At 45.0% G+C, this 71,601-nt stretch overlaps 4 protein-coding genes across 4 annotated transcripts in view; all 4 read right to left on the reverse strand.

Annotated features, from left to right (window-relative positions):
• Window positions 1-896: 896 nt before the first annotated feature.
• LOC120025609 (tetratricopeptide repeat protein 28-like) lies at window positions 897-4,546 on the reverse strand. Its single transcript, XM_038970158.1, has 4 exons — window positions 4,232-4,546; window positions 2,548-2,916; window positions 1,955-2,006; window positions 897-919 (listed from the first exon to the last, which is right to left on the reverse strand). Exons 1-4 carry the CDS (start codon window positions 4,259-4,261, stop codon window positions 897-899), a joined length of 474 nt encoding a protein of 157 aa, XP_038826086.1. The 5' UTR covers window positions 4,262-4,546.
• A 20,704-nt stretch (window positions 4,547-25,250) lies between these two features.
• On the reverse strand, window positions 25,251-48,467 carry LOC120025610 (rabphilin-3A-like). Its single transcript, XM_038970159.1, has 17 exons — window positions 48,293-48,467; window positions 47,134-47,203; window positions 35,453-35,599; window positions 35,066-35,195; window positions 34,421-34,507; window positions 33,519-33,774; window positions 33,209-33,400; window positions 32,862-33,026; window positions 32,333-32,412; window positions 32,050-32,124; window positions 31,097-31,206; window positions 30,732-30,858; window positions 29,648-29,704; window positions 26,251-26,399; window positions 25,806-25,887; window positions 25,574-25,670; window positions 25,251-25,387 (listed from the first exon to the last, which is right to left on the reverse strand). Exons 1-17 carry the CDS (start codon window positions 48,465-48,467, stop codon window positions 25,251-25,253), a joined length of 2,136 nt encoding a protein of 711 aa, XP_038826087.1.
• Window positions 48,468-57,959: 9,492 nt separating this feature from the next.
• On the reverse strand, window positions 57,960-62,414 carry LOC120025953 (cytochrome P450 2D15-like). The gene is made up of 9 exons (XM_038970709.1): window positions 61,552-62,414; window positions 61,246-61,408; window positions 60,897-61,049; window positions 60,567-60,727; window positions 60,197-60,370; window positions 59,961-60,099; window positions 59,511-59,698; window positions 58,875-59,016; window positions 57,960-58,427 (listed from the first exon to the last, which is right to left on the reverse strand). Exons 1-9 carry the CDS (start codon window positions 61,714-61,716, stop codon window positions 58,234-58,236), a joined length of 1,479 nt encoding a protein of 492 aa, XP_038826637.1. The 5' UTR covers window positions 61,717-62,414; the 3' UTR covers window positions 57,960-58,233.
• A 101-nt stretch (window positions 62,415-62,515) lies between these two features.
• Window positions 62,516-71,601, reverse strand: part of LOC120025952 (tyrosine-protein phosphatase non-receptor type 11-like) — an 11,894-nt gene continuing 2,808 nt past the window's right edge. The window contains exons 5-16 of the mRNA XM_038970708.1: window positions 70,344-70,463; window positions 70,071-70,184; window positions 69,836-69,932; window positions 69,601-69,698; window positions 67,889-68,047; window positions 67,578-67,709; window positions 67,332-67,486; window positions 67,134-67,201; window positions 66,860-67,011; window positions 66,632-66,756; window positions 65,812-65,911; window positions 62,516-65,717 (exon numbers count right to left, since the gene is read on the reverse strand). Of these exons, the coding sequence (XP_038826636.1) occupies window positions 65,842-65,911; window positions 66,632-66,756; window positions 66,860-67,011; window positions 67,134-67,201; window positions 67,332-67,486; window positions 67,578-67,709; window positions 67,889-68,047; window positions 69,601-69,698; window positions 69,836-69,932; window positions 70,071-70,184; window positions 70,344-70,463 (1,290 nt within the window). The 3' untranslated portion in view covers window positions 62,516-65,717; window positions 65,812-65,841. The remainder of the gene's footprint in view (window positions 65,718-65,811; window positions 65,912-66,631; window positions 66,757-66,859; window positions 67,012-67,133; window positions 67,202-67,331; window positions 67,487-67,577; window positions 67,710-67,888; window positions 68,048-69,600; window positions 69,699-69,835; window positions 69,933-70,070; window positions 70,185-70,343; window positions 70,464-71,601) is intronic.

Below are 71,601 nucleotides of genomic sequence, written 5' to 3' on the forward strand. Positions count from 1 at the left end.
TTAACCCCAGCACGCACACAACTAACAACCAATCATATGCATTTAGGCCTACACCAATTCAATGCCCATAACTGTTTTATTTAAAGCCTGTATTGTGTACCCTTGACCTGAAACAGTGGATTGGGCTTTAGATGGTGTATTTTGTGGGTTTTATATACAGGATTATATTTGATGTGTGATTGTGTGTCATGCGAGAAAGGGATTTCTGTTCGCGACGTAATACTGCCCTCTGGTGTTTATGATGCAACATCACTGCCCAACCTAAATAGTTGTGGTGTTCTGATGTTTGTGGGTCTGAAAGCTGCTTCAAAAAGGTGAAAGCTACACGGGAACATGTCCAACCAAACACACTCCCAGAGTTTTTCGTCTCACGAGGCAGACCTTTCAGGGTACATATGGGCCTTCATATGTAAATCTGTAGTGACAGACTGACCACTTCAAAGCCTTTCATAGGGACCATGACTGACTTAAAGAGCTGAACATGGTATAGTTTGGAGAGCTTAACAACTCAGAGAGAGAGAGAGAGAGAGATTTCCAGAACAACAGAGCCAGGGTCTAAGAGAAAGGACCAGTATAGACAGAAAAGTCAGTCAACAATCCATCAGAAAGAGCTTTTTTTTCAAACTGCATGGTCTTTCTAAGCTTCATCCATCTGTCCATTGAAATTAAGAGCCATATAAGGTTTGAGTTGGGCTACTTAGTTTCTCACCACTGTGAACCCTGGGTGCTCAATGCACCTGTACGTGAAAAAGCCTCTTTCAATATGCCAATCTGCCTAGCAACAACTATACAGAAACCCAGTGAAGGCTGAAAGAGGAGAGGGCAACTCCCAAACAGCAAAGAGCTCCAGACAGAAAACAGGAAGGTTGTATGGGAGAAAAACACTCCAAGGCTTTTCACTCCTGCGACACGGCTCCATCTAAATAACAAAGACACAAAGACCAGTTAAAGCGGAGCACGAAACACACCGACAAAAGGAGAGAAAGAAGAGAAAAAACAAGAAAAACAACGTCTGTGCGCCTTACACACACAAACACACACACACACACACACACACACACACACACACACACACACACACACGACACACACACACACACACACACACACACACACACACACACACACACGACAAACACACACACGACACACACACACACACGACAAACACACATGACAAACACACACGACACACACACACACACACACACACACACACGACAAACACACACACGACACACACACACACACACGACACACACACACACACACGACACACGACACACACACACACCACACACACACACACACACACACACACACACACGACACACACACACACACACACACGACACACGACACACACACACACACACACACACACACACACACACACACACACACACGACACACACACACACACACACACGACACACACACACACACACACACACACACACACGACACACACACACACGACACACACACACACGACACACGACACACACACACACAAACACACACACGACACACACACACACACACACAAACACACACACACACACACACACAAACACACACACGACACACACACACACACACACACACACACACACACACACACACACACACACACACACACGACACACACACACACACACACACACACACACACACACACACACGACACACACACACACACGACACACACAAACACACACACGACACACACAAACACACACAAACACACACACATCTCTATTCACTGTGCTTTTGTGCCCCTGCTTCTGTTTTCCCTGTTGCCTCTCAGCTCCCATGCCCAACTCTGCCGTGTGTGTGTGTGTGTGTGTGTGTGTGTGTGTGTGTGTGTGTGTGTGTGTGTGTGTGTGTGTGTGTGTGTGTGTGTGTGTGTGTGTGTGTGTGTGTGTGTGTGTGTGTGTGTAGCCTGCTGTGCCAACACAGAAGTCGACAGGGGTGCAGCGGATTGGCGACCGGAGGAAGGGAGGCTGACAGAAAGAGGGAAGAAAATAAAAGAGAGCAGAAGGAAAGGAAAAGAGAGGGAGGCCAGGCTGAGGTAAGCAACGTTCTCAGAGTGGTAGTTCATTACACCTGACCTTCACACTGACCCACAGAGAATACAGCAGCAGGACTACTGCTACGACACACACACCCAGAAGCAGCTTCCGTCTATTCTCTTCAGTATAGAGAGGGGAAGTGGAGTGGAGCTGGCCCAGACCCAGAGAGAGAGAGAAATAACAGAGCCAGCCTGGAAAAGCCTTTTTAGGTTCTGACTCCTTACAGAGACCTCTCTCTCTCTCTCTCTCTCTCTCTCTCTCTCTCTCTCTCTCTCTCTCTCTCTCTCTCTCTCTCTCTCTCTCTCTCTCTCTCTCTCTCTCTCTCTCTCTCTCTCTCTCTCTCTCTCTCTCTCTCTCTCTCTCTCTCTCTCTCTCTCTCTCTCTCTCTCTCTCTCTCTCTCTCTCTCTCTCTCTCTCTCATTTGTTTAGCGGCTGTATGTTCTAGTATAGACTTGAATAAAGCCAGTCCTACCTTGGGCCATTTGGGGTTAAGCAGGCGGGCTTTGAGGGCGTCGTCCAGGGCGGTCTGGTACTGTCCCAGGTGGAGAAGGGCCGCAGAACGGTTACTGTACAGGATGCAGTTCTGAGGGTCAGCAGACAGGGCCTCCCCATATAGCTGCACTGCCAGGCTGTACTGCCCCCGTTGGCATGCCTGGTTACTGCGACGTACTGCCTCCAGAAACTCTGCCTTAGAAAGGATAGGAGGCCCGGGAGGGATGCAAGGATGAGGGTCTGTCTGGCAGAGAGGGGGAGGGATGGGGTGAGCAGAGGTAGAGGATGAAGAGGAGGAAGAGGGAGGGTTGGTGGCTCGGGTAGAAGAGCGAGGGCCGAAGAGAGAGAACTGAGATGGAGAGGAGAGAGGGAGGAGGAAGAGGAGAAACGTGGGGAAGAGGGGTCAGTTATCTTTTCATTCAATCAGATACACTTTTCTCAACGTTAAAGTCATTTTACAGAGAACCACGTTGATAAACATCTGAGATTCTAATCTGTTCCACCAAAACATTAAAGCAATGTTTATATCAGCATTTGATATTGTGTGTGTGTGTGTGTGTGTGTGTGTGTGTGTGTGTGTGTGCGTGTGCGCGTGTGCGTGTGCATGTGTGTGTGTGTGTGTGTGTGTGTGTTTAACTATTCTTGTGGGTTAGGTTTAGGTTTTAAGGTTAAGGTTAGGGTAAGGATTTTGAATGGTACTGAATTGTGTGTCCCCACAAGGTTAGCTGTACAAGACTGTGTGCGTGTACGTTGAGGTTAGCCCTCTGTCGCCCCAACTTAGAAAAGCTGCTTCCCTCCCTGATCTGCTGTTGCCAGATTTGTCCTTTCAGAATGACTTACACCAAGGCTGTCATTATCGCTCTCTCTCTCTCACACACACACACACACACACACACACACACACACACACACACACACACACACACACACACACACACACACAGTCCCAGTGGCTTTCTCTGTCCAAACAGCTGATTGGAGCACTAACTCACACAGTAGGAAGTTTCCACTGAGAATACACAGAGAGAGAGAGAGAAAGAGACAGAGAGAGAGTGAGCGAGTGAGAGAGTGAGCGAGAGAGAGAAGCTTTTCAACCTGTGTATACAGCCAATAGGCTTGTATGCATTAGTCAAAACGGTTTTGTTGGAACAGTAGTACAAGAACACCCTCTTCACAAGCACACACACTCACATGCATACACACATACGCACACACACACACCACTTCCCTGTCCCTTCCTCCCCCTCCCAGCTCAGCCCAGGTCAGCAGGGAGAAACACATTCCTGAGAGAATGAAACCAGGGACCTCCTCTGACAAAGAGAGCGAGAGAGAGACACACTAAAGATTCAACCACCACGTGCTCTTTGTCACCCAAGTAACATACCACCTGTAAGAAAGAGTGTTACATTTGTATCTTGTCTTATTATTAAAGTAATACTGTAACATGGCCTCTGTTATCTTCCACTAAATTGCTACTGAAATGCAATGTGCTGCGGTATGGGCTGAATAGCTGCGCCACTTGGACACAACATCAAACGCATCATCAAAGCGCTTTGGCTGATGTTGATAGGTTAGCCAGCCTATAGTGCAGCTAGATATATAGCCCATAGGCTCTGCTTTGTAAAATAAACGGTATTTTTTTTGTGTCATTGGGTTATATTTACCCTTTCTTTCTTCGGTCGATGTTTCTCCATCCTGTCCTAGTTTTATACCCAGCGGCAGCAACTTAAAACTTTCATCCCATGCAGTCCGCTTCCCAAACAGGACAGAGAAACAGTGCGATCTCACACAACAATGTAGTAGGAAGGAACTCCAACCATTCTGTTTTCATGGACCTCAAAAAAGTGAACAATCATGCGATATTCCCACTCTACCGGCCGCGAACTAACTAAAGTTATTTCCCAGAAAGTGCGCCATGTTGTCAAATCCGTTTTTCCCCGAGTAACGGAATTTGTGGCCGGTGGAGGCGTGTCTCGGTAGGCTCGAGCTCCACGGATGCAGCTCCAGTCGGTCTCCAGGTCTCAGTTACCCGTGGTGACATCAGAGAGGGGTTGAGTTACCTAGCAGCTATTCATTCCACTGTGGAGCTGTAGCTATTGTTTCTACAGCATTTTGGTAATAGATGATTACTTTCTGCAACCCTCTTAGTAAATGAACATGCATAAGGTGCGGTTTACTTAAAAGTAGATTGCACAATGGCCTTGAATCAAAGGGTGATAAACAAATGAAGAAGAAATCTAGAAAAAGACAATACAGCCAACATCCCTCTGCATTTCAGTAACTTATTCTGGTTATGGCTTATTTTGTAGTACATTTAGAAATTGTTTGGTAAAATGTCAATGACATAATGAATAAAAACATGACATCCAAACACTGTTTGTCTTTGACATCGATGTGTTTTCTTATACAAGTAACTTCAATGTACAACTTACAGTGGTTAAGTTACAGGCATGAATGCTGAGCACAGAGAGTGGTTAAAAAGAAACCGTTTTGTACACTAAAGCCTTGATATTTACGCACCGGACTTGAAACATGGTCTTCCCTTCACAACAGCCCCTGATACTACTGTCACTATGTCCTGTACAACTACTATGTTAGTATTCATATCCCTGGGTGAGGAAATATATGTATTTTTACATCTCTTTTTGACCTGCACTGTTGGAGCTCGGGGGCTTAAGAATTTCACTGTACCCTGCGCATATGACTAATATAATCGAATAAAATAAAATAAATGGTGTGACTAAATAGATCAGGCAACACTACATCACATTGGCGCATCGCATCGCCTACTAAAGCACATTGTTTGTGCTTCCTTGTCTAGTGCACGTTGGGTTTTGTCATCCTGAAGCAGAGCTTGTGTAGTCCTTTGCGTCGAGCCCGTCAGTTGGGCCTCCTGACATTTTGTCCAGGGTCCTAAAGATTGGCGCCACTCCTCAATGTCTCCACCAGTCTTCTTCTGCTGCTCAAGCAGAGTGAGAGAGGGTTTTACCAGAGCAGCTGAGCAGCTGTAGGCAAGGAGACAGACTGTTACAAACTCACGTGTGTGCGTGCGTGTGTGTGTGAGAGAGAGAGACAGCATCTGTGCAGTGTGTGTGTGTGTGTCTGTGAGTGTGTAGTGTACTGACCTTGTCCCCTGTGTGCAGTCCTGTGGCTGTACTGTGAAACACGACAGAGAGACGTACATAAGGCAAGACAGAGTGAACCCCAGACAACTCCTTCTGTTGAACCAGACCCTCAGATAGTCTAGAGAGGACAGGAGAACATATTGTTCCATAGACCCTCAGACAGTCTAGAGAGGACAGGAGAACATATTGTTCCATAGACCCTCAGACAGTCTAGAGAGGACAGGAGAGGAGAACATATTGTTCCATAGACCCTCAGACAGTCTAGAGAGGACAGGAGAACATATTGTTCCATAGACCCTCAGACAGTCTAGAGAGGACAGGAGAACATATTGTTCCATAGACCCTCAGACAGTCTAGAGAGGACAGGAGAACATATTGTTCCATAGACCCTCAGACAGTCTAGAGAGGACAGGAGAACATATTGTTCCATAGACCCTCAGACAGTCTAGAGAGGACAGGAGAGGAGAACATATTGTTCCATAGACCCTCAGATAGTCTAGAGAGGACAGGAGAGGAGAACATATTGTTCCATAGACCCTCAGACAGTCTAGAGAGGACAGGAGAGGAGAACATATTGTTCCATAGACCCTCAGACAGTCTAGAGAGGACAGGAGAACATATTGTTCCATAGACCCTCAGATAGTCTAGAGAGGACAGGAGAACATATTGTTCCATAGACCCTCAGACAGTCTAGAGAGGACAGGAGAACATATTGTTCCATAGACCCTCAGACAGTCTAGAGAGGACAGGAGAGGAGAACATATTGTTCCATAGACCCTCAGACAGTCTAGAGAGGACAGGAGAGGAGAACATATTGTTCCATAGACTCTCAGACAGTCTAGAGAGGACAGGAGAACATATTGTTCCATAGACCCTCAGACAGTCTAGAGAGGACAGGAGAACATATTGTTCCATAGACTCTCAGACAGTCTAGAGAGGACAGGAGAACATATTGTTCCATAGACCCTCAGACAGTCTAGAGAGGACAGGAGAGGAGAACATATTGTTCCATAGACCCTCAGACAGTCTAGAGAGGACAGGAGAACATATTGTTCCATAGACCCTCAGACAGTCTAGAGAGGACAGGAGAACATATTGTTCCATAGACCCTCAGACAGTCTAGAGAGGACAGGAGAACATATTGTTCCATAGACCCTCAGACAGTCTAGAGAGGACAGGAGAACATATTGTTCCATAGACTCTCAGACAGTCTAGAGAGGACAGGAGAGGAGAACATATTGTTCCATAGACCCTCAGACAGTCTAGAGAGGACAGGAGAGGAGAACATATTGTTCCATAGACCCTCAGACAGTCTAGAGAGGACAGGAGAGGAGAACATATTGTTCCATAGACCCTCAGACAGTCTAGAGAGGACAGGAGAACATATTGTTCCATAGACCCTCAGACAGTCTAGAGAGGACAGGAGAACATATTGTTCCATAGACCCTCAGACAGTCTAGAGAGGACAGGAGAACATATTGTTCCATAGACCCTCAGACAGTCTAGAGAGGACAGGAGAAGTTATTGTTCCATAGACTCTCAGACAGTCTAGAGAGGACAGGAGAGAACATATTGTTCCATAGACCCTCAGATAGTCTAGAGAGGACAGGAGAACATATTGTTCCATAGACTCTCAGACAGTCTAGAAAGGACAGGAGAACATATTGTTCCATAGACTCTCAGACCGTCTAGAGAGGACAGGAGAACATATTGTTCCCTAGACTCTCAGACAGTCTAGAGAGGACAGGAGAACATATTGTTCCATAGACTCTCAGACAGTCTAGAGAGGACAGGAGAGGAGAACATATTGTTCCATAGACTATCAGACAGTCTAGAGAGGACAGGAGAACATATTGTTCCATAGACCCTCAGACAGTCTAGAGAGGACAGGAGAACATATTGTTCCATAGACCCTCAGACAGTCTGGAGAGGACAGGAGAACATATTGTTCCATAGACCCTCAGACAGCCTAGAGAGGACAGGAGAACATATTGTTCCATAGACCCTCAGACAGTCTAGAGAGGACAGGAGAGGAGAACATATTGTTCCATAGACTCTCAGACAGTCTAGAGAGGACAGGAGAGGAGAACATATTGTTCCATAGACCCTCAGACAGTCTAGAGAGGACAGGAGAGGAGAACATATTGTTCCATAGACCCTCAGACAGTCTAGAGAGGACAGGATAACATATTGTTCCATAGACCCTCAGACAGTCTAGAGAGGACAGGAGAACATATTGTTCCATAGACCCTCAGACAGTCTAGAGAGGACAGGAGAACATATTGTTCCATAGACTCTCAGACAGTCTAGAGAGGACAGGAGAGGAGAACATATTGTTCCATAGACCCTCAGACAGTCTAGAGAGGACAGGAGAACATATTGTTCCATAGACCCTCAGACAGTCTAGAGAGGACAGGAGAGGAGAACATATTGTTCCATAGACCCTCAGACAGTCTAGAGAGGACAGGAGAGGATAACATATTGTTCCATAGACCCTCAGACAGTCTAGAGAGGACAGGAGAACATATTGTTCCATAGACCCTCAGACAGTCTAGAGAGGACAGGAGAACATATTGTTCCATAGACTCTCAGACAGTCTAGAGAGGACAGGAGAACATATTGTTCCATAGACCCTCAGACAGTCTAGAGAGGACAGGAGAACATATTGTTCCATAGACCCTCAGATAGTCTAGAGAGGACAGGAGAACATATTGTTCCATAGACCCTCAGACAGTCTAGAGAGGACAGGAGAACATATTGTTCCATAGACCCTCAGACAGCCTAGAGAGGACAGGAGAACATATTGTTCCATAGACCCTCAGACAGTCTAGAGAGGACAGGAGAACATATTGTTCCATAGACCCTCAGACAGTCTAGAGAGGACAGGAGAACATATTGTTCCATAGACCCTCAGACAGCCTAGAGAGGACAGGAGAACATATTGTTCCATAGACCCTCAGATAGTCTAGAGACGACAGGAGAACATATTGTTCCATAGACCCTCAGACAGTCTAGAGAGGACAGGAGAGGATAACATATTGTTCCATAGACCCTCAGACAGTCTAGAGAGGACAGGAGAACATATTGTTCCATAGACCCTCAGACAGTCTAGAGAGGACAGGAGAACATATTGTTCCATAGACTCTCAGACAGTCTAGAGAGGACAGGAGAACATATTGTTCCATAGACCCTCAGACAGCCTAGAGAGGACAGGAGAACATATTGTTCCATAGACCCTCAGACAGTCTAGAGAGGACAGGAGAACATATTGTTCCATAGACCCTCAGACAGTCTAGAGAGGACAGGAGAACATATTGTTCCATAGACCCTCAGATAGTCTAGAGAGGACAGGAGAACATATTGTTCCATAGACCCTCAGACAGTCTAGAGAGGACAGGAGAACATATTGTTCCATAGACCCTCAGACAGTCTAGAGAGGACAGGAGAACATATTGTTCCATAGACTCTCAGACAGTCTAGAGAGGACAGGAGAACATATTGTTCCATAGACCCTCAGACAGCCTAGAGAGGACAGGAGAACATATTGTTCCATAGACCCTCAGACAGTCTAGAGAGGACAGGAGAACATATTGTTCCATAGACCCTCAGACAGTCTAGAGAGGACAGGAGAACATATTGTTCCATAGACCCTCAGACAGCCTAGAGAGGACAGGAGAACATATTGTTCCATAGACCCTCAGACAGCCTAGAGAGGACAGGAGAACATATTGTTCCATAGACCCTCAGATAGTCTAGAGAGGACAGGAGAACATCTTGTTCCATAGACCCTCAGACAGTCTAGAGAGGACAGGAGAACATATTGTTCCATAGACCCTCAGACAGTCTAGAGAGGACAGGAGAACATATTGTTCCATAGACCCTCAGACAGTCTAGAGAGGACAGGAGAACATATTGTTCCATAGACCCTCAGACAGTCTAGAGAGGACAGGAGAGGAGAACATATTGTTCCATAGACCCTCAGACAGTCTAGAGAGGACAGGAGAGGAGAACATATTGTTCCATAGACCCTCAGACAGTCTAGAGAGGACAGGAGAACATATTGTTCCATAGACCCTCAGATAGTCTAGAGAGGACAGGAGAACATATTGTTCCATAGACCCTCAGACAGTCTAGAGAGGACAGGAGAGGATAACATATTGTTCCATAGACCCTCAGACAGTCTAGAGAGGACAGGAGAACATATTGTTCCATAGACCCTCAGACAGTCTAGAGAGGACAGGAGAACATATTGTTCCATAGACCCTCAGACAGTCTAGAGAGGACAGGAGAACATATTGTTCCATAGACCCTCAGACAGTCTAGAGAGGACAGGAGAACATATTGTTCCATAGACCCTCAGACAGTCTAGAGAGGACAGGAGAACATATTGTTCCATAGACCCTCAGACAGTCTAGAGAGGACAGGAGAGGAGAACATATTGTTCCATAGACCCTCAGACAGTCTAGAGAGGACAGGACAGGAGAACATATTGTTCCATAGACCCTCAGACAGTCTAGAGACGACAGGAGAGGAGAACATATTGTTCCATAGACCCTCAGACAGTCTAGAGAGGACAGGAGAGGAGAACATATTGTTCCATAGACTCTCAGACAGTCTAGAGAGGACAGGAGAACATATTGTTCCATAGACCCTCAGACAGTCTAGAGAGGACAGGAGAGGAGAACATATTGTTCCATAGACCCTCAGACCGTCTAGAGAGGACAGGAGAACATATTGTTCCATAGACTCTCAGACAGTCTAGAGAGGACAGGAGAACATATTGTTCCATAGACCCTCAGACAGTCTAGAGAGGACAGGAGAACATATTGTTCCATAGACTCTCAGACAGTCTAGACAGGACAGGAGAGGAGAACATATTGTTCCATAGACTCTCAGACAGTCTAGAGAGGACAGGAGAACATATTGTTCCATAGACCCTCAGACAGTCTAGAGAGGACAGGAGAACATATTGGGGTGAGCTCCAGACAGACACTTAAACACACTCCCACTGCTGCCCAACTGATCTACAGTACTTCTACTGCCATATGTTTTATCAAACAATTTGATCAAACATTAAGCAACAACTGCTAACACAACTAGTAGGGCTGTCCTTCCCTGTCTGACCCTGTACACACAATGTGTTTCAACGTGACAAAATCTGACAAATATTCTTGTAAGGGACCGCTGCTGAAGTTACTGGTCCTGATGTTCCACTCTGACCTCCTGTGGTGAGGTCTACTGGAGCAGCATTGGAGGGAGTGTCGGGGGTGGAAAAGTAAGGAGAGGTGAAGGTGGAGGAGGAGTAGGAGATGGGGGTGGCGTTGTCAACCATGCCGTCCTCCTCTAGGTCAGGGTCCGGGTGGGTGGAGAGGGTGGAAGGATGGACCGCAGCATACAGAGACAGCTCATCCTGTTGACACCTGCGACGGAGAGGAATGGGTTAGGATCAGACTCTATTCCAGTTGACATTGTATGTTGCATGAAGCGCTTCATGAAGAGACGTAAGCGAGGTAGTCGTCGTCACTCACATGCCAAACCAGTTCCTCTGAGAGCACTGTGGTCGGTGGGAGAAGTCAAACCAGTTCCTCTGAGAGCACTGTGGTCGGTGGGAGAAGCCAAACCAGTTCCTCTGAGAGCACTGTGGTCGGTGGGAGAAGTCAAACCAGTTCCTCTGAGAGCACTGTGGTCGGTGGGAGAAGTCAAACCAGTTCCTCTGAGAGCACTGTGGTCGGTGGGAGAAGTCAAACCAGTTCCTCTGAGAGCACTGTGGTCGGTTGGAGAAGCCAAACCAGTTCCTCTGAGAGCACTGTGGTCGGTGGGAGAAGTCAAACCAGTTCCTCTGAGAGCACTGTGGTTGGTGGGAGAAGTCAAACCAGTTCCTCTGAGAGCACTGTGGTCGGTGGGAGAAGTCAAACCAGTTCCTCTGAGAGCACTGTGGTCGGTGGGAGAAGTCAAACCAGTTCCTCTGAGAGCACTGTGGTCGGTTGGAGAAGCCAAACCAGTTCCTCTGAGAGCACTGTGGTCGGTGGGAGAAGTCAAACCAGTTCCTCTGAGAGCACTGTGGTCGGTGGGAGAAGTCAAACCAGTTCCTCTGAGAGCACTGTGGTCGGTGGGAGAAGTCAAACCAGTTCCTTTGAGAGCACTGTGGTCGGTGGGAGAAGTCAAACCAGTTCCTCTGAGAGCACTGTGGTCGGTGGGAGAAGTCAAACCAGTTCCTCTGAGAGCACTGTGGTCGGTGGGAGAAGTCAAACCAGTTCCTCTGAGAGCACTGTGGTCGGTGGGAGAAGTCAAACCAGTTCCTCTGAGAGCACTGTGGTCGGTGGGAGAAGCCAAACCAGTTCCTCTGAGAGCACTGTGGTCGGTGGGAGAAGTCAAACCAGTTCCTCTGAGAGCACTGTGGTCGGTGGGAGAAGTCAAACCAGTTCCTCTGAGAGCACTGTGGTCGGTGGGAGAAGTCAAACCAGTTCCTCTGAGAGCACTGTGGTGGGTGGGAGAAGTCAAACCAGTTCCTCTGAGAGCACTGTGGTCGGTGGGAGAAGCCAAACCAGTTCCTCTGAGAGCACTGTGGTCGGTTGGAGAAGCCAAACCAGTTCCTCTGAGAGCACTGTGGTCGGTGGGAGAAGTCAAACCAGTTCCTCTGAGAGCACTGTGGTCGGTTGGAGAAGCCAAACCAGTTCCTCTGAGAGCACTGTGGTCGGTGGGAGAAGTCAAACCAGTTCCTCTGAGAGCACTGTGGTCGGTGGGAGAAGTCAAACCAGTTCCTCTGAGAGCACTGTGGTCGGTGGGAGAAGTCAAACCAGTTCCTCTGAGAGCACTGTGGTCGGTGGGAGAAGCCAAACCAGTTCCTCTGAGAGCACTGTGGTCGGTGGGAGAAGCCAAACCAGTTCCTCTGAGAGCACTGTGGTCGGTGGGAGGTCAAACCAGTTCCTCTGAGAGCACTGTGGTCGGTGGGAGAAGTCAAACCAGTTCCTCTGAGAGCACTGTGGTGGGTGGGAGAAGTCAAACCAGTTCCTCTGAGAGCACTGTGGTCGGTGGGAGAAGCCAAACCAGTTCCTCTGAGAGCACTGTGGTCGGTGGGAGAAGTCAAACCAGTTCCTCTGAGAGCACTGTGGTCGGTGGGAGAAGTCAAACCAGTTCCTCTGAGAGCACTGTGGTCGGTGGGAGAAGTCAAACCAGTTCCTCTGAGAGCACTGTGGTGGGTGGGAGAAGTCAAACCAGTTCCTCTGAGAGCACTGTGGTCGGTGGGAGAAGCCAAACCAGTTCCTCTGAGAGCACTGTGGTCGGTTGGAGAAGCCAAACCAGTTCCTCTGAGAGCACTGTGGTCGGTGGGAGAAGTCAAACCAGTTCCTCTGAGAGCACTGTGGTCGGTGGGAGAAGCCAAACCAGTTCCTCTGAGAGCACTGTGGTCGGTGGGAGAAGCCAAACCAGTTCCTCTGAGAGCACTGTGGTCGGTGGGAGAAGTCAAACCAGTTCCTCTGAGAGCACTGTGGTCGGTGGGAGAAGTCAAATCAGTTCCTCTGAGAGCACTGTGGTCGGTGGGAGAAGTCAAACCAGTTCCTCTGAGAGCACTGTGGTCGGTGGGAATAGTCAAACCAGTTCCTCTGAGAGCACTGTGGTCGGTGGGAGAAGCCAAACCAGTTCCTCTGAGAGCACTGTGGTCGGTGGGAGAAGTCAAACCAGTTCCTCTGAGAGCACTGTGGTCGGTTGGAGAAGCCAAACCAGTTCCTCTGAGAGCACTGTGGTCGGTGGGAGAAGTCAAACCAGTTCCTCTGAGAGCACTGTGGTCGGTGGGAGAAGTCAAACCAGTTCCTCTGAGAGCACTGTGGTCGGTGGGAGAAGTCAAACCAGTTCCTCTGAGAGCACTGTGGTCGGTGGGAGAAGCCAAACCAGTTCCTCTTAGACCACTGTGGTCGGCGGGAGAAGCCAAACCAGTTCCTCTGAGAGCACTGTGGTCGGTGGGAGGTCAAACCAGTTCCTCTGAGAGCACTGTGGTCGGTGGGAGAAGTCAAACCAGTTCCTCTGAGAGCACTGTGGTGGATGGGAGAAGTCAAACCAGTTCCTCTGAGAGCACTGTGGTCGGTGGGAGAAGCCAAACCAGTTCCTCTGAGAGCACTGTGGTCGGTGGGAGAAGTCAAACCAGTTCCTCTGAGAGCACTGTGGTCGGTGGGAGAAGTCAAACCAGTTCCTCTGAGAGCACTGTGGTCGGTGGGAGAAGTCAAACCAGTTCCTCTGAGAGCACTGTGGTGGGTGGGAGAAGTCAAACCAGTTCCTCTGAGAGCACTGTGGTCGGTGGGAGAAGCCAAACCAGTTCCTCTGAGAGCACTGTGGTCGGTTGGAGAAGCCAAACCAGTTCCTCTGAGAGCACTGTGGTCGGTGGGAGAAGTCAAACCAGTTCCTCTGAGAGCACTGTGGTCGGTGGGAGAAGCCAAACCAGTTCCTCTGAGAGCACTGTGGTCGGTGGGAGAAGCCAAACCAGTTCCTCTGAGAGCACTGTGGTCGGTGGGAGAAGTCAAACCAGTTCCTCTGAGAGCACTGTGGTCGGTGGGAGAAGTCAAACCAGTTCCTCTGAGAGCACTGTGGTCGGTGGGAGAAGTCAAACCAGTTCCTCTGAAAGCACTGTGGTCGGTGGGAGAAGTCAAACCAGTTCCTTTGAGAGCACTGTGGTCGGTTGGAGAAGTCAAACCAGTTCCTCTGAGAGCACTGTGGTCGGTGGGAGAAGTCAAACCAGTTCCTCTGAGAGCACTGTGGTCGGTGGGAGAAGCCAAAGCAGAGCAACTTCAGCAGTTTAAAGAAGGCTTATCCCACTACGCCTAATATACATTATAATCTGAGTCATTTAGCAGACGCTCTTATCCAGAGCCACTTACAGAGTGCATTCATCTTAAGATAGCTATCAAAACCACACATCACATATCACATATCACATATCACATATCACATAAGACAGGCATAGAAAGTACATTGTTTCCTCAATACCTAGCTATCAGTAGATTCAGCGCTAGATGTGCAAGTGCTTTCAATACTGTCCTCAGCCCCCAGCAAACACATGTGAAACCTATACACAACAACACAAATGTTAACACAATAATAGCCTGAACTGTATCATTATATAAGTATAATTATATATATATTATATAAGGCATATGTGAATACAGAGAAGGGAGAAAAAAAGGGAGGTATTTTAAGAGAAAAGGCAGAAGCTTCCTAATGCGATTCACAGTAACAGAATTTGGCTCAAACTAATTCAATGTGTCATTGAACCAATTTCACTTTATGGCAGCGTGATGCGGGGTCCACTTGCTAAACAAGATTTAACCCAATTGGACAAACACCCAATTGAAACTCTGTATGCAGAATTCTGTAAGAATGTCCTACATGTCCAGAGGAAAACTACAAACAATGCATGCAGGGCAGAATTAGGCCAATATCCACTAATAATAAAAACTCAAAAAAAGTGCCATTAAGTTTTGGAACTAAAATACAGTGACCCCCTCTCATATCATTACTGCAATGCCTAGAGCTGAGCAAAGAAAAGAGTCCCCTCATCTAGCTGGTCCTGTGGCTGAGTTCACAAACCTGTTCTAATAACACACTGAAGCCTCAGGACCAGAACATCCAATCAATCAGAATAAACCAAATTACAACACAGTCAAAACAAAACTACATGATTTATTGGGAAACACAAGCACAAGCACAAAGTAAAATGCAGTGCTCTCTGGCCCTAAATCGACAGTACACCATGACAAACTATTTAACCATGGTTACTGATCAAAACCTTAGAAAAAAACCTTGACAAAGTACAGGCTCAGTGAGCACAGCCTTGCCATTGAGTAGACACAGGAAAACCTGGCTCCCTGTAGAGCAGGTATTCCCAAACTAAGGTACCGGGGGTACGCCAAATCATAATAGAATTTTCCAACGGGTCTATACATTTGGGTGAGTTTTTTTTCTCGCCTGAGTAGCTTCGTTTCACTGCCAAAAATAAAATGAAACCATCTAGTGTTCAGCGAAATAACAACACAATGTCAAATACAGGTAGCCTTGTCAAATAATGAACTTCCATTAACGGTCCGTATGTAGCCAAATGTAGCTGCTGCTCATTCCATTTGCTTGAAAATTGATAAATGGTTAAAAAAAAGTAAGGCCCGTGTCCATAGAGATACATACCAGCTCTACTTGTAGTACTGCTACTGCTAGCACCTACACCTGCAGCTGTCGCCGACACAAGTTGTTCTGCTTCCACGAGCACATGCAATGCTAGCATCAGTAATTCTACATTTGTTGTTAGTCCAGCTAGCATGGACACTGACAGTTGTGAATCTGATGCAGCCAAAGAGGTACTGCCCCCTTACCCGGGAAAGCACCGAACAACAGACATGGACGTTGGACCATCGAAGAGGCGCAAATATGATGAGAACTACATTGATTTGTGGTTCACTTATATTGGGAGTAGTGCCTTTCTTCAGCCACAGTGTGTTATATGTGCATAAGTACTATCTCACAACTCATTGAAACCTTCACTCTTGCGCAGACATTTAGAAACAAAAGATGCCAATTTGAAAAATAAGCCACAGGAGTTTTTTGAGCGAGAATTAAGACGACTTTCGAGTAGCAACAGATACCATTAATAAGAAATGGCTAGAAGCGTCTTATATGGTGAGCTACCGAGTGGCTAGGACAGGCAAGCGCCATGCTATTGTGGAGGATTTAATTCTTCCTGCTGCCGCGGATATGGCTGGGACAATGCTGGAGGAAATGGCCAAATAAACTATACAGACAATGACTTCATCAAACAACATGTTTGTTTGGAGATGTTTTGAAACAATTACTGCTTTCCAATACAAGCCAGTGAATTCTATGCGTTACAGCTGGATGAGTCAACAGACGTGGCAAGCCTGGCGCAGCTCCTGGTATATGCCCGTTACGTTTATGGGTAGTTAATTAAGGAAGACATCCTCTTCTGCAAATCACTGGAAACAGGACAACAGGAGAGGATATTTTTAAAGTACTGGACAGCTTTGTGACATCAAATGGACTTTGGTGGTCAAGATGTGTTGGTATCGGTACTGATGGTGCAAAAGCCATGACAGGGAGACATAGTGGAGTGGTAACGCACGTGCAAGCAGTTGCTCCCGATGCCACTTGGGTACACTGCAGCATCCACCGAGAGGCTCTTGCTGCCAAGGGAATGTCTGACAGCTTGAAAGACGTTTTGGACACTGCAGTGAAAATGGTTAACTTTGTTAAAGCAAGGCCTCTGAACTCTCGTGTATTTTCTGCACTATGCAATGATATGGGCAGCGACCACGTAACGCTTTTACAACATACAGAAGTGTGCTGGTTATCAAGGGGCAAAGTATTGGCACGTTTTTTTTAAATTGAGAGACAAGCTGGAAGTTTTCTTTACTGAGCATAATTTTCACTTGTCTGACCACTTTTCACGACTGGCCAATCTGGGTGATGTTTTTTCTCGCCTGAATGATCTGAATCTAGGATTACAGGGACTCTCCCCAACCATATTCAATGCGTGGGACAAAATTGAGGCTATGATTAAGAAGTTGGAGCTCTTCTCTGTCTGCATTAACAAGGACAACACACAGGTCTTTCCATCACTGTATGATTTGTTGTGTGCAAATGAACTCAAGCTTACGGACATTGTCAAATGTGATATAGCAAAGCACCTGAGTGAGTTGAGTGCGCAATTACGCAGGTACTTTCCTGAAACGGACGACACAAACAACTGGATTCATTATCACTTTCATGCTCTGCCTCCAGTCCACTTACCGATATCTGAACAAGAGAGCCTCATCGAAATTGCAACAAGCGGTTCTGTGAAAATATAATTTAATCAGAAGCCACTGCCAGATTTCTGGATTATCCTGCCTTGGCAAATCGCGCTGTTAAGACACTGATGCCCTTTGCAACCATGTATCTATGTGAGAGTGGATTCTCGGCCCTCACTAGCACTAAATACAGGCACAGACTGTGTGTGGAAAAAGACTCTCTCCAATACAACCCAACATTGCAGAGTTATGTGCATCCTTTCAAGCACACCCTTCTCATTAACCTGTGGTGAGTTACTCACAAGGTTTTATATGTAAGATGGATAAATAAAGAGCAAAACTATTGATTATTATTATATGATTATTTGTGCCCTTGTCCTATAAGAGCTCTTTGTCACTTCACACGAGCCGGGTTGTGACAAAAACTCACACTCATTCTTATGTTTAATAAATGTATGGCATAGTGTGTGGCAGGCTTACAATGATGGCAAAAAACAACATTTAAGAGTGCGTTTTTGTTGAAGACTCCGCGGTTGGCCTCGGATGACAGGATGGTGTCCTGACACTGGTCATGCTCCCTGCAGCAACGTCTGTCTGTGCAAACACACCTGTCACAGGAAGACAGGCAAGAGATAGTCAGCAACTGCAGCAACAACAACAAGAGACCAGGTTAGGCTAACTGAAATATTGTGACGCAAAACAGAGGAAAAACTAATGGGCACATGAATTATCATCATCGATCACATTCTAGTTTTAATACCTCATACAATTATAAACTAGATAATATTAATAAAAGGGGACCCAAATCTGAGAAGGGAACATGCTGGATACAACACCAACCACCTACCTAAATCCTCATAGGTTGCCACCTTGTTCACTAAGCTGCACCAAAGTGTTCCAGGCATGATGAAACCACGTTTTGGTGCACCTGGGTCACCAACCTGGAACTATCACCATCGTCTCCAAGAGGATTCTGGAATGCTGATGACCTGGCATTATAACCGTCTTCCTCATCAACAACACCCAGTGCCTCCTGTGTGTCTCCTGTCCACCCTTGTCTTTGTGTGTTTCTCAGAGGCTTCTTCAACAGCTGCGCGCAGGGTAACCATTCGAGAGCTAACGGAAGCACACAGAGTTTACAGTACACTTACATTAAACCGTTCACCAGGGCAGTCAGAAAACTGGGGAGGAGGGGTGATGGGTTTGACTGTTATGTCAGAGGAAGCTGTTTATTTACCATTATTTTACCAGGTAAGTTGACTGAAAACACATTCTCATTTACAGCAACAACCTGGGGAATAGTTACAGGGGAGAGGAGGGGGATGAATGAGCCAATTGTAAGCTGGGGATGATTAGGTGACCATGATGGTATGAGGGCCAGATTGGGAATTTAGCCAGGACACTGGGGTTAATACCCCTACTCTTACAATAAGTGCCATGGGATCTTTAGTGACCTCAGAGAGTCAGGACACCCGTTTAAAACCTCTTAGCGCACAGATCCCTTTAACGGGATAATTTTCGTAAACAATTGCAGAGCGCCAAATTCAAAAAAATTGACCCCAAAAAATTATTTTCATGAAATCACAAGTGCGATAAATATTATTTTTATATCCAAAAACCTCCATTTGGTTGGTGCGTTATGTTCAGAAATCAACAGGCTCGAGCGGTCATGAAGGGCAGACGAAAATTCCAAATAGATTCCGTAACGTTCGTAGAAACATGTCAAAGTTTTTTATAATCAATCCTCAGGTTGTTTTTAACATAAATAATCGATAATATTTCAACCGGACGGTAAACTATTCAATAAAAGAGATAAAGAAAATGTCGAGCTACAACTTTCGCGCGCATGAACTAATCGAAGGACATTCAGCTATCCACTGATGCATTTAGATAAATCTCGCACATTTTTCAGAATAAAAGTTTGAAACTATGTCTAAAGACTGTTCACACCCTGTGGAAGCCATTGGAAAAGGAATCTGGTTGATATCCCTTTAAATGAAGGAAAGGCAGGCAATGGAACAGGGATTTTTCAAAATAAGAGGCACTTCCGGGTTGGATTTCCTCAGGTTTTCGCCTGCAAAATCAGTTCTGTTATACTCACAGACAATATTTTGACAGTTTTGGAAACTTTAGAGTGTTTTCTATCCTAATCTGTCAATTATATGCATATTCTAGCATCTCGGCCTGAGAAATAGGCAGCTTACATTGGGAACGTTATTTTTTCCAAACATAAAAATTCTGCCCCCTAGCTTCAAGAGATTTTAACATCCCATCCAAAAGACAGCACCCTACACAGGGCAGTCAATGCCCTAGGGAATTGTTGTATTTCTTTTAGATCAGAGGAAAGAGTGCCTCCTACTAACACTCCAACACCACTTCCAGCAGTATCTGGTCTCCCATCCAGGGACCGACCATGACCAACCCTGCTTAGCTTCAGAAGCAAGCCAGCAGTGGGATGCAGAGTGGCATTGTCCCACTGTCTTGACATTGGATGTAATTTTAGTTCAGAACCTTAAAAAAGGGTTCCATATATCACCAAAAAGGGATTGCTATCATTACAAGACAAAAAAGTATTTTACACTTATAGATTATAGAACCATTTGTTTTTATTGTGTAGAAGAAATGGTGCTATATATGGAACGAAAAAGGGTTCTATGGATCTCTTCATATACAGTGCATTTGGAAAGTATTCAGACCCCTTCCCTTTTTCATTTTTTTAACCTTACAGCGTTATTCTAAAATGTATTAATGAAAAACACTTCCTCATCAATCTACACACAAAACCCCATAATGACAAATCGAAAACAGGTTTTTAGAATTTTTGCTAATTTATTAAAAATAAAAAACAGAAATACCGTAATTACGTGAGTATTCATACCCTTTGCTATGAGACTCGAAATTGAGCTCAGGTAGATCCTGTTTCCATTGATCATCCTTGAGATGTTTCTACAACTTGATTGGAGTCCACCTGTGGTAAATTCAATTGATTGGACATGATTTGGAAAGGCACACACCTGTCTATATAAGGTCCCACAGTTGACAGTTCATGTCAGAGCAAAAACCAACCCATGAGGTCGAAGCAATTGTCCGTAGAGCTCCTAGACAGGATTCTGAGCAATCGGTGGAGAAGGGCCTTGGTCAGGGAGGTGACCAAGTACCCAATGGTCACTTTGACAGAGCTCAAGAGTTCCTCTGTGGAGATGGGAGAACCTTCCAGAAGTACAACCATCTCCGCAGCACTCCAACAATCAGGTCTTTATGGTAGAGTGGCCAGACGGAAGCCACTCCTCAGTAAAAGGCACATGACAGCCCACTTTCCAAAAGGCATCTAACGGACTCTCAGACAATGAGAAACAAGATTTTCTGGTCTGATGAAACCAGGATTGAACACTTTGGCCTGAATGCCAAGCGTCACGTCTGTAGGAAACCTGGTACTATCCCTACGGTGAAGCATGGTGGTGGCAGCATCATGCTGTGGAGATGTTTTTCAGTGGCAGGGACTGGAGGACTAGTCAGGATCGAGGGAAAGATGAACAGAGCAAAGTACAGAGAGATCCTTGATGGAAACCTGCTCCAGAGCGCTCAGGACCTCAGACTGGTGTGAAGATTCACCTTCCAACAGAACAACGACCCTAAGCACACAGCCAAGACAACGCAGGAGTGGCTTCGGGACAAGTCTCTGAATGTCCTTGAGTGGCCCAGCCAGAGCCCGGACTCGATCGAACATCTCTGGAGAGACCTGAAAATAGCTGTTCAGCGACGCTCCAACCTGACAGAGCTTGAGAGGATCTGCAGAGAAGAATGGGAAAAACTCCCCAAATGCAGGTGTGCCAAGCTTGTAGCGTCATACCCAAGAAGACTCGAGGCTGTAATCGCTGCCAAAGGTGTTTCAACAAAGTGCTGAGTAAAGGGTCTGAATAATTATGTAAATGTGATATTTCATTATTTTTTCTTTTTAATACATTTCCAAACAATTCCAAAAACCTTTTTTTTGCTTTGTCATTATGGGGTATTGTGTGTAGATTGATGAGAAAATAAACAATGTAATCAATTTTAGAATAAGGTTGTTACGTAACAAAATGTGGAAAAAGTCAAGGGGTCTGAATATTTTCTGAATGCACTGTATGGCATACAAAAAGGTTCTACTGTATATAGAACACAAAGCACCCTTTTTTTGCAGTGGGTGATGGTATAGTTCCTGAGTGGCGCAGCGGTCTAAGGTGTTCCATTTAAGTGCTGTTGGTGTCACTACAGACACCCTGGTTCGAATCCAGTCTGTATCACGATTGGGTGTTCCATTGGGCGACGCACAATTGGCCCAGCGTCGTCTGGGTTTGGCCACTATAGGCCGTCATTGTTAATAACAATTGTTATTTACTGACTTGCCTAGTAAAATAAATAGCCTATACCGCAAGATGCACAGTGGAGTTCAAGTCTAAAGTGACAGATTTCTTGGCCAACAGGTCCATTGAAGAAGAGATTCAAATACTTTTTACCTTTATTTAACTAGACAAGTCAGTTAAGAACAAATTCTTATTTACAATGACGGCCTACTGGGGAACAGTGGGTTAACTGCCTTGTTCAGGGGAAGAAAAACAGATTTTTACCTTGTCAGCTTGGGGATTCAATCCAGCAACCTTTTGGTTACTGGCCCAATGCTCTAACTACTAGGCTACCTGCCACCCCTAATACTATGTCTATCAAGAGAGCCAAAGTCCACCTGTCTCCCACTGCTTGTCTACTCAGACCACTAGTTCTCAAACTTCACCTGAGTCATAACCTCACCTGATTCACAACCTCACCTGATTCATAACTTCACCTGAGTCATAACCTCACCTGATTCACAACCTCACCTGATTCATAACTTCACCAGATTCATAACTTCACCAGATTCACAACTTCACCTGATTCACAACCTCACCTGAGTCATAACCTCACCTGATTCACAACCTCACCTGATTCATAACTTCACCTGAGTCATAACCTCACCTGATTCACATCTCACCTGATTCATAACTTCACCTGAGTCATAACCTCACCTGATTCACAACCTCACCTGATTCATAACTTCACCAGATTCATAACTTCACCAGATTCACAACTTCACCTGATTCACAACCTCACCTGATTCATAACTTCACCTGAGTCATAACCTCACCTGAGTCATAACCTCACCTGATTCACAACCTCACCTGATTCATAACTTCACCTGAGTCATAACCTCACCTGAGTCACAACTTCACCTGATTCACAACCTCACCTGATTCATAACTTCACCTGAGTCATAACCTCACCTGAGTCACAACTTCACCTGATTCACAACCTCACCTGATTCATAACTTCACCTGAGTCATAACCTCACCCGAGTCATAACATCACCTGATTCACAACCTCACCTGATTCATAACTTCACCTGAGTCATAACCTCACCTGAGTCGTAACATCACCTGATTCACAACCTCACCTGATTCACAACCTCACCTAATTCACAACCTCACCTGATTCACAACCTCACCTGATTCACAAAAACATCCTTCCATGTCACAGATGCTGCTATACAATGAGGGAATTTCACAGAATGTTTATGCATTAATCATTTGCATGCTCTCTCCCAAGAGTATGATAACAGTGGCAGAAGGCAAACACTGTTCATAATGTGTATGTAATATAGCCACAAAACATCTGCAACTTTATACTGTACTTAAAAATAAAATTCATATTCAAGTTCATTACAACAGACCTTTACAGTTTTCATATTTTATTTTACTTTATATTGCATTACTGTTTAACATACGCTATCAAAGATTATTTCACATTTGAGAATGTCTAGCAATCAAACCTACTACAGATCAATGTATACGTCACATGATCAAGACAGGGCTCACGCTCAGCATGTATTTTGTGCGCATTTGTTATCTGTCTGTCACAGTAAAATGCAGTGCAGTGCAATATGACCATGTCGACAGAATTATTTAGTACTTCATCAGGCTTGGAGTAATTTCTTTGTTCTACGAGAGAGAGAGAGACAGACAGAGACAGAAAGAGAGACATACAGAGAGAGACAGAAAGAGAGACAGACAGAAAGAGAAACAGACAGAGAGAGACAGACAGAAAGAGAGACAGACAGAGAGAGACAGAAAGAGAGACAGACAGAGAGAGACAGAAAGAGAGACAGACAGAAAGAGAAACAGACAGAGAGAGACAGACAGAAAGAGAAACAGACAGAGAGAAAAACATACAGACAGAGAGAGACAGAGAGAGACAGAGAGAGACAGAGAGAGACAGACAGACAGACAGACAGACAGACAGACAGACAGACAGACAGACAGACAGACAGACAGACAGACAGACAGACAGACAGACAGACAGACAGAAATAGAGAGACAAACAGACAGAAATAGAGAGACAGACAGACAGCAATAGAGAGAGACAGAGACAGACAAACAGACAGAGATAGAGAGAAAGAGAGACACACCGACAGACAGACAGAAATAGAGAGATAAACAGACAGAGATAGAGAGACAGACAGACAGCAATAGAGAGAGACAGAGACAGACAAACAGACAGAGATAGAGAGACGGTCAGAGATAGAGAGCGAGAGATAGAGAGAGAGAGACACAGACAGACAGACAGACAGACAGACAGACAGACAGACAGACAGACAGACAGACAGACAGACAGACAGACAGACAGACAGACAGACAGACAGACAGACAGACAGAGATAGAGAGAGATATATATAGAGAGACAGACAGACAGAGATAGAGACAGACAGAGATAGAGAGATATAGAGAGACAGACAGAGATAGAGAGAGAAATAAATAAATAGAGAGCAATATCTAAGTCAGTGCATTCCAGGTTTCTATGATATCCCATGGTTCTTAGGCGAGCTAATGCTTCAATAACATGACATGTTATCAACATAAACAGCTAATACTAACTATGTAAACATCTTCATACATAAATAACATCAATATATGTTCCGTAACATCCATCATATCCTCCTTTTAACAAACTGTTTGTACATACAGTACCACAACTGAAGATTATGCTTTGGCAGAGCAAACACTAGGACCCTGCAGTTACAGTATAGAAGTATAGAACACAGATTAGGACCATGTCATAAGAGCACAGTATAGAAGCATAGAACACAGATTAGGACCATGTCATAAGAGCACAGTATAGAAGTATATAATACAGATTATGACCATGTCCTTAGAGCACAGTATAGAAGTATAGAACACAGATTATGACCATGTCATAAGAGCACAGTATAGAAGTATAGAATACAGATTATGACCATGTCATAAGAGCACAGTATAGAAGTATAGAACACAGATTATGACCATGTCATAAGAGCACAGTATAGAAGTATAGAATACAGATTATGACCATGTCATAAGAGCACAGTATAGAAGTATAGAACACAGATTATAACCATGCCATAACTCTGTACAGCACAATCCAGGGTGGGGGTCAGAGACAATGTCATCTACATAACGTAATCTATATAATGTGTTGCAGTTCTTTTTGTTTCACTGTAAACACTGTGTTGATGAGTACATGCATACAATAAGCATTCTGTCAGCACACGAAGAAAGAAGTTGTAAAAACAGAGGCCCCTAATTTGCTGCAAATTCAGGTTCACATTACTAAAAGTATGAAGACCTAGATTATGGAAGACAAAATAATATATTTGAGAGGAAGATAGAAACAGCCTGGGGTGGATGAATCTAGGGAGGAGGAGGAGGAGAAGAGGAAGAAGAGGTTGTGTCTTAGTCGTCCGTGTCTTTAACGGTGTTGTCATCTAGGAGGACGTGCCAGCGCTCTATCTTCTTGTCTTTGTTCTTCAGACATTCGTACCAGTGCTTCAGACATTCCCCCTTGGCTGTGATGCCCAGCTGGCACCCTCCTGAAGGGGAGAAGGTTTTGTAAAGTATTACTTTGAAGTCGGCTTTAAAAGTGCACAATATAGTTTGCTAAACATTAAAAGTACATTCATTCTGCCATCGTTACTGAACTCCCCAATGAAATCGTTGGATTTCTCAACTGACCAATGAAAATGCTGGATTTGCCCCATGTCATAGTTCCAACTCACCAATGAAATCATTGGATGTTCCCATGTCATAGTCCCAGACTGAGATGTCCAGGCTCTTCTTGGCCAGCTCACCATGTTTGATCTCATAGCTGAACTCCTGCAACACAACTTCAGCCATCACACTCCATTTCTCAGTGTATAGACACAGACTACCATTAGACTCTGCATTAGTAAAACAATGGCCTGGAACCTGATATTGTGTTGTTATAGATATATATGAGGGGACATTAACCTCGTTGAACTCTGGGTTCAGCGTTTTCTTTTTGATCTGAGTCTTGTTCTTGGCTTTCTTCCCCATGTCTGGTTTCAGGAAGCTACAGGTCACAATCACAGGAGAGAGAATCAATCCACACTCAATCAACCAACCAATCAATCTAGCCATCCGTCCATCCACCTGTCCATCAAATGTTTAAGACTGTAGGACAGGGTCATAGAAGAGGAAGGTGAACATCAGCAATCAAGGTAGTTATATATAGTCAGTCAGTCAGTCAGTCACACAGACAGACAGACAGACAGACAGACAGACAGACAGACAGACAGACAGACAGACAGACAGACAGACAGACAGACAGACAGACAGACAGACAGACAGACAGACAGACAGACAGACAGACAGACAGACAAAGACAGACAGACAGACAAGACAGACAGTGTAGCTAGATTAATAGAACACATACATCTTGACGAAGGGGTCTGAGTATCCATTAGAGTCCATAGCTGCCAGGTGAGCACATCGCACCACTCCCACTATGAGACGACCCTGCTGGGTACTGTAGGTTAGAGAGACCAGGATACGACCCCTCTCCTCTGCTTCATCCTCCTTTACCTGTAGGACACACACACACAGAAATGTACGCAGACACGCACAGACAAGAAGATTTGCAAGTGGATTTACATCCACTACGATAAGAATTTTCCCATAGAGATTAACATATCAAAGATTGTCATGACATGTACAGTATATATAATCCATGCATGTACTGTACAGTGCATTTTATTCTAAAATGGATGAAATTGTTTTTCCCCCTCATCAATCTACACTCAATACCCAATAATGACAAAGCAAAAACAGGTTTAGAAATGTTTGTGTTCCTCAGTATTTGGGGAGTTTCTCCCATTCTTCTCTGCAGAACCTCTCAAGCTCTGTCAGGTTGGATGGGGAGCGTCCCTGCATAGCTATTTTCAGGTCTCTCCAGAGATGTTCGATCGGGTTCAAGTCCGGGCTGTGGCTGGGCCACTCAAGGACATTCATTCAGAGACTTGTCCCGAAGCCACTCCTGCGTTGTCTTGGCTGTGTGCTTAGGGTCGTTGTCCTGTTGGAAGGTGAACCTTCGCCACAGTCTGAGGTCCTGAGTGCTCTAGAGCAGGTTTTCATTAAGGATCTCTCTGTATTTGCTCTGTTCATCTTTCCCTTGATCCTGACTAGTCTCCCAGTCCCTGCTGCTGAAAAACATCCCCACAGCATGATGCTGCCACCACCCTGCTTCACCGTAGGGATGGTTCCAGGTTTCCTCCAGACGTGACGCTTGGCATTCAGGCCAAAAACTCCAATCTTGGTTTCAACATACCAGAGAATCTTGTTTCTCATGGTCTGAGAGTCCTTTAGGTGCATTTTGGCAAACTCCAAGCGGGCTGTCATGTACCTTTTACTGAGGAGTGGCTTCCGTCTGGCCACTCTCCCATAAAGGCCTTAGTGGTGGAGTGCTGCAGAGATGGTTGTCCTTCTGGAAGGTTCTCCCATCTCCACAGAGAAACTCTGGAGCTCTGTCAGAGTGACCATCGTGTTCTTGGTCACCTCCCCGATCAAGGCCATTCTCCCCCGATTGCTCAGTTTGGCCAGGTGACCAGCTTTTTAATATTGAGGAATATTTCACTTTCCCTGGTCATAGGAGTAACAACATGAATGAGGCAGAAATAATTCAGTGCGTCTTGAGTTTCGCCATCAGCTGGAAGACTGTGTCCCCTTTTCTCAGCGGAGGGAGGGAGAGTGGAGGGATGGTGAGTTGGGAACCTCACTGATGTTCCCTCCCATCAGATGGAAGACTGCGTCCCCTTTTCTCAGCGGAAGGAGGGAGAGTGGAGGGATGGTGAGTTGGGTGAGAGGTAGCCTCACTGATGTCCCCTCCCATCAGATGGAAGACTGCGTCCCCTTTTCTCAGCGGAGGGAGGGAGAGTGGAGGGATGGTGAGTTGGGTGAGAGGCAGCCTCACTGATGTTCCATAACATCAGATGGAAGACTGTGTCCCCTTTTCTCAGCGGAGGGAGGGAGAGTGAAGGGATGGTGAGTTGGGAACCTCACTGATGTTCCCTCCCATCAGCTGGAAGACTGCGTCCCCTTTTCTCAGTGGAGGGAGGGAGAGTGAAGGGATGGTGAGTTGGGAACCTCACTGATGTTCCATAACATCAGATGGAAGACTGCGTCCCCTTTTCTCAGCGGAGGGAGGGAGAGTGGAGGAATGGTGAGTTGGGAACCTCACTGATGTTCCCTCCCATCAGATGGAAGACTGCGTCCCCTTTTCTCAGCGGAGGGAGGGAGAGTGGAGGGATGGTGAGTTGGGTGAGAGGCAGCCTCACTGATGTTCCATAACATCAGATGGAGACCATCAATCCAGTAAAATAAAATAAAATAATTATTATGCTCACTCAGCTGTACCTCACAAGTAATACAACAAATGATCTATTACCAGTGTGACCATATACCGAAAATGTTGACATTTCAAAATGGTCTGAGAAGAGCAACATTGGCAGGGCAATTAAAGCATAGCTAATATGCAGTGGTAATGTATAGCCTACTAGCCTATAGCCTACTGGACAAACCTCATTGCTACCGAACTGTTTTTATTAGGTTAATGTTGCGCTAGCTTATGTTTTTATTTATCTGAGCGTTAGATCTCAGCTCTCTTTTGGACTCAGAAAGTGATCTTGACTCAGAAAAGCTTGGTGACCACTGAACTAGGGAGTTTTTTAGGTTAAAATAAACGGAATAGAATTAAGCACAGGCAAAATCCTAGAGGAAAACCTGGTTCAATCTGCTTTCAAACAGACACTGGGAGACAAATTCACCTTTCAGCAGGACAATGACCTAAAACACAAGGCCAAATACACACTGGAGTTGCTTACCAAGATGCCATTGAATGTTCCTGAGTGGCCTAGTTAAAGTTTGGACTTAAATTGGCTTGAAAATCTATTGCAATACTTGAAAAAGGCTATCTAGCAATGATTAACAGCCAACTTGACAGAGCTTGAAGAATTTTTTAAATAATAATGTGCGAATATTGTACAATCCAGGTGTGCAAAGATCTTAGAGACGACTCACAGCTGTAATCGTTGCCAAAGGTGATTATAACATGTATTGACTCAGGGGTGTGAATACGTACTGTATGTAAATTAGATATTTCTCCATTTCATTTTCAATAAACATGTTTTGACTTTGTAATTATGGTGCATTGTGTATAGATGGGTGAGAATATGTATTTATTTAATCCATTTTGAATTTAGGCTGTAACACAACAAAATGTGGAATAAGTCAATGGGTATGAGTACTTTCTAATTGACACTGTACATGATATAATCTGAGTTATGTAATGTGTGGCCAACTGGGGGTGCAAGTTATTCTGACCGTAAAACTAAAAGCCATTTCCTTCGGGAATATAGAACAGGGCCACAGGTCACAGTAGAAACAGAGATGAATATTATAAAGGCGGCTGGTGGCACCTTAACTGGGGAGGACGGGTTCATAATAATGGAATGAATGGAATGGTATTGACACATCAAACACATGGTTTCCTTGTGTTTGATACCATTCCATTCACTTCAATCCAGTCATTATTATGACCCTTCCTCTCCTCAACAGCCTCCTGTCCTTGAAAGGTATTTATCTTGTGGAGACAACAATAGATAGCAAGGTAAGGAAGCCTAATGGGTGCAGAAAAAACTCCTACTAAATTATAATAATACATGTGATATGAGCATTCAGCTACAATTTGTTCCCTCACTGGAGTTACAGGCGTAAATCTTAGGTGTGAACGTGAAGTGTGAATCCTGAGTGTAAATCCTGTCTCAGGCGAGTCTTACCTCCTCCTCGTAGAGGGCCATGCCCCGGGCTGAGCCTCCTGTTCCTGCCTTCTTCACCTGGGAGACGGGGGAGCAAAGGGGGAGAGGGGGGGTGAAATCACTTATATCATGATTATTAACAGTTGCATCCACAATGCAAAGGTTAACAACTGTCTCCGGACCTGGATGCGTGCCCTCATAGACACACACTGTTGTAGTTCCTACCTGGACCACCCTCTCCAGACACACTGTTGTAGTTCCTACCTGGACCACCCTCTCTAGACACACACTGTTGTAGTTCCTACCTGGACCACCCTCTCCAGACACACTGTTGTAGTTCCTACCTGGACCACCCTCTCTAGACACACACTGTTGTAGTTCCTACCTGGACCACCCTCTCTAGACACACACTGTTGTAGTTCCTACCTGGACCACCCTCTCCAGACACACTGTTGTAGTTCCTACCTGGACCACCCTCTCCAGACACACTGTTGTAGTTCCTACCTGGACCACCCTCTCCAGACACACTGTTGTAGTTCCTACCTGGACCACCCTCTCCAGACACACTGTTGTAGTTCCTACCTGGACCACCCTCTCCAGACACACTGTTGTAGTTCCTACCTGGACCACCCTCTCCAGACACACTGTTGTAGTTCCTACCTGGACCACCCTCTCCAGACACACTGTTGTAGTTCCTACCTGGACCACCCTCTCCAGACACACACTGTTGTAGTTCCTACCTGGACCACCCTCTCCAGACACACACTGTTGTAGTTCCTACCTGGACCACCCTCTCCAGACACACTGTTGTAGTTCCTACCTGGACCACCCTCTCCAGACACACACTGTTGTAGTTCCTACCTGGACCACCCTCTCCAGACACACGCTGTTGTAGTTCCTACCTGGACCACCCTCTCCAGACACACACTGTTGTAGTTCCTACCTGGACCACCCTCTCCAGACACACGCTGTTGTAGTTCCTACCTGGACCACCCTCTCCAGACACACTGTTGTAGTTCCTACCTGGACCACCCTCTCCAGACACACACTGTTGTAGTTCCTACCTGGACCACCCTCTCTAGACACACACTGTTGTAGTTCCTACCTGGACCACCCTCTCCAGACACACGCTGTAGTTCTTCTTCTGGTTGGCTTTGAGTTTCTTCAGAGCAACACGCGTCTCTCCGATGAACTCATTGTGCCCAAACTTGTCCATATCACTCACTGACAGCCTGGAAGCAGGAAGAGGAGTTCTATTCTCTTTTTACATCGTTTTGTATCATCACCGAAGAGTTTTTATTCTCTTGGTTCCCTTTAGCCCTGGGTAATGTCACTGAGGTAAATGGAGAGCCAGGGAACTAAACTAGGCCAATATCAACGTAAACGTTTTCATTTCAGATGACCCAGTGGGTGACACATACACTGTATACAGTAGTGTTATGTGGTATGGGCGAGCCTGCCTGTATTTACCGTAGTGTTTTGCGCTGCATGTCGTCGTCAGTGATACCATGGTACACCAGAGTCTCATTCCACACTGGGTTCAGAGTGCCCTTCAGTGTCTTAGTACGCAGCTTGTTAGACTGTGGAGATGGGGAGAGAGGAGAGGGGGGAACAGGGAGAGGGGGGAACAGGGAGAGGGGGGGAGACAGGGAGAGGGGGGGACAGGGGAAGAAATAGAGCAGAAGACAGGGAGACAGATGGAGAGGGAGAGAGAGACAGAGAGACCCCACAGAGCCCCATGACAGCAAACACAATTAGTCCCAACCAAAATAATGAGAAAACAAAAAGATCATTACTTGACACATTGAAAATAATTAACAAAAAAACTGAGCAAACTAGAATGCTATTTGGCCCTAAACAGAGAGTACACAGTGGCAGAATATCTGGCCACTGGGACTGACCCAAAATTAAGGAAAGCTTTGACTATGTACAGACTCAGTGAGCATAGCCTTGCTATTGAGAAAGGCCGCCAAAGGCAGACCTGGCTCTCAAGAGAAGACAAGCTATGTGCACACTGCCCACAGAATGAGGTGGAAACTGAGCTGCACATTAGAGACACATATTTCCCTCAGCTTACACAGATCCAAAAAGAATTCGAAAACAAAACCCAATTTTGATAAACTCCCATATCTACTGGGTGAAATACCACAGTGTGACATCACAGCAGCAATATTTGTGACCTGTTGCCACAAGAAAAGGGCAACCAGTGAAGAACAAACACCATTGTAAATACAACCCATATTTATGTTGACTTATTTTCCAATTTTGTACTTTAACTATTTGCACATCATTACAACGCTGTATATAGACATAATACGACATTTGAAATGTCTTTATTCTTTTGGAACTTCTGTGAGTGATACAAGTCTGTGTCAACAGGCAGCAGAAACAGGCCTACAACAACCAGAAGTGTTGGAAGTTACCTTACTGGCTCCAGGTAAGAGGTGCAGCTTGACGTAGGGGTCTGCTAGTCCATTAGAGTCCATCGGCTTCAGGCCCTGAGAGAGAGAGAGAGAGAGAGAGAGAGAGAGAGAGAGAGAGAGAGAGAGAGAGAGAGAGAGAGAGAGAGAGAGAGAGAAAGAGCAAGAGCAAGAGCAAGAGAAAGAGAGAGAGAGAGAAAGAGGGCAGGAGATTAGAGATGGAGAACATCAACCTAAAGATGAACCATTCAAGCATGTCACTGAAACTAGCAGTGTGTATGTATACCTTGGCTTTGACTATGTTGCAGTGCAGCGCATTGCTCTCCTGTTCATAATGCAGAGTGAACTCCAGCAACCCCAGGGTGGCTGATGCGGACAGAACCAAAGAACATCATGCTCAGATTGGTTACTACGACCAACACACACACAGAGAGAGAGAGAAAGAGAGAGAGAGAGAGAGGGGGGGGGGGGGGGGGGGGGGGGGGGATAACAGAAACAGAACAACAGAGAGGAAGTGTGTGTGTGTGTGTGTGTGTGTGTGTGTGTGTGTGTGTGTGTGTGTGTGTGTGTGTGTGTGTGTGTGTGTGTGTGTGTGTGTGTGTGTGCATTAGAATATGTGTTTCATATGGTTGGTCTACATTGTCCCTGCTTGGGAACCAAATTTCCCAGTGGGCTAATAAAGACTGATGGTTACTGTATGCACACGGTATGTCAGAGGGGCATGTTTAGTGACAAGGTAGAGGAAGTCATCAAATGTCTGAAGTGACTGAAATCAATAAAAAAGGAACATGTGTTATATAAGGACACACACTTACTGGATTCATCAGAGTCATATTCGTTGTCGTCGTCCTCGACAGGAGCGGGGGCTGGGCGTGCTGCCAGGGTGGGTTTGGGGGCAGGAGTGGGTTTCTCCTCCCCGACTGGAGTTGGGGCTCTATCCTCCCTCTGGTGAGGGTGTCTGCTCTCCTCGGGTGCAGGGGCTGAGGTAGAGAAACACCACTATTTACTCAGTCTCAATCTCCAAGCAGAAGGGATTATGCATCTGAGCGGTTGGTGGTAAACAAAACCAAAGCAGTTGTTTCATATCCATTGACTGCTTTTAGGGTGGGTAAGGAAAAACATGTCATTTTGTAATTTGGGTGAGCTGACCCTACTATCGTACCCTTTGGTGTGACTGTGTCAGCTGGAGCTGGTGTGTTCTCTCTCCCCCTGGCTGTGGGAGGTCTGGAGCCTAACTTAGACTGGCTCTTCACCACCTCTTCCTGCACAGCAACGCCCCCTAGTGTCTGAGCAGAGCTATACCCCTCTGGGTCCTGTTGCTCTGAGCTGGAGTACGGGGTCTCATCAGTGGGCTCTGAGACAAGATCGGAGAGAGGAAGATGACATTTTGAAATACCCAACAAGCTTTTGCATGTACCTCTCATGCAAGTCCAACGAGTCATGAAATCTTAATGCTTGTTTCCACTGCTCACCTTGGTTCTCTGTGATGGAGCAGCAGTTACCCTGCGGCTCCTGCTGCTCTGTGCAGTCCTGGGCACCAGCGTCTGGCTGGTAGATGGGCTGGGTCTGGGTACGGGCATATGGCTGGGTACTGGGCTGGTGATGGGTAGGGTTCGGGGTACGGGGGCTCTCTGTACCTGTCCCTCTGGGCCTGGAGATGGGCAGGGGAGCAGGGAGGACCTGCTGGGGTTGGCCCTTAAAGAACCACGCTCCAGAACGCTTCAACATCTAGATATGGAGAGAGAGAGATGGAGAGACACAGAGAAAGAGAGAGAGAGGAAGAGATGTAGAGAGAGAGAGAGACAGAGAGACAGAGAAAGAGAACATTTGATGGAGAGAGCGAGATTGAGATGGAAAGAGAGAGGGGGGGGGGTAGTGTGCTTAGCAGATGAGTTCTCACATTGGACTGACAGGTAGGGCCATTTAATTAAAGGTTCCCTGGGGAGAGGTTTCACCGAACACAGGGTCAGCACTAAACAATACTGTGAAACGGGGTGACTAAGCAAACCCCAAAAAATAAAGTGTGAGTGTGATTAAGTCTGAACAGCTGAACCCTTCTCTCCCCACTTCCCTTTCCTCCTTCTCTATGTCCCCCCTTCTCTCCCCACTTCCCTTTCCTCCTTCTCTATGTCCCCCCTTCTCTCCCCACTTCCCTTTCCTCCTTCTCTATGTCCCCCCTTCTCTCTCCCCCATACATTTTGATTGTGATGGGACAAACAAACACAATCTTTTCTCATGATTTATTAACATGAAGGCGTATTCGTGGAGTATACATTAAAACAACTTTTTATTTTGTCTTCAACCTATAATTTCTCTATCATTCCACCCCTCCTTTCCTCTCTCCATCTCTCTCTCTCTCCCCCTCCTCTCTCACCTCTTTGTGTTCGCTGCAGATCCTACAGACCCACACAGGACATGACGGCCGGCTGTTGTTCTGAATCCCACACTTACTGCACATATGCTGTGAGCAGAAACACACACATACACACACACTTACTTAAACCAGAGTTATTTTTATGATACACTCATAGGAAAAAAGGTGCCATCTAGAACCTGAAAGGGTTCTTCGGCTCTACCCATAGGAGAGCCCTTTGAAGAACCCTTTTTGCTTCCAGGTAGAACCCTATTGGGTTCCGTGTAGAACCCTTTTCCCCAGAGGGTTAAACGTGGAACCCAAAAGAGTTCTACCTGGAACCAAAAAAAGGTTCTACCTGGAACCAAAAAGGGTTCTACCTGGAACCGAAAAGGGTTCTCCTATGGGGACAGCTAAAGAACCCTTTTGGAACCCTTTTTTTTCTGAGAGTGTAGGACAAATGTAGGCACAGTTTGGGAGCTAGACAAAGAGAGCGACAGAAAGGATTTAGGAGCACTTAACAGACTACTGACAGAATCAGCTCTGCTCAAAGCAACATGAAATAGTAAGTCGAACAAAAGAAGATGAGAAACCACAGAGACCTACAGGACTTGGACCTCTGATAACTGTCCAAACTCTCTACGCTCTATTATGTGTGCTAGTTACCTTCTTGCAGTGGGAACAGAGTACCGAGTTGACTCCCTGCTGGCCAAACGTCTGTCCACACAGCAGACAGCGAGACTGACCATCTCCACATGCTGTCTTCTTCATACTGTCCAACCTAGTGGCAAAACGCCTGCAGAACACACAGACACAGACACAGACACAGTTACAGACACACACACACACACACACAGTAAATACACGCAACACACATCAGACTGCCAGACTGACCATCTGGCCATGCTGTCTTTTGTCCAGACAGGTCGCCAACCACATAGAGTGGAGAGATCAAACGCACACACACAGTTTTGTCTCTTTCTCATCCCCCCCCCCCCCCCCCCCCCCCCCACACTCTCTCTCCCCCTCCCTCTCTCTCTCTCTCTGTCTCACCCGATCCTCTCCTGCTCCATGACCTCCATGGTCTCAGCCCGAGCCAGAACACTGTTGATGATCTCCTTCTCTTCGTCTGTTAGCTCCACCTCCTGAGGACCTCCTCCTCCATGGCCTCCACTGTGCCGGTGCATCCTGCTGACTGGCCTGACAGACAGAGACAGGACACTTACAACGTCATATACACACATCAGAAGAGACACACTTGACTTAACAGACACTTACAACCTAACATGCACAAATACGAGGACAAACACACATCAGAGGACACGGCACACTCAACTGCCGCCTCTGGAGTGATGTGTACTCTAGGTTCAATACTACCGAGTAGTACTCAGGGCTCAATACCCTGCTACTAGTGACTGAACATGCCTCTAGATGTTTTCACTGAACAGGGAACAGAGGCACAACATTATCATCGGCTAGATTAGAACACTGTCAAGTAGAATACAGCAGGGGGTCCCCTAGGTGGGTACTTTGCTTCTGTAATAGTTGGAGAAACATTGGTACTGAACCCTGACCTGTTCACCGGATGCTGTTTCGACCCCCCCTCTCTCTGCCGCACCTGCTGTCTCAACCTTTGAATGCTTGGCTATGAAAAGCCAACTGACATTTACTCCTGAGGTGCTGACCTGTTGCACCCTCTACAACCACTGTGATTATTATTTGACCCTGCTGGTCATCTATGAATGTTTGGACATTTTGAAGAACGATCTGGCCTTAATGGTCACGTTACTCTTATACTCTCCACCCAGCACAGCCAGAAGAGGACTGGCCACCCCTCAGAGCCTGGTTCCTCTCTAGGTTTCTTCCTAGGTTCCTGCCTTTCTAGGGAGTTTTCCCTAGGCACCGTACTTCTACATCTGCATTGCTTGCACTTTGGGGTTTTAGGCTGGGTATTTGTATAAACACTTCGTGACAACTGCTGATGTTAAAAGGGCTTTATAAATACATTTGATTGAATGATTGATACTGTGTGTGTTCATTTATAAGTATACAGGATATCTACAATATAGCCATCAGCATAACTGATATCAAAGCATCACCAAGCTGTTTGCCCTGCCTCTCTCTCAATTCAATTTAAGGGCTTTTATTGGCATGGGAAACATATCTCTCTCTTTCTCTTTCTCTCTCTTGCTCTCTCTCCTCCCCCCTCTCTCTCTTCAGCCCTTTCTGTCCTTTCATAATGTTCTCTCCCTGATGATTGGAAATGTCAGGGGTTGCCGTGACAGCGGGCAGTTTGGCAACCTAACTGATTTCTGTAACTGTGTGTGTGTGTGCGTGTGTGTGTGTGTCTGCGTGTGACATCGGTGGTTGAGGCTGAAGTGGGGGGGGGGGGAAAGGAACGTTCTACAATGGCATGACACTGACCTCATCTCTCACACACATTGTACGACATCACATAAAACAAAATAATTGCCCACTAATACAGGACTAGTAAAAGGCCCAGTGAATATCTTTTTTTCATTCTGATTTTTCAGGGCATCCCTGCTTCCTGTGGCTATGTATGGGTCATGACACCTACCGGTATATCACTCGTGTAGCCTATTATACTCAATAAACCAACTTTGTGGCACACACACACACACACACACACACACACACACACACACACACACACACACACACACACACACACACACACACACACACACACACACACACACACACACACACACACACACACACACACACTATTGAGTCGGCTGGTTGAAGTGGTGTTGTAAATCAATGGTCTAGATCAGTGTAAAGGGGTGGGGACAGAACAGTTATCTGATTCTTAATGTCATCCACTGAGAGGGAGGACATGCGACAGTTGAACATGATGTAATTCTCAAACACACACAGTGTGCAGGGATAACGGGACTAAGATCAAAGCCAGAGACATGACTGAAGGGAGTTAGTCAGTAGGATGACACGCAAGGAAATATGATGTAAAAATATATATATTTAGATCAGAGTGTGTGTGTGTGTGTGTGTGTGTGTGTGTGTGTGTGTGTGTGTGTGTGTGTGTGTGTGTGTGTGTGTGTGTGTGTGTGTGTGTGTGTGTGTGTGTGTGTGTGTGTGTGTGTGTGTGTTTGTATGTTAGAGGTTGATGGGAACTCTTCTCCTCTGACCCACCACTACAAGTAAACTTGTCACTGTAAGGACTTCTGTTAAATTTACGCTTTACAGGGCTGGGTGATACAGGGACTTGTGTGCGCGCTAGTGCATGTGTGTCTGTGTGTGCACATGCACTTGTGTGTGTTCACGCGCAGTGTGTGTGTGTGCGATTGCCTGCGTGCATGCTCGTGCATATGCATACTCATGATTTCAGGTCATCTGAATCAGGAAGTACCTGCAGAGGAGTGGAATAGCACAGGAGGATACATCCCATCTAACACCCTGAGAGAACAGACCAGTCATGAAGAGCACTGGACTGAACCTGCACCATAAAAACAAAGACCTCTGCACTCCTCTAGCTCACTCCAACACACACACGAGCGAACGCGCACACACAGACGCCAGGAGGAAGTTACAGTAGACACGTCTTTCATCTCGGGAAGAAGATTGAAAGCTGCACGTAGAGTCAATTTGAAATAACATTTCTGTTCGATTTTTTTCTCTTTCCAAAAAAATAAAAATAATGTACGTTTTCAGTTCACATCTGGTTTGAGTCTGATTTTAATGAACCAGGTGGTTTTATAACAATATACTGTGTGTATGTTTGTCTTTGTGTGTGTGTGTGTATGTGTGTGTGTGTGTGTGTCTTTGTGTGTGTGTCTTTGTGTGTGTGTCTTTGTGTGTGTGTGTGTGTGTGTGTGTGTGTGTGTGTGTGTGTGTGTGTGTGTGTGTGTTTGTGTGTGTATGTGCATCTATCTGTCCTCAAGCTTGTCTGTCCTCTGCAGCTGCTGTCACAGACACACACGGCACAAGCAACACCCACACACAGTGAGCTGAGAGAGAGGACCTGTCACTGTGCATCTATCGACTGACACTGTCCCAGGGAAAAGCACGCACGCACGCACACACACACTCACACACACACACACACACAGCCCAAGGAACTGCAGTCTAACTGCAAAATTAAGTGAAGTAAAAGAAAGCGGAGGCATTTTAGCTCCACGAGACAGTGTGGGTTGACTAAGGACAATTGCTGTTCCCTGGGCTGTGTGTGTGTGTATTTGTGTGTTTGTGTGTATTTGTGTGTGTATTTGTGTGTTTGTGTATTTGTATGTGTTTGTGTATTTGTGAATGTCTGTATGTGTGTGTGTATTTGTATGTGTGTGTGTGTGTGTGTGTGTGTATGTATTTTTGTGTGTGTGTGTGTGTGTATGTATTTTTGTGTGTGTGTGTGTGTGTATGTATTTTTGTGTGTGTGTGTGTGTCATGCCAGGGGCTAGCTAGGTCTGGCAGACTGTGTCATCCTCCTGTGTTTCTGTCATGCAAAAAGGCCTTTCCCTCTTGTTTCTTTACGTTTCACGCTAGAAATACTGTAGAACTCTAATTACATTGAATAAATTCAAAGACAAATGCCATGGAAATAGGACGTCAAACCTTTTTCCATGTCCTCATTTGTATAATGTAGGAATTCATCCATAAACATCTGCAGCTATTCATCATTGCCTACATGGGTGAGGCTGTCGTTCTGTCTAGACCTGGGTTCAAATACTATTTAGGGTATTTCAATTACTTTCAAAGAGATTTGGAAGTAAGAACTTCAATATATTTTCTTTGAAAACACAAGGAGTTGAATATTGGAATGTATTTGGAAATACTCAAATACACAGATAGAAATATTCAATATATTCAAATAGAAATATTAAAATATTCCATGCATTTGAATCCAGGTCTGTTTGGAATTTGAAATAATGTATTTGGAAATAAGTATTTTGTATATATTTTTTTTAGTAAGCTATTTATAGAAAATTACTATTTGATTTGGGCCAGATTATTTGAAAATACTAAAATACACAAAAAAACAAGTATTTACATAACAAATAATCAAATACACATGTATTTGAACCCAGTTCTGGTACTGTCAGGCATGTAATGCTGCAGTCGTAGAATTAGAGGGGTATTCCTGTCACGCCTGCTCCCACTCTTTCCCCCTCTTCTCTTCTCCAGTGTCGGTCCTTACATTCTGAGTCCAACCACTGCTAATTCTATGGATTTTCCACTACCTCAGGAATCCCAACAGCTCTGGAAAATCTCTGTAGCCAATCAGTTTGTCGATACACCAACTGGCTAGTTTATTAAATACATCTAATACCATCTAGTACGGTGTCAACACCCCTTGCCTCCAGAACAGCCTGAATTCTTAGGGGAATGGATTCTACAAATAGGAAACGTTCCATAGGGATGTGGGTCCATGCTGACGCGATGGCATCAGGCAGTTGCTGCAGATTGGCTTGTGGTACAACACCGCCACCAGCCTGTACAGGTGTCCATGGACGCTGCTTACGCCAAATCCTAACTCTGCCATCAGCATGACCCAACAGGAACTGGGATTCGTTGGGACAATGCAATTTTTTCCACTCCACAATTGTCAAGTGTTGGTGATCGCGTGTCCACTGGAGCCGCTTGTTGTTTTTAGCTGATAGGAGTGGATCCTGGTGTGGTCGTCTGCTACAATAGCCCATCCGTGACAAGGACTGACCAGCTGTGCATTCCGAGATGCCGTTATGCACAACACTGTTGTACTCTGCTGTTATTTGCCTGTTTGTGGCCCGCGTGTTAGATTGCACAATTCTTGCCATTCTCCTTCGACCTCTCATCAAGTTGTTTTCACCCACAGGACTGCTGCTGACTGGATGTCTTTTGTTTGTCGCATCATTCTCGGTAAACCCTAGACACTGTCGTGCATGAAAAGCCCAGGAGGGTGGCCGTTTCTGAGATACTGGAACCGGCACGCCTGTCACCGACAATCGTACCATGCTCAAAGTTGCTTAAGTTACTCGTTTTGTCAATTGTAACATTCAATCGAACAGTAACTGAATGCCTCGAAGCCTGTCTGCCTGCTTTATTTAGCAAGCTACGTGACTCAGTGTGTGCAGTAGCTATCCATTTTTGTGAACGGTACCTAATAATATATACAGTGTATTCGGAAAGTATTCAGACCCCTCGACTTTTTCCACATTTTGTTACGTTACATACAGCCTTATTCTAAAATGGATTTTAAAAATTGAATAAACATCAATCCACATACAATACCCCATAATGACAAAGCAAAAACTGATTTATTAAACATAAAAAACAGAAATACATTATTTACGTAAGTATTCATACCCATTGCTATGAGACTCGAAATTGAGCTCAGGTGCATCCTGTTTCCATTGATCATCTTTTAGATGTTTCTACAAATTGATGGGAGTACACCTGTGGTAAATTCAATTGATTGAAAAGTTTGTGGTCATACGCACATCCTTAAAAACATTGGTCCTGGGATAATAAAGAATACTAGTATAGAACAAGAAGGCCCGCACACTGTTAAAGCTCCCAATTCATCGCTTTATTGACAACGTTTCGATCCGAAAGGGATCTTCGTCAGGTCAAACAAACAAACTGACAGATCACATCCCAAAATATACACATTTCACCTCACATGACCATTGCGGACATGACGCATGGTGGGTGCAAAAACAATTTGTGCATCTCTAATAATTGAATAACAATGAGATGGGTACATGTAAACATAGCAAAAAAAGAATCGTCCTCTCACTGTCAACTGCGTTTATTTTCAGCAAACTTAACGTGTAAATATTGTATGAACATAACAAGATTCAACAACTGAGACAAACTGAACAAGTTCCACAGACATGTGACTAACAGAAATGGAATAATGTGTCCCTGAACAAAAGGGGGGTCAAAATCAAAAGTGACAGTCAGTATCTGGTGTGGCCACCAGCTGCATTAAGTACTACAGTGCAGCTCCTCCTCATGGACTGCACCAGATTTGCCCGTTCTTGCTGTGAGATGTTACCCCACTCTTCCACCTAGGCACCTGCAAGTTCCCGGACATTTCTGGGGGGAATGGCCCTAGCCCTCACCCTCCGATCCAACAGGTCCCAGACGTGCTCAATGGGATTGAGATCCGGGCTCTTCGCTGGCCATGGCAGAACACTGACATTCCTGTCTTGCAGAAAATCGCACACAGAACGAGCATTATGGCTGGTGGCATTATCATGCTGAAGGGTCATGTCAGGATGAGCCTGCAGGAAGGGTACCACATGAGGGAGGAGGATGTCTTCCCTGTAACGTACATCATTGATATTGCCTGCAATGACAACAAGCTCAGTCTGATGATGCTGTGACACACCGCCCCAGTCCATGATGGACCCTCCACCTCCAAATCGATCCCACTCCAGAGTTCAGGCCTCGGTGTAACGCTCATTCCTTTGTCGATAAACACGAATCCGACCATCACCCCTGGTGAGACAAAACCGTGACTCGTCAGTGAAGAGCACTTTTTGCCAGTCCTGTCTGATCCAGCGAGGGTGGGTTTGTGCCCATAGGCGACATTGTTGCCGGTGATGTCTGGTGAGGACCTGCCTTACAACAGGCCTACAAACCCTCAGTCCAGCCTCTCTCAGCCTATTGCGGATATTCTGAGCACTGGTGGAGGGATTGTGCATTCCTGGTGTAACTCGGGCAGTTGTTGTTGGCATCCTGTACCTGTCCCGCAGGTGGGATGTTCGGACGTACCGATCCTGTGCAGATTTTGTTACACATGGTCTGCTACTGCGAGGACAATCAGCTGTCCGCCCTGTCTCCCTGTAGCGCTGTCCTAGGCGTCTTACAGTACGGACATTGCAAATTATTGCCCTGGCCACATCTGCAGTCCTCATGCCTTCTTGCAGCATGCCTAAGGCACATTCACGCAGATGAGCAGGGACCCTGGGCATCTTTCTTTTGGTGTTTTTCAGAGTCAGTAGAAAGGCCTCTTTAGTGTCCAAAGTTTTCATAACTGTGACCTTAATTGCCTACCGTCTGTAAGCTGTTAGTGTCTTAACGACAGTTCCACAGGTGCACGTTCATTAATTGTTTATGAGTCATTGAACAAGCATGGGAAACAGTGTTTAAACCCTTTACAATGAAGATCTGTGAAGTTATTTGGATTTTTACGAATTATCTTTGAAAGACAGGGTCCTGAAAAAGGGACGTTAAAACTGTCAAAATATTTTGATATGCAATGATTTTAAAAGCTTTGTTTTTCCTTTTGCTTTTTGCCACCCTTGGGAAACTTTTTTGCTACTCCACTTATCCTAGATTCCCTGGTTGTGATATGCTGATGTAGTGGGAGTTCTTTATAGAACATAGAAGATTCTAGAGAATTACATTCCCACAGGATTCCATACCCTGACAGCTGGATCACAATGGATCCTCCTCTCCATCCTTCTATCTCCACCCTCTTTCCTCTCATCTCTCATCCTCTCCTGTCTCTCTCCAGTCTTCACTCAGTGGAAGCAGATTATAAAGCTTGGAGCTCTGCACATCCCCTCCCTCTATCTCTGTTGATGACTCTCTGTGGATATACCTACACACACATGCACGATGCACACGCGTCTAATGACATAAGCGCAGAAAAATGCTCAAAACTAAGTCTGCAGAAAGCACACACACACACAAACACAGACAGGATTAAAGCTCTGATATGGCAGTGCTGTCTAGAAACATCTTCCTCAGTCGCTGAAGGGAGGAACTGACGACACAGTGTGCTGAAGGAGAAGACAGCTAACAAATATGGCTATAGGAAAAGACTAAACGGCTTGTAGATCTAGGGACTATGCTGTGACATCAGAGGGTTGTACAGGGGGAGGGAGAGGACACATACAGTGCCTTCGGAAAGTATTCAGACCCCTTGACTTTCTTCACATGTTGTTACGTTACAGCCTTATTCTAAAATCTATAAAATATATTTTCCCTCATCAACCTACAACACAGTACCCCACAGATATTTTGACATTTTTGCAAATTTAGTAAAAATAAAAAACCTTATTTATTTCAGTTTTTTTTATTTTATACATTTGCACAAAAAAATTAAAACCTGTTTTTGCTTTGTCATGATGGGGTATTGTCTGTAGATTGATGGGGGGAGGGGGGCGACATTTTTTATCCATTTTAGAGTAAGGTTGTAGCATGACAAAACAGAAGAAGAGTGAATCTTTTTTTTTTTACAGTAAACATTACACTCACAAAACAATAAAGACATTTCAAATGTCATATTATGTCTATATACAGTGTTGTAATGATGTGCAAATAGTTAAAGTACAAAAGGGAAAATAAATAAACATAAATATTGGTTGTATTTACAATGGTGTTTGTTTTTCACTGGTTGCCCTTTTCTTGTGGCAACAGGTCACAAATATTGCTGCTGTGATTGCACACTGTGGTATTTCACCCAATAGATATGGGAGTTTATCAAAATTGGATTTGTTTTCAAATTCTTTGTGGGTCTGTGCAATCTGAAGGAAATATGTGTCTCTAATATGGTCATACATTTGGCAGGAGGTTAAGAAGTGCAGCTCAGTTTCCACCTCATTTTGTGGGCAGTGTGCACATAGCTTGTCTTCTCTTGAGAGCCAGGTCTGCCTTCGGCGGCCTTTCTCAATAGCAAGGCTATGCTCACTGAGTCTGTACATAGTCATAGATTTCCTTAAGTTTGGGTCAGTCACAGTGGTCAGGTATTCTGCCACTGTGTACTCTCTGTTTAGGGCCAAATAGCATTCTAGTTTACTCTGTTTTTTTGTTAGTTCTTTCCAATGTGTCAAGAAATTATATTTTAGTTTTCTCATGATTTGGTTGGGTCTAATTGTGTTGCTGTCCTGGGGCTCTGTGGGGTCTGTATGTGTTTGTGAACAGAGCCCCAGGACCTGCTTGCTTAGGGGACTCTTCTCCAGGTTCATCTCTCTGTAGATGATTGCTTTGTTAAGGAAGGTTTGGGAATCGCTTCCTTTTAGGTGGTTGTAGAATGTAACACCTCTTTTCTGGATTTTGATAATTAGTGGGTATCGGCCTAATTCTGCTCTGCATGCATTATTTGGGGTTTTACGTGTCTCTCTCTCTCTCTCTCTCAATTCAATTCAATTCAATTCAGTGGGCTTTATTGGCATGGGAAACACGTGTACATTGCCAAAGCAAGTGAAATAGATAATAAACAAAGTTGACATAAACAATCAGAAATGAACAGTAAACATTACACTCACAAAAGTTTAAAAAGAATAGAAACATTTCTAATGTCATATTATGGCTATGTACAGTGTTGTAACAATGTCTCTCTCTCTCGTGCCTGTCTGACCATCTGCATGTGGTGTGCTGGGTATTGGGGTGGGCTTGGGGGCCATGGCAGTTCATAGCCCTCTTGATTAGCAGAGGGGCGGCAACAGTGCTCGTTTGAGAGAGTGAAATTGTGTGTGTGTGTGTGTGTGTGTGTGATACACCAGGGGCAGCAGTCAGTCCGCCACAACAACAACATAGGCCTTATGCTAATGAATGCTTGTTCTCTCTCCCTTCTTTCTCCCTCTCCCTCTGACTCTCTCCCTTTGCCTCTCTCACTTCCTCTCTCTCTCTTTCTCCCTCTCTCTTTCCATCTCCCCTTCTCTCTTTCTCTTCCAGACAGCCCTGTTGTCAATCTACTGCTGCAATCACAGGTGGTATGACCTGAGGAGATGGATGGAGGTGAAGATGTGACATAGGTCAGGGCTGGGCAGATAGCTTAGGAGGTTGTTGGCACCTTAATTGGGGAGAATGGACTTGGTAATGGTAATTGCTGGAGGGGAATGTGTGGAATGGTATCAAAGACATCAAACACATGGTTTCCATTATGAGCTGTCCTCCCCTCAGCAGCCACCTGTGGTGGATAGAGAAAAAGAGAGAAGGAGTCATTTGAGTTGATTTTATTAGGATCTCTTTTAGTCCTCATTAGGACTAATCTTCCAAGAGTCCTTAAACATTAAAATACAATTTAGAATATGATCATTTTAACATATAACACACTGTTACAAACAGACATAATACACTGACATACAGTATTAACCAGATAAATACTCTAATAGTCAAAAAATATATATTGATTCCTTCATCTACCATAGTCTCCGCACAACCTTCCAATTTATTATATTTAAATAGTTCTAAAGTAAGTATTGTTTGCATATATATTTTTAAAGGTTTCTGGTTTGCTCAGATACATTTTTCAAATTCTTTATTGCTCTAAATCGAAATGTTATTTTGACTATTCCTCTTTTCTGTCTTTATAACACATAGATGGTAGACAATTTATTCCTAGTATTTATTCATGTCTGTCTCTTACCAACTGAATACTGTTGTGAATAGAGTTTGGCTATTTTAAGTGGTGTACATTGTGAAATAAAATAAGCATGTTTTTTTTCAATTATTGTGTTGATTGACGACCAGCCAAGTGTCACACCCTGATCTGTTTCACCTGTCTTTGTGATTGTCTCCACCCCCCTCCAGGTGTCACTCATCTTCCCCATTATCCCCTGTGTATTTACACCTGTGTTCTCTGTTTGTCTGTTGCCAGTTCATCTTGTTAGTCAAGTCAACCAGCATTTTGTCTCAGCTACTTCTTTTCCCCCAGTCTCTTTTTTTCACCCTCCTGGTTTTGACCCTTGCTTGTCCTGTCTCTGAGCCCGCCTGCCTGACTACTCTGCCTGCCCCTAAGCCTGCCTGCCATCCTGTACCTTTGCCCCTACTCTGGATTATCAAGCCCTGACTACCTTGACCTGTCATTTGCCTGCCCCTGTTGCTGTAATAAACATTTACTTTGACACAGTCTGCATCTGGGTCTTACCTTCAAACCTGATAGTACGAACTGGCCATGACTGACCCAGCAGTCCCGGGCCAGCTGCGCGACTCCATCTCCTCTCAAGAAGCAACCATCGGGAGGCACGAGGAACTGCTTCGTGGCCTTAGGGAGGGGGTCCAAACGTTGGCTGAACGCCATGACCGGCATTGTATATTTTGCTGGAGCAATTCCGCAGGTTGTCTGGGAGGCAGCCTACTACGGTGGTAACCCTACAGCCCCTCAGTAACCCAGCTGCTAGCAGTGCCGTCTCATCGGTCACTCCACCTTCTCGGGAGCCCCAATTACACCCCCCCGGAAAGCTTCAATGGAGAGCTGAGCACCTGTCGGGTGTCTCTAGCTCAGTGTGCTCTCATTCTCAAGCTTCAGCCCCCCTCCTTCCCCCAGATTGCTCCAAGAATGCCTATCTCATCACACTATGTCAGGGAGGGCTCTCACCTGGGCTACTGCTGTATGGGAACAACAGTTGGTCATATGCGTTAGTCTGGAGGGGTTTGTGGGAGAGGTGAAGGTTTTTTACGTCCCATTCTCCGGGAGAGAAGCTGCCCGGAAGCTAATCCAGCTTCGGCAGGACTCCCACTGTGTGGCAGATTGTGTGGAATTCCGCACGTTGGCAGCAGAGAGTGCTTGGAACCAGGAAGCACTGTTCGATATGTTCCTGCACGGCGTCTCGGAGGAGCACGAGCTTGCAGCTCGGGAGTTACCTACGGATCTCGATTCCCTCATCGCTTTGACCATCTGAATCGATGGGCGACTACAGGAACGGCGAAGGGAGAGGAAATTCGACTTTGCTTGCATGTCCAGGGATTCCATCTTGCCTCCGTGTCATCCCAGAAGTCCCCGATGATCTCGTTGCTGAGAGAATCTGAGGCTTACCGACCTTCCCCGAGAGTTGCCGAAGACGGCTGAGCCACCGCTTCCCGAGCCTATGCAACTAGGTAAGAGCTTGGCTGTTGCCAGCGGAATGGTAATACAGGATCAACACGAAGAGTTGTCTGTATTGTGGGACTCTTGGTCATTTTCTGTCCTCTTGTCCTTTAAAAAGACCAGGCTCACTGGTAGGAGTGAGTACTCTGGTGGGCCATATGGAGAACTTTCTTGCTTTCCTTGCCCGCACCCCTTTTCATGCCATTCTGCTGTGGGGAAACCAGTCTAAATCTCTCCGGGTCCTCATTGACTCTGGGACCGATGAGAGCTTTTAGGATGCTACCCTGGCTTCCGAGCTGAACATACCCACTCAGCCCCTTTCTGCTCCCATGAATGTTAGAGAACTGGATGGGCGCTCTATAGGCCGCGTCATTCATATTACCCCTCCCATATTACCCCTCCTACGGGTGTCAGGGAATCACAGCGAGACTATTCAATTCCTGCTCATGAAGTCTCCTCAGATTCCCGTGGTTTGGGGATTCTCCTGGCTCCAGCGACACAATCCTCCTAATCAACTGGTCTACTGGTGCCATCGTGGGCTACAGTCTATTCTGCCATGCCCAGTGTCTGAAGTCGGCGCAACTTTCCCCGTATTCCTGGGGGCTCAGAAGATGCCCCGGACCTCTCCGCCATTCCCACGGAGTACCAGGACTTTTGGGAGGTGTTCAACAAGGCCCGGGCCACTTCACTTCTGCCGCACCGACCATATGACTGCGGGATTGACCTTTTTCCTAGCACCACTCCGCCCCGGGGACAACTGTACTTGCTGTCGGGACCGGAGACCAAGGCTATGGACACCTACATTGGGGACTCCCTAGCTGCAGGATTTATACGTCCTTCATCCTCTCCCACCGGCGCAGGGTTCTTTGTGGAGAAGAAGGACAAGAACCTGCGCCTGTGCATCGACTACGGGGGACTCAATGGCATAACGGTGAAGAACCGCTACCACTCATCTCCTCGGCCTTCAAGCCGCTCCAGTGGCCCACCGTGTTTTCCAAGCTGGATCTACAGAATGCCTACCACCTGGTGCGGATACAGGGGGGAATGAGTGGAAGACCGCCTTCAACACGGCCAGAGGCTACTAAGTATTTGGTCATGCCATTTGGCCTCACCAATGCCCCTGCTGTGTTCCAGGCTCTGGTAAATGATGTTCTCTGCAACATGTTGAACTGGTTCGTCTTCGTCTACATTGATGACATCTTCGTTTTCCCCCACTCCCCCCAAGAACATGTGTTCCACGTCCGACAGGTTCTTCAAAGCCAGAGACATCCTGGACCCAGGCCTCATCGCGGATTTCCAACGCCAACACCCCGGTCAACCAGGTATGCGCCAAGGTAGGACGCCAGGTGGCGCCCCTAGTGGGGGGGGCGGAGGGGGGGGGGGGGTACTGTCACACTCTGATCTGTTTCACCTGTCTTTGTGATTCTCCACCCCCCTCCAGGTGTCACTCATCTTCCCCATTATCCCCTGTATATTTATACCTGTGTTCTCTGTTTGTCTGTTACCAGTTCGTCTTGTTTATCAAGTCAACCAGCGTTTTTTCTCAGCTCCTGCTTTCCCCAGTCTCTCTTTTCCTCGCCCTCCTGGTTTTGACCCTTGCCTGTCCTGTTTCTGAGCCCGTCTGCCTGACCGCTCTGCCTGCCCCTGAGCCTGCCTGCCGTCCTGTAACTTTGCCCCACCTCTGGATTACCTACTTCTGCTTGACCCTGAGCCAGTCTGCCATCCTGTACCTTTGCACCTACCTTCAAACCTGATACCAAGAGCATTGAGCATGACTAAAACAGAAGAACCATATCTCCACATTAAAACAATCCTTGCTGCTTGTTTCTGTTCAATCTGATGCACACAGAACAATAGTTAACTTGACTCCCAATTAATGCTTGGGTTGTTTGCTTAAGAATCTTTCCCGGTAAATATTTAGCTATCCTTCTGATCATGCATGCATGTAATATTTTTTTTTTTACATAGATTACTTATTTGAGACGCTGCACTCCTAGTAGTTTGGTTTCTGCCACTTCCTCAATTTTTACTCCCCTCGTACTTAATTGTATCCCATGCTGTGTTGACCTTTTCCTGGTAGAACAGACCAACATAACCTTGGTTTTCTTGGTGTTCAAAACAAGTTTGTTCCGCTCCCTGATATTTCCCAGATCTACTTGTAGAGCTTGCTATATCTGTTAAACCGATTGTCTTGATGTATAAATTGTAGTATCATCTGCAAATATAGTAGTTTGAGTTTCAGATAAGGCATAAGGAAGGTCGTTGGTATATATTAAGTAAAGAAGGGGCCCAAGGCAGCTGCCCTGCGGTATTCCACAGTTTAAAGCATGAGGGGAAGAAAATGACCCATTGATATAGGTGGACTGTTTCCTGTCAGTTAGATATGCCTGTACCCAATTCAATGCTGCCTCCATAATGCAATAATTTTGCACTAAATAAAATGCTGCACTGAAATTTAAAAGTAGTACACCTGCCATTATCCATAGCATTGAGCCTTTGGTCAGTCAGTGATGGAAGAGGTTCAGGAGTGAGGGATAGAAAGAGAACAAGGAGTAGTAGAGGTCAGAGGTGGGTGGATAAACAGAGGAAGAGATGGATAGAAAGAGATATAAAGGGGAAGAAGAAGTTTCCCAGAGACACATCTTCAGGAAGGAACAATGATATATATAAACTTCTGGATTACTGATGCTATGTATTGGCCAGTGAGAGGCTTTGAAGCCACCGGTCGGCCATATTTGCACTCCCCAAAAGAAGCAGAAGGACAAAATGACATGTATTTGAGTATTTATGTTGTAGTGGGGACAGTAACATAAAAAGGATACTTTAAGGAAAACAAAATTGCACACCTCTTCAAGGAACCCCCACTGGTGGTCAATAAGAGTGGTCACAATATTGGAGACAGCTTGGTGAGATCTGACCTGATCCCTGAGCCCACTCAGACACTCTTGACATCCATTCCAAATGGGAACTACAAACGTGGCTCATGAGCACAGTGCAATAGCACTACAGAAACATCCTTCTTCAGACATCCACATACAGATCGAAAAATTCCTGTTAGGGGTACCATCTCATGCAAGACAAAGGGAGTAATCTATCTCATCACCCTTCTTATGAACAATTATATTTTCTATGAACAGGTCTTGTAAATGAATATATTCTTTCTACAGCTTATCAGAGTACACCCAATATGTTCCCCCTGTTGATGATGCCTGTTATGCATTATGGTTGAACCAAAAGATTACAAAAACATTTCATGAAATTGGAAATATTTAAATATATAGGTACATTTTATGAAACAATAATGTTAATGTTATGCTAATGCTAATGATAACAATGACATAATATATTCAATATGCTGTGAGCTATTGTCTTTTAACAGTTTCGCTCGGTTCATTCTGATCAACCTACTGTAGCAATTACGACACACCCCTCACTATTGTCATTGATTGTACGAATTGCAGTGTTTGTCTACATAAACTGGTTCAACCATTCATGACATTACCCTGAAGAAGACACAGTGATGCCATACCATTGGTGTTTTTTTACCCAATAAATTACTGGGAGCTTATATATATGGTGTGCGACTCTCTTTGTTTTTATAGCTTACAGTTTGTTCTCCGTTAGTCAGCACCTCCACACTAAATAATTTTCTCTGGGTGTGCGCCAGCTCATGCTTTTTATTGGACTGATCATATCAACATCATACTTTCAAAATCTTAGCTAGTAGTCATCATCATGAATCAGTTCGACAATCTACTGGCAAATCCTTTTCAATCCTTGTAATATGAAGAGAAATTACAGATAAAACGTATCGGTGCTCATCGGCCATTGGACATAAACATTACACAACAAGTTGTAAATCGCAAATTCAACAATGAGTGGTTTGGAAGGAATCAATGGCTAACTGCAAGCATTGCAAATTAATCACTAGCCTGCTATTCAGTGGAGAGGCTGTGTGGTCCAAGCCTGGGTTTAACTTCTTAGGGCTAGGCCCCTTTTCTCTCCACTTCCTGCCTGAATGACGTTCCCAAAGTAAACTGCCTGTAGCTCAGGCCCTGAAGCCAGGATATGCATATAATTGGTACCATTGGAAAGAAGATTATTTTTGAGAGAGACCATCCTCTTAGAAATGCAAGAGAACGGTCATATTGAAAACTCCCTGGGTGCAATTCCTATGGCTTTCATGGGGTGTTTGCAGTCTATGTTCAAGGTTTCAGGCTTGTAACTTCAAAATTGAATAAGAAATAACAGTTTTAGTAGAAAGACACAGTCTTGGAAATTTGTGTTTGCGCACGCCATGAAGACATTACGCACCTGCTAAAATCGGTTTCCTATTGAACATACTTCTTTCCGAAAGAAATATTATAGTTTGATAACATTTTAGGGTATCTGAGGAGTAAATAGAAACATATTTTGACTTGTTGAAACAAAGTTTAGGGGTAGATTTTCGGATTCCTTTCTCTGCAAGTTGAACGAGTGGATTACTCAAATCGATTGCGCCAACTAAACAGACTTTTTGGGATATAAAGAAGGATTTTATCTAACAAAACGACACTACATGTTATAGCTGGGATCCATAGGATGACACATCAGAGGAAGATTTTCAAAAAGTAAGTGAATATTTAATTGTTATATGTGAATGTATGAAACCTGTGCCGGTGGAAAAATATTTTGATGTGGGGCACCATCCTCAAACAATCGCATGGCATGTTTTCACTGTAATAGCTACTGTAAATCGGACAGTGCAGTTAGATTAACAAGAATTTAAGCTTTCAGCCAATATAAGACACTTTTATGTACCTAAATGTTTAAAATCCATAATATTTATGATTATGATTTATTTGAATTGCGTGCCCTCCAGTTTTACCAGAAGTTGTCCTGCTAGCGGGACACCTATGCTTATTAAGGGTCTCTTTTCCAAGCTTAAAAGGATAAACATTCACATGCAACACCATGGGCCAGAAAAAGGTTGAATACACTGGCCATGCTGTCAATCCAGAATGACTTCTGCCGCATTCAAAACAACTGGAAACTTGGAACTGGGAAATCTCAGAGTTCAAGACAACTGGAACTCTGAAAATATCAAGCTCCGACTGGGAAAATACATTTTGAACACTCATCCAACTCAGAATTCCAAATCGGGAACTCGGGCCTCTTTCTAGAGCTCCGACCTAAAGATCACTGACGTCATTATTCAACCTTGTTTTTTTCAGAGTTCCCAGTTGTCTTGAAAGCACCATCAATCCAGAATGCCAGACTTTGATAATGTTTGATGACAAAATTTGCCCACAAGAAGGACCGCTGCGCCACCTTCCTGTTCAAGTGAGCACAGCACAACAAGGTGAGCCCAAAAATGTATTGTATACTGCTGCATAAATTATGTAATATGCCAGGGAGATATGTATACTGTAGCTAAGAAAGTAATACTCCGTGTATGTTGTGTAGTAAGCTGTTAGTAGCCCATGTGCCTCACCCTAATAATTTGGTCCCTTTCCCCATCATAACTTAGCATACTGTTCTGACTTGGTGGTGCAAATGTAGCCTATAACCAGTTTTAGAGAAATGTAATCATTGAATATTATAATAGCTTTCATTGTCTGCTTATATCGGGAGCCGAAGACGTGGATGTCGATTAAGGCAGCCCCCCGTACCTCTCTGATTCAGAGGGGTTGGGTTAAATGCGGAAGACACATTTCAGTTGAATGCATTCAGTTGTACAACTGACTAGGTATCCCCCTTTCCCTTTCCCTTCCCCATTTATTTATCCTACGGTTCTAACTTGGTGTACAGGGAGAATACTGTAAGAACGGCCTATGTTCTGAATTCTCACGCTGTACTTTTCAAAAGTGCTGAACAAATAGTTATATTGACTACGTCCATCTTAGCTCGCTCATTAATGTCTTACTCGAAATGACGGATTGCCTCTTATCCGCTCATCGTTCCCTTATGCCATAGTTCGTACATCTCAATTGTCAGTAGAAACCACATTTGTTTAAGCAAGCCAGCCATATCAGCTATGTTTTTTTTAAAGGCAGTAAATGAGGCTGAATGAACTGTTTCGCTGCCAGACAAGGCTCCGCTGATAGCCAGGTGTAGTGCTGGGAAGGATTCACTCCATGGTGCTGAATAGAAAGCTCTGCTGTTGGGACAGTTTTATGTAGGCCCTAACAGTTTGTGGGCATCGTTTGTCACTGTTATAGTGCAATTAATGTATTGTTTAGTGTTGTGTTGTGTTGTGTAGTGACTTTGCTGGCATGCGTCTAAAAAAAATGTGTTTGTTTGCCGCACCAAGATATACATGCTAAAATCGCCACTGGCAACCCTACTCATGGGATCAAAAAGTCCTGCACATTCCTGCATACTAAGTATCTTTCCAGGAGGAGAGTTAGTCACCTTTGAAGGGTACTTCTCAGAACCAGTAGGGTACCTCTCTGTAAGAAATGGGGTGTCCAATACTGGGAATAATGTGCCAAAGATTTTCTGCTCATAAGAGCTCATTTGTTGCTCTATTTCTATCCAGCTCGTGGATGTGTGAGGTTCTATCCTCTCTTTCAGATACGGCTGTGTGGCCATGCAGCATCAACATTCAGCTCAGGTCTCAGGTTCAGAATGAATCTATAGTTATGGTTCCCTCACACATTCATTTTCCCAGCCAGGGGACGACTGTCACAAAACATATTAACAGTATGGTACTCAGAGGAAATGGACACGGCTTAATATTCACTAAGGATATGCAACCGCCTGATTCAGCATCGAACACGCACTACTGCTTCCACATACGCACAACACCACCACCCTTCACGGCTATACACACTCCAAACATACTCATGGTACATTGCTAATTAATCACCTCTGGTCACACTTTGTTGTGCCGGAGAATATCTGTTTTTCAAACCCTGTCATGAGAGAGAGCAGCCAGGGAAGTAAAGAACGACATCGCTTTCCCTGCAGATTTGGGGAAGGAAGTCAATTACTGTAGGTTCCAACTGTGCCAAACTGACGAAAATACATTCCAACATCCTGGATGAAATGAGGTGGAAAATTCTCATTGAAAGCAATGGGAAACTGTCCAACTCATGAATGTGAGTTGATTGGTTAAATGGATTAGGTTGGAATTGAGTTCACCCCAACCCTGACCTCCATTTATCATCATGGAGAGTCCATAATGTACGAAATGAATAAGCAATGGCAGCAGGCTATCCTTTCCCATTCTTTTCTACATAGGTGTGTGTGTGTGTGTGTGTGTGTGTGTGTGTGTGTGTGTGTGTGTGTGTGTGTGTGTGTGTGTGTGTGTGTGTGTGTGTGTGTGTGTGTGTGTGTACCCAAGACATATTATAATCTTCCAGGTACCGAAAAGTCCCAGCAAGGATAGTAAAACAAGGAAAATTCTCCCTCGTGAAGGCCATTTTAAGTTTAGGGTTACAATTAGGGTTAGCGGTTAGGTTTAGGGTAAGGGTTAGTAGTTATAGTAGTAGTATCAGTAGTAGTAATAGTATTAGTAGTAGTAGTAGTAGTAGTAGTGCTAGTAGTAGTAGTAGTAATAGTAGTAGTAATAGTAGTAACAATAATAATAGTAGTAGTAGTAGTAATAGTAATAGTAGTAGTAATAGTAATAGTAGTAGTAATAATAATAGTAATAGTAGTAATAGTAGTAGTAGTACTAGAAGAAGTAATTGTAGCAATAGTAGCAGTAGTAGTAGTAGTAGTAGTAATAGTAGCAATAGTAGTAATAATAATAATAGTAGTAGTAGTAGTAGCAGTAGCAGCCTGCTACTGCACTGCAGTAGTAACGGAGTAACGACTGATAGCATGTTTGGCATTACAACATGGCTGAGTACTCCATCCTTCCCAGCTCATCTACATCTACAGCTGGAGAGTATACAGACAGTGCAGTGCTATACAGACAGTGCAGTGCTATACAGACAGCGCCAAACCAGACTCCAACATCATGCTCTCATAAACAACTACAGCAGCCATCCACATCCGTCTCTCACCATCTTAATTATTTTCTAGGGTGATAAATGTCCACAGCAGATTGTAATTAAGTCCAGCAGCACTGTCTTATCTTACCATTGTAAAACTAGGACAAACTCCCTCTTGCTCTTTCTATTGCGGAGTAATGGATCACATTGAGTGCTTTTCCAGGAGCGCTACTGTATATTGCAGGCTGCAGCAGTGCCAATACAGGAACACTATATTACAGCCAGGAGTCCAACTACACAAAGACAAGGGGAAAGATTGGAGACTTTCTGACAATATACATCATGCCTGACGCCATTCCATACACTTGAACTTGCTGTTTTAGTAGATGACCGCAGGGGATCAATCTGCAATGTATCACTTTTAAATCTGTCTACTAAGAGGGTAAAACCCCCAACCCGGTGAATATTTCCCCTGACTTCAGCAGCCGTGGGGGTTTGGAGTGAATGATGTAAGCACTGTCAGTTTCAGCACCTCAGTCAGCGCCTAACTCTGCATCCCACACACAAACACACACACACACGCACACACGGTCAATAATACCTATCACAGGCAATGCTAGACCATGAGAAAATAAGAGCTGATCGATATACTGCAGCTAGAGCATGTTCTATAGGGAATCATAACCTGACCTTTGACCTCTCCACACTCATGCATGCAGGCACGCACATACCTTGTAACATGAAAAAATATATATTCTCTGACTTGCTTTTCTCCTCTTTCACATTGTTCTTTATCTTGACCTTTCTCTGCTGCCAGTATGTGTTATAGTTGGCAACTGAAGGCTCCCTCACCTCATTTACAGACCGGCTAGTTCGGAGTAAGTGTGCGTGTGAGACAGGTCTGAAACAGTGGCTGTCGGTGCAATGGGGAGTAATGGGGAGAGACTCCACACTATCTGTCCTGACTGTCTGTTTCTGCTGTAGCTGACTTGACATCGTCTTGTTTTTCGTAATCGTTGTACTTGCAGCTTGACACGTCAAATGTAAATGAATCCATAGTGAAGGAAGGGGGAGAATATGGCCTGAAGAGATCATGGCAAGGAAAGCTTTGTTTAGCATATTGCCCCTTAAGAACCTTGTTCCGCACTCTTCTATCCCCAGAAGGGATTAAGCCCAAGTCTTTTTGTGTCAATATACCCACAAGAGGCTGGAGACTGAGGTTACAGAGACATCAACCTCTCCTGTCATCTCAGTATGCAGCTCTTTGTGGATCTCACTGTAATAAATTATGTCCTGCAGTGGTGACACAGAGTGGGGCATTCAATTACTGGAAAGGGAGGAATAGAATGAATGGAAGTCCTTTTCTATGTTCACATAAATCAACCTTTTTTTCCCCTCTAAAATGTTCACAAGATGTATAATTTTCTCAGACATGGCACATGTTGACTATTTACATCCTGAATGATGGATTATTGCAATCCATATAGGTCAATTCATTCTTGTCGAGTCCTTCTAATCTAACGTCATCTTTTTTTCCAATCAACCACATACTGACACACAATCAAAATGCTCTCACTTCTCTTACCTGACACTTCTCCAACAGTTCTTTTAAATGTTTTTCTTCCTCCGACAGAGATTGGAGATGTAAGAGAAATAGAGGTGGAGAGAGAAATATCAAAGAAAGCGTCCTGCCTCTGTGCGACTGTCACAATTTCTATAGGAGCGCTCTTTCCACAACAGTCCACAAACACTCCCTCCACTCGCACGCGACCGAGTAGTCCGACCTCCTCATTTAAAGCCACGAGCCCAGAACCCCGCCCCCTCACGCTCAGTCGCGCGCTGAACGGAGAAACGGGGGGTGAGAGGCAGCTACCGTACCCACAGGAGGGAAACCCCTCCCACACAAGAGATGAAAGGTTCTTCTGTGAGGAGTGGAAGAGCTCCCTATGATGATGGTGATGAAGATGCACTGTAGTGTTCACTACATTTATACCCCTGGATTTTGTATGCCTTTTTTTCTTTTGATAATAAATGGTGCGATCTATTGTTGTTCATTACAATGAATTGATGATGATGATGATGATGATTATGACACATCCTCATCATCATGGCTGTCCCCTAATGATAATCCCTTGATTAACCTATCAGGTTAAACCTATCAGGTTAACTGTGCATGCCCAGGTGTTTTATCCACCATACCATATGAGGCAGCGTCTTCCTATTTACTGGCCTTCTATTTATAGTCCTATTCGTTATTTCCCTCTGAGCAACTCAGCTGCAAGCATTATTCTGTTCCATACAATCTGAATACAATAGTCCACAAATCAAATGCACAGTCCTATTCTAGAATGTTCTAAATCATTAGAATAGAGATTAGAATACGAGGGAGAGGAAATATTCCAACTGACCCTCCTGACCCCCTGCTGAGGTTACTCATTCACTGATTCTGTCTTTGAAAAAGAGTGTCCTTGCTACAGGGTTTGTGTGTGTGTGTGTGTGATTCAGTGATCTCACTGTAGCCCTCTTGAGGTTGTTCTTGGCCATGACAGAGGAGAGACGAGGTCTTGCAGTGGACTAGGTTCTGCAGTGCTACAGCATTCGCTCTCTCGCCACGGTACATTGGCTGCCTAATTGACCAGGCATTGCCCCTCTTGAAAAGCCTATATAAAACTCACGCCTGCCCCCCCAACACACGCACAAGGCTATATAACGTATTACTCTTTTTAAAGTCCGCTGCTTCAGGAGAGCTGTGCCAGCATTGAAATGAGGTACAGGACAAACATGAGAGAGCTTTACAGGGATAAATGATGCTATGAAAAAAATTAAAACATGACTTAAACATGAACCAAACAGATTTTATGATGGAACAGCTGTCAAATACAATACAAAATATCACAATGCTTTACATTTTTAAACCTAACCCAGACGACCCTGGGCCAATTGTGCGCCGCCCTATTGGAATCCCAATCACGGCCGGTTGTGATGCAGCCTAGAATCGAACCAGGGTCAGAAGTGACACCTCTAGCACTGAGATGCAGTGCCTTAGACCGCTGCGCCACTCGGGAGCCCCTCCATACTCCATAATAATGTGGGGACATATTTAAAAGTAACACTGGCTCCAACTGGTTCCATCAGGCTCCCTGGTTTCCTCTCAGTCTGACTGATACCCTGTAGGGTTTGGGTGACTGGATCCCCCCAAACACAGGTGAAAGGTCAGGGTTCCCAGCATCCTCTGGCCACAGGAAGTGGAATCGCTGCAGCAGAGTGACCAGGATGAGGAAGAGTTCCATACGTGCCAGCAGCTCCCCGAGACACACACGAGGACCTGACACACACACACACGCACACGCACACACACACAACATTATCAGTAACATCATGACAGAGTACAAAATCTCACTGGCCTAACTACCAATTTCACTGTTTCTGTTCTCTTTGTCTCTGATTGTTTGCTTATTAAAAACTGTCTACTTGGCCAGCAGGGGCTGAAGCATGACTTGTCACGTTTACATAACTAACAACAGCAGTTATATAAATCCAGAACTAAACACTAGTTACATAAAGAGCCCAGGATTTACATCATAAACCTCAGACACCTGTAGATCCACTGAGCAGCTCCGTTTCTCTCTAGAGAATAAGATGACAGTATTCCTGTCTATACCCTTTGGCTGCATCTCGATCGTCTCTCCTCGTCCCCTCTCATTCATCTGCACTGATATGATTGATAGAACTGGTGGCCATGTTGTCAGAAGCTATTTATTATCAGTTTTACCTGCCGAGAACACCAGAAAGGCTTCTGGTTTCACAAACTGCCCGTCATCATTCAGGAAGTGGGCAGGGTTAAAGTCATTTGGACGCTCCCATTGGCTGCTCTCGAAGAGCACAGAGGTGAGGTTGGTGATAACCAGAGTCCCCTTTGCCAGAGAGCGAGGGAAAGACAGAGAGAGAGGAGGGAGAGAGGGATGGGGAAGGAGAGTGAGTGAAAGGGGGAGGGAGGGAGAGAGAGAGGAGAGTGTAGGGGGGCAGAGGGATGGAGAGAAATAGAATGATAAGGGGAAGACAGGCAGAAAGACAGGTAGTAGGAGACAGAGGTGGGCAGGGAGCAAGAGAGAGAAAAACACAAAGAGATGGGGAGAGAGGCCAATAACAACTGAAGGATAATGCCAAATTCATGACCATACATGTTGAATGCTGAAGGTCAATGCATTTGTGTGTGTGTGTGTGTGTGTGTGTGTGTGTCTGTGTGTGCACTCATGTGTGTGTATGTGTGCTTGTGTGTGAATGTCACTTATCACCTTGGGTATGTTATAGCCCACAAGCCTTGTTCCCCAAAGGGCCAACATTGACCAGATCTGTCCCTTGTGTGTGTGAGTGTGTGTGTAATTTAAAAGGTTATCTGTGTGTGTACCTCTGGTACGTCATAGCCCATGAGCTTGGTGGGTCTGATGGTAGCATGAAACACCCCTAGTGGTGCGATGTTGGCTAGACGCTGGGTCTCATGGATAGTGGCCATCACATAGGGCATCCTGTGTCTGTCCTCAAACGACACTCTCTCCTTCCCCCCCAGAACACCGTCAATCTCTGTCTGACATTGGGCTGGGGAGTGAGGGATTTAGTCAAAGAGAGAGAAGACAAAGGGAGAGAAATTAATACTTTTTGTTAGTCTCCTTTGGGACCGACCGACTGTCTTAAGCTAATGCGCGTCCTGGCCTGTGCCAGACAGCTCATGTAGGAACAGTTTGCAGTGATAACATGATGTCGCCAATGAGTATCAAACCCAGGGCCACCTGAGTGACAATGAGACTGAGTTAGCCCACTGAGCTAAAGCCAGGGTGTGTGTGTGTGCGCGTCCACTCACCCTGTATGTGTGTGTGTGTAGCTAGGTAGAGCAGCGCCGTGAGTATGGAATTGGAGCTAGTGTCAGTCCCAGCGAAATGGAGGTCCAGTAGTAACATCACCAACCTCTCCTCTTCCAGCACACACCCCTCTGGACCTCTCTGGAGAACACGTTATAGAGCTGTTCTAACTTAATGTAATAACAGTGGTATAAACACATTCAGTCATTTAACACTAAAGACAGGATAACACACACACCTTGTCCATCTCATCCAGATAGCAGTCTACGACGTCTCGCGGCTTCCCCGGTGCACGTGTGTGTTTGTGCTGCTCCACTATTTCCACGGTGTGTTTCTTCAGAGCTCTGTAGTTGTCAAACACTCTCTGGAAGGGGAGAGGCAGCCGCCGCAGCAGTGGGAAGGTGTCATAGACCTACATAGAGAATGACACACAAAGGCCTAATGAATGACTACATAAGTGTCCACAGAGCTAAATAAAGAATAGAATTCCCCAAATATCTACTTCAGGTGAAAACATTAAAGACGTTGGATCTGAGAAATGTTGCGTGCAACAACTGTGACCTTTTTATGCTGCTATAGAGGTTAAATGGAGTGTATTTGTAACTCACAGCAGCCCAGGGCCCGTTAGCAATCTGAGCGTTCTCCTTGAAGCTGTTGATGATGAAGGAGAGGACTGGGTCCTGGTAGTCATAGCGATGACCAAACAGGACCGAGCAGATGATGTTGGACGCAGCGCTGTGGACCAGAGTCACAGGGTCCAAGGATTTACCTGACAAATAACACACTGTTGCTATGAAGAAGTTTGTTTCCAACACATTTGACAGTAATTAAAGCTCTTCCTCTAAAAACCTCAAAAAATAAGTTAACATTGAGGATCCAGTTCAATTCAACAACACCTTTTTTGATCCTCAACGAAGGGTTAGATGAGGGTTACATACCTGCATTCTCTTCCAGCCGAGTGCAGACGTGATCCGTCTCCTCCAGGATCCTCTCCTCCATGGATCTCTTCCCCAGACCAAAGTTCTTCATGGTGGTCAGAGCAAAGCGCCGGTGCTCCTTCCACACCGCCCCGTAGTTACCCATGATCAGACCTGTGGTGGTGAAACACTGGGTTAATCTTCTGAGCCTGAGCCACAATATACCTCTAATCTCTAGAAACCTCCCATTAAAGCATGGTTCGGTAGAGCTAAATCATTGCAATACACTGCCATGTAATACATGGTATAATGTAATATGACAGCAGTATAAAATGCTATGATATCTTGTTGCATGGCTAACACATATAACCTTTGTCCTCTGTAACGTGGTTGATCATCATGCCCTGTGGTCGTCCAGCGAAGTCCAGGGATTTAGTCACAAGTGCCTCCCGTACCGCCTGTAGACCATGGAGCACCACGGCAGGCCTCCAGCCCAGGAACAGGCTGTACACCTCCCCATACTCTCCAGACAGCTAGAAAACAATACAGTAGACTGTTAGCTCGCTTAGCTAAAGCCTACATGTTTGTTCATGGCCTACTTCACCTTTGAAAACCCCAAAATATGAAGAAAATAAAGACATTGCAACTTTCTCGTGTGCTCGTTCCGTTTTCTTACCTTATCCAAGCCAGCCATAGGATTCTTCATGCTCAGCTGCAGAACGTTCCCAAATATGGGAATGGGCGGTGGTCCTGGCGGGAAGTTCCTGGGCCTCCGAGGCCTCAGCACAACCAGCAGCAGGAGACAGGATCCGACACAGAGCAGAAAGAACGTCCCCACCATTTTAGGAATCTATGTTACTGAGGGTACAACACACTGCTGCCCCCAGACTGGGAGGCCGGAAAGAAGGATTGGCCAGAGATTATGGCATAACAGAGACCAAGACGTAGGCTACACATCACATGGGAGAGAAGCAACTATTCCCATTCCATTGCACCAAGTTACATTTGGGAGTTTCCTTGGAGTACTCCAGTGTCGATATACTTATGACCACACAGTCAACACAGTTCTTTTACCTTTAGAGTGGGAGAAGGTTATCCCCACTAAGAACAGATCCGAGGTCAGATGTCTTGTTCAAATCCTTTGTCGTTAACGTTACTATTGAAGTGAGCAACAACGGATACAAAGGCAGTTCTTAGGGGCTCGCTCGCGTGCAGGCACGGACACACAGTCCTGGAAACTGGGCACTCTACAAGATAAATGGTTGCTCAACAGTGCTGGCAGGCTTCCACAGCTGAATGTAAGAGCTACTGTGCTGTACTCAGCAGCTCTGAGGAAATAATTAGCGGAAAGTGCTATTTTATCATTAAAAGCCAACATGCTTTAGGACCAAGGTGCTGTTTCTTTAATGAATGCACCTTGGTCAGACCTCTGATGCTGGCACTACACCGCCACTTAGCTGGGGGTTTCATCAACTTAGCTGCATGGTTCTGTAAGAATGCGCCCCAACCGAAAATGACATCCTTGAAAATGCATAAGGGACGCTCGACGGCTTTAACTCTTTCAATCAGTGTGTGTAACTGACTGACTGCGCAGTGTGACGTCTTTCTATTCATTGGAGTGCCAATAACAACAGGAGGGAGACGTTTTGAGGCATGAGCATTGCCGTTTATTATCGTTATCAAGGAAGTTACCCAGGTTACCTGCAATGAAATACAATACGATAAACCTCTTAAGCTTTGTGACAAAGCTCCAACTCCACGACACAGGGTAGAGAGCTATTAGATTACACAGACAGTTTATCTTATTGGCAATTAGATATGTTTAGTAAGTACATTCTCCTCTACAAGATATTCATGTACAATATACAAGTTAAAAAATATAGTTTGTTTCGTTTGTTTGCATTGAGTTCAACATTTTTCCTTTTTTTTGTATGCTGTCAGGGTTGACAGGAGTTCACATTAAAGTGTTTTCAGGTTGTTAAGTATGGAGGTGAGACTGAAGAGCACTGGCTTCTCAGAGTATAACCAACACATGTAATGCATATGCATAGGGAGGCACATCTATGCATGTAAACGCTTTTACGTGACAGAAACAAACAGGAAACAAGAGAAAAAAGCCATTTCATCGTGATCAGAGGAAAACAGAATCCAGAAGAGATGACCAGGCATCGAGGAGCAGGCAGCTGAAACACCAGTATTCTGGTGTACACGCACCCTCTCTCACGCACACACCCTTTCTCACACACCCTCTTTCTCACACACACACACAAATCCTAACGCACCACGATACATAAAAACACCAGAAGCACGCCACAGACTAGTGTTCGACAAACACACCCTACAGTACAATGAACGGGCTCACTACACACAGCACAGTGGATACTAAAGATCCCCGAACTCAGTCAAAGGAGAGAAACAAACTAACCATTCAGAAGAACAACTCCTCCCCAGAATAGGATGAAGTTGCCCTTAGACATTGATCTAGTCAGTTAAATAGGTTTCCTCCGAATGGTCAAGCTTAGGTCTTGGGGTGGCAAAGCTGATCCTAGATCAGTGCTTAGGGGTAACTTGTACCTGGAGCCCCAGAGAGGCTGAGAAAAGGAACGTTCTAGACCTCCATCGCCAAGACAGCAAACTTACACAAATCAATCCAATATTTTTTAAATACAACGAGGGGGAGTGAACAAGTGCACACGTTAGGGAAAAGGGGGATGAATGAGAACATAACCCTGGACATACAGAAGATCACAACTTCCTCCTCAACCCTCCCTGCATTACCCAAAGGGCTAATCTGAAATGGCACCCTATTCCCTATATAGGTTACTACTTCTGGCCTCATAAGGCTCTGGCCATTAACAGTGCACTGCACTATATAGGAAACGAGCTGCAATGTAAAAAAAACAAAAACCTTTAAACAGTAATCAAATGTGTAGAAGGGGAGAGGCGTGTCGGAGAAAAAGCTAACGTTATGTTACACATTTGAAATGAAATGGGTAGATACTTTATCATGGTAATAATGTACATACAAAACACATATATTAAATTAATATATCAACCTGGGAACAACCCTTTCCAGAATACTGTAGTCGACAATAAGCACTTAGTTTCGTATGGACAACAGATCGAGAAAGTAATGTGGTTTAGTGTGATGCACCTAGCAAAATAATAAACAGAGACTGAAACTGCACGTTCAACCGTGACACACAAATGTAGAACAAAGGAATTGCAGCTGATTGCAATTGTGTGTGTGTGTGTCTGTGTGTGTCTGTGAGAGAGAGTGACCAGGCACCCCTTTTAACCTATCAAGTTAAATCCGGCCAACCAACAGTGGACCTGTAGTTTCCATGACAACCACGACAATGAAAACTAAAATTGCCAGAAATCCAAAATGTGCAGGAGCTTCTCGAAACAGAGAAAATTAAGTTCATGTGGTGCTTCAAAAGTACACAATAGGCATTCATCTTTAAAAAGAACAGAAAATAAAAAACACAAAATGCAATAGTATCATTATGTTTGTTTAAAAAAGAAATAATGTAAAACTTTTTAGGGCAGCCGCATCTTAGTGGCGATGCATGTTGCTAGGCGGACTGGCATAAACAACAAGTTACACCAGAAACTCTGAAACAGTTTCCACAGTAACATTGGAACATAAGAGCCTGGGAGGAAGCACCCTACCTCTAATCTCGTCCCCCACTGTCGGTGCTGTAGACAACTCTTCTGTTCGTTGTTATAACAGCACTTATGAACAGTATGGGGCGAGGCGACCTCACCTCCAGAAACAACCCTTAGACCCCACATTAGTGCTTAGTGGGAACACAAGGCACCCTGGGAGTTCTAGCCGCCATTTCCACCCAAGGTACAAGGCTTGTGCTGTAGCTGTTACGTTGCTATGTGAATGCGGCGTTAAGGACATCGGGTGCGAGTTTGGGAATGGTAACCAAGGGAGACTGAGTATCACTGTGGCAACAACAAAAAACATGAAATAAAAATAAACCAAAAAATATGCCTTTAAAAAGACAACAAAAATTATCCTCCCCAACATCCTGAATAGAAATCCACTGGGAAGTTATTGGGACTCTAGTTTGAGGGGGGTGAAGATTTTTTTTAAATGACATCACTACAATACCCAGAATTCTTCCTTCAGTAACAGAAAACATGATACAAAAAATGAAAACAATATTACCACTGGAAGTATCCCTTTTTTCTCTGCAAACAGTGTCCCCCCCACACTCTGGTTTGACCGGGCAGAGGGAGACCACTGATTGGCCGAGATGTTGGATGAAACCATTTTGGCACAGGCCTTTTTTCTCAACTCTGAGAAGGGCTCACTCATCTCACTACTTCCCAATAAACAAACGATCTATGCGTGTCTTTCCTTTGGTTAATAAGAAATAAGACAGAAGAAAAATTCATGCCAAAAAGAGAGGGTGGAACAATGACAAACAGAACAGGTAAGCTAGGTTATTCTCCCTCTAGTGAGCCGAGAACAGAGCACTGCTAGACTCAGCCTGGGTCTGGTCTGAGAAGGTCTAAACTCAGGCTGAGGTTAAGTTTAGGGGTTTAGGCTTGTTATTAAGTTCTGTCATTAAGCTCGTTAGGGCTCTCCAGATAATCACAGTGGTTTAGGGGACTAGAGGGATACTGTTCCTGGAGAGAGAGGGGGGACGAGGATAAGGAGCAGAGGAGGAGGAAGGGAACAAAAACCCCTCCGTTAGTCTCGGTTCTCTCAGACCTCTCAGATTTTAGTTTTTCGTTATTTGAAATTTTCTTCTTTTCCGTGTAGTCATCGTGATCACGTCTCAGGTGTTCAGGTGCAGCTGGCAACAAAAATTTAACAGATTCCTGAGAGGGAGAGGGAGAGAGAGAATTTCGGTCGTTTATAACAAAAAAAAGTAACAACCGCAAAATGAACTCAAGACACAGTTCCCGTATTTACCTGGGACAGCGTGGGGGTCAAAGGTGAATCTCATCTGTAGCTCTTCTGCTGCTGCATCAGACCAACGTTCTCATACACTCTAGAGCTGTCCTCCCTCATCCTATACACACACACACAGGGAAAGAAAAGAGAAAACACACATATAAACCACAGGCAGAGAAACGCATCAGTCAAGGTATTTCTCAACTGAAACTGACTAGCTAAGTGTTAGCTTGAGTATAGTAGTTGGTAATAGTAAAACTACTTAAAAAAAAAAAATACTTTAAAGTACTACTCAAGTAGTGTTTTGGGGTATCTGTACTTTACTATTCATATTTGACAACTTTTACTTTACTACATTCCCAAAGAAAATAAAATATAGATTTTACTCCATACATTTTCCCTGACACCCCAAAAGTACTCTATACATTTTGAATTCTTAGCAGGACAGGAAAATGGTCCAATTCTCCTATCAAGAAAACATCCCTGGTCATCCCTACTGTGTCTGATCTGGTGGAATCACTAAACACACATGCTTCATTTGTAAATTATGTCCGAGTGTTGGACTGTGCCCCTGGCTATCTGTAAATAAATAAAAATGATTAACTTGTTTGCTTAATATAAGGAATTTGTGAGGATTTATAGTTTTACTTTTGATACTTAAGTATATTTTAGAAATTACATTTACATTTAATACATTTAAAAGGTAACTACTTAGACTTTTACACAAGTAGTATTTTAGGGTGACTTTCATTTTTACTTGAGTCATTTTCATTTTCTTTTACTCAAGTATGACAATTGGGTACTTTTCCCCCACAACTGATTGTGGGTAGGTACTCACTCTGTGCAGTTGGGGGTGGGGCTGGGGGTGCAGGGAGGCAGAGGGCTCTGCAGCTGGTCTCCACCCGTCAGGTCAGACAGAGAATACTTAATGTTGGTGTACTCCCTCCCCTTTATCTTACTCTTCTGTTAAAGACAGACGGAAAGGAGAAGGTTAGAGAAATACTTTTACAACCACTCATACTGACAAAACACACACACATACATACACATGGACACACACACACACCTGTTCCTCCTCTATGCGTCTCTGCAGTGTCTCAATGTAGTGCTGGACAGCCATGTAGATGAACCTGTACTGGGCCTCAGTCTGAACCATCCCAGACCGCTGGGAACGAACCATCTGGATGCTCTTAGGAACGTCTATGTCACAGTCCACTCCTACAGAGTCACAGAAGAGGTTATACCTCAGACACAGACACCCACGGGGTCTGAGCGAAGCGGAAGCTTTCTTTATGGAGACCATCTCATCAAGCACAAATAGATGATGCATTTGCACTCACCTTTTTCCCTGATGACGTCAATGAGGATGTCAATCACTATGAACGTTCCTGTCCGCCCGATACCAGCACTGGAGAGAGAGAGAATTAGATGGCAACAATACACACAACTGTGTCTTGTGTGTGTGTGTGTGTGTGTGTGTGTGTGTGTGTGTGTGTGTGTGTGTGTGTGTGTGTGTGTGTGTGTGTGTGTGTGTGTACCTGCAGTGCACCACTATGGGCCCAGCCTCTAGAATGCTCTCCTGTTTGAGGTTGACCTCCTCTAGGAAGTCCAGAACACCCCCGGGGTCTGTAGGGACACCATGGTCCGGCCACGCTCTGAAATGGTACTGCCACACTGTCCGCTCTGTGTTACCCTGGAACACACACACATTTTTAAGTATCACGCATGCTCACACACAGTCAACACACGGTGCACTTCCAAAAAACACAGTTCTGTCCTCTCACCTGTCCGACCTTGGACAGTTTGAGTTCTCGCAGGATGTAGTCGTGAGCGGACGTCTCTTTGACGTTGCGGACACGCATGATTCCATACTCCTTCAGAGCTGACATGTCTGGCCAGTACTTCACACACTTACTCTGCAGGGAGAGGACACAGAAATGGCGACCAAATCAAACATACAAATAGAAAACGTACGTCTATTCACTTCAATACTCCTGCTCCAAAACCTCAGGAAAAATGCACACTGATAAACCTACGAAGCAGCCCTCCTGGTTTTCAGAGATGCTCGGGAATGGAGACCCAGTCAACCAGTTACCTTTCCCCTCTCCACCTCCTTGGTAGTCATGACGATGACCCGGGAGTTCTCCTGGAACACCATCCTCCAGAAGTCACTGATGGTGTTCTGTAGACAGCCCTGCGTGGCGATGTACGACTTCTTCGGCTTGGTGCTGTTACACTTGGAGTCCAACTCCGGCTAGAGAGAGAAAGAACACAGAGTTCTACAGAGACGGGAGCTGTGTTGAATGTAGTGTGGATTGGAACACACTGGGACAGAGGTAAGCAGACTATGCGCAATGCAAAGTAGCACACATCGGTCAATTAGCAGTACACTCCACACACTTTCAATTTATTTTTTATTTAAAAAAAAAGACAAGATACAGCACAAACTGGTACGGTAAGCTTGCATAAGCATTTTGTAGAGCTGTCACATACAGGAAATTGCAGACTGTTTAAAATAGAGCTCAGTCTAAGTGTATGTAGAGATTACCATGAGGTCATTTACTGTGTCTGACAGGTGTGGGTCCTGAGGATAAAGTGAGTTTACCATGATTGAGGACGTCAAAAGTTCCACCTGCTGCACAGACACTATAGAAGCTTTAGTCTAGAACGTTCGGTTAAATTGTGTTTAAGAGCATTATAAAACTCCCCAAATGGTTCAATTAGTGAGAAACAGATGTAATTGTTGCAATAGTTTGTGAGTGGGCAACATATACTATCATCCTAAAATGACGTGTTGAATTATTTTTGGCATATCACATTTTTCATTATTTTGCCATATAAAAATTTGACATGGAGCTAATTTCCCGAATGCTGAACGTTTATGTTACTACCTTACACAAGCTTGCTTTTTCATTGTGTGGAATTGCACATCCTTTTTACCTCAGATTGGAGATGTTACTATAAAAGTTTATAGTCATCAAGACGATACTAAAATCGATTGATTTAAAAACAAATTCACGTCTTTGGTTTGGTGCCGTTGATTTTAATCATACGCGCCTGTCCTTTCGCGGGACTTGGAACACAGTGGTAATTTTCAAACTCAAATGACACAGATAATTGTCATTTGAACTACCGGTAAGGTGACGATTCGTTGAAATAATCCAGTCAAAGAAAGTGCTGCGTTTCCCATTTTCATATTGGCCATCTAGTTGATAAATGGCTCCTACAGGTTCTCATCTATCGAACGGTATATGTAGTATACCCAAGTTCGTTGTGGTTTGTCTTGTAGAAGAACACAAACGGTACATGTCGCCGCGGTTATTGTCCAAGTTCCATTGATTTTAATACAATATCGATGTGAGTGATCAATTTGCGTGCGCTATTGATTACAGTAGAACAAGCTAATCAATTTCAGTCCGAAGTGAAATATTGGTGAGAGCAGTTTTGTTAATCATTTTGAAAAATACAAGTAATCTAAACACAAGCGTGACACGTGTTTGTCAGGAGTTATTTTTATGTCTTGGTCTTCAACATATCTGACTTATTTCAGCATATAGATGATGGATTTCTACATTTAAAACCAGTGCTGACACTAGGCTATAAATCACAAATACATGACAATAGGAAACAGCAACAGTATCATTGTCAACTTGTGTTTTAGGATTATAAATGGTACTTTAAACATAATTTTTTCAACATGATTCTACTTAATCAGGTAAAAACTGCTGAATGAGCCAAAAAATGTGCTAGGATTGATTGATTTTAATGATATAACTGAAATAGTGAAAATAAGTTTGTCTTGCCTACCATGATGTCCGTTACTACCATGATGAGATTGGCATTGATATAGTCAGAACCAGCCTCAGATCCATCCCCATCGTTCAGCACCACACGAGTGTGATCAACTAGAGGAGACAGGGAGGAGAGAGAGAGACACGATTTGAACCAGACTAACTAATATCCAGGCTATGCATACGACAACAACAGGGTGGTCAGTCAACGGTGATATTTGATAGGGGAGGACGCGTGTGTGTGTTCTCACAGGGAAGAATGTTCTTGTATCGGTTCTTGTTCTTGTTCTCTGCTCTCTGTCCCTCCTTGCGGCTGTATAGCAGCTTACACTCCTGCTGCTGCAAAGTCTGGGAGGGAGAAAAACAGAGGACATAGAACATATAGCTTCAGGATGTATAACTGTATACAAACTTTTCCTGACACGAGAAAAATACTACATTAAATGTATCTTTTGAAATGCAATGACGCGTTTTTTTATTTTTTACCTCAAACTCTTCCCAGAAGCCCTGTTTGACCTTGTCCGTGGCCTCGGCCAGTTTACTAAGCTCCCTCACTCTACTCTCGATCTCCGCTGCGTTGATACGAGTGGTGTTCAGGGGCTGGGGAAAGAACATAGACAAGTTTAGAAGAAAAAAAATAAAATAATCAATGGCACTTATTAATGCTTCTGAAAGACAAAAAGGGCCTTGGGTGTGATTAGCACATTTATCAAGATCTGGGGAATGAGATCTGACAGCGACAGCCAGCTGAATAAACACCTGTTTGAGTTGCAGCACTGTGCCCAGTGTCTCCACCATGGGGTTCTTCTTATAGTGCTCTACCAGGTCTGTCAGAGAATCAAATTTCTCTCCTCCACCCACGTCATACTTCAGGTCATGCTGAGGAACACAAACAACAGAACTTACTGGTGATGATCCCATTCGGATGACGTTTCACCTAAAGAGATATGTAAATGTTCAAAATAGTCAAATAACCTTTTGTCATTTAGCAGACACTCTTATCCAGAGCGACTTACAGTTAGTGCATTAATATTCAAATAACTAGATGGGACAACCACATATCTCAGTAATAGTAAGTCAATTTTTCCTCAATAAAGGAAAAACCATCAGCAAAGTCAGTGCTTTTTGGGGGGGGCAGGGGGCTGTGGGATTATTTAAGACTCTTTGAAGGAGGTAGGGTTTCAAATGTTTTCAGTAGATGGGTAGGGGCTCTGCTGTCCGAGCTTCAGGGGGAAGCTGATTCCACCCATTGGGGTGCCAGGACAGAAAAGAGCTTTGTCCGGGGTGAGCGGGAGCAGGTGGGAGAGCCTGAGGTGGCAGAACGGAGTACTCAGGTTGGGGTGTAACGTTTGAGCATAGCCTGAAGGTAGGGAGGGGAAATTACTCTTGCTGCTCTGTAGGCAAGCACCATGGTCTTGTCGTGGATGCGAGCTTCGACTGGAAGCCAGTGGAGTGTGCAGAGGAGCGGGGTGACGTGGGAGAACTTAGGAAGGTTGAACACTAGGCAGGCTGCGGCGTTCTGGATAAGTTACAGGTGTTTGATGGCACAAACAAGGAGCCCAGCCAACAGCGAGTTGCAGTAGTCCAGACGGGAGCTGACAAGTTCCTGGATTAGGACCTGCAACGCTTCCTGTGTGAGGTAAGGTCGTACTCTACGGATGTTGTGGAACATGAACCTGCAGGAGCAAGTCACTGGTTTGATGTTTGCAGAGAACGACAGGGTGTTGTCCAGGGTCACGTCAAGGTTCTTTTCACTCTGTGAGGGGGACACCGTGGAGTTATCAACCGTGATGGAGAGGTCTCGGAGCGGGAATGCCTTCCCCAGGAGGAAGAGGAGCCCTGTCTTGCCAAAATTAAGCTTGAGGTGGTGGGACGACATCCAAGCTGAGATATCTGCCAGGCACGCAGAGATGCTTGTCGCCACCAGGGTGTCAGAACGGGGAAGGAGGAAAGTTGTTGAGCGTCAGCCACATAGCAATGATAGGAGAGACCAGGTGAGGATATGATGGAGGCAAGT

Source organism: Salvelinus namaycush, chromosome 31 (assembly GCF_016432855.1).
Source record: "Salvelinus namaycush isolate Seneca chromosome 31, SaNama_1.0, whole genome shotgun sequence".
Lineage (NCBI taxonomy): Eukaryota > Metazoa > Chordata > Actinopteri > Salmoniformes > Salmonidae > Salvelinus > Salvelinus namaycush.

Coding starts and splice junctions, on each gene's coding strand:
- LOC120025609 (XM_038970158.1), bottom strand. CDS start 4,261: ATGGAGAAACATCGACCGAAGAAAGAAAGG. Junction 2,007..2,547: donor TTAACCCCAAATGGCCCAAG/GTAGGACTGGCT, acceptor TCTTTCTGTCAG/CCTCCCTTCCTCCGGTCGCC. Junction 920..1,954: donor CCCTGTCGACTTCTGTGTTG/GCACAGCAGGCT, acceptor TTTGTTATTTAG/ATGGAGCCGTGTCGCAGGAG.
- LOC120025610 (XM_038970159.1), bottom strand. CDS start 48,467: ATGAGGCCTGGGTCCAGGATGTCTCTGGCTTTGAAGAACCTGTCGGAC. Junction 32,125..32,332: donor GCAACATAGTCAAAGCCAAG/GTATACATACAC, acceptor TCTCTCTCTCAG/GGCCTGAAGCCGATGGACTC. Junction 25,388..25,573: donor AACATCCAATGATTTCATTG/GTGAGTTGGAAC, acceptor TCTCCCCTTCAG/GAGGGTGCCAGCTGGGCATC.
- LOC120025953 (XM_038970709.1), bottom strand. CDS start 61,716: ATGGTGGGGACGTTCTTTCTGCTCTGTGTCGGATCCTGTCTCCTGCTG. Junction 60,371..60,566: donor CTAACGGGCCCTGGGCTGCT/GTGAGTTACAAA, acceptor TTCTCTATGTAG/GTCTATGACACCTTCCCACT. Junction 59,017..59,510: donor TGGGCTATGACGTACCAGAG/GTACACACACAG, acceptor TCTCTGGCAAAG/GGGACTCTGGTTATCACCAA.